The sequence below is a fragment of the Schistocerca piceifrons genome, chromosome 8 (genome assembly GCF_021461385.2).
Source record: "Schistocerca piceifrons isolate TAMUIC-IGC-003096 chromosome 8, iqSchPice1.1, whole genome shotgun sequence".
Taxonomy (NCBI): Eukaryota; Metazoa; Arthropoda; class Insecta; order Orthoptera; family Acrididae; genus Schistocerca; species Schistocerca piceifrons.
The window spans coordinates 273980243-274052331 of NC_060145.1; the positions used below are offsets into that span (position 1 = coordinate 273980243).

The window sequence follows — 72089 nt, forward strand, 5'->3', positions numbered from 1 at the left end:
ACGCTCTAAGGGAATACATCACATATCGAACGTTAAAATTTTTGTGGAATGACATACTTGTGAGAAACTAACAGCTACATGTAAACACGCAGAGAGTACAAGGATACCGCGCTGTGTTTTGGCGGCGGCATATACTCAAAGCAACAGTCAAGTCTGCGCGCCGCACAAGGCAGTCGTTGACCGCAAACAATTACTTCCTACGTCACGCGCCTACAGCTGATCGAGCGCTCAGTGCGAATGCACTGACAGCCGTAGACAAATACACAGTCTTAAGTTCTCCGACCAAATTCAGTATAAAGCTATAGTGACTTGATGAATTATGTTATTAACGTTCAGTATTTTTCAGGATACGGTTCTATAAAATATTTAAGAAATTCAGGTAAATTCTGTGTGTCTCCGGCGTTAGGACGACTTGCTATCGAGAAAATTTCAGAAAAAACGTAATTTCCAAGAAGAAACTAATAAACTAAAAAAGGTAATTATTAATTGAGTTCATTTTTCAGGTAACATATTTCCACTTAGGTACGTACTTTAGACGTAATTTGCTGCTCGCAATTACGTGATTCAGACTTTGTGCTAAATTTCATGTTCTATGAATTTACGTGTGAAGCGACGTGCTTGCGTACGTTAACTGATTTTGACAATGATTATTAATGAACAGGGTTGTAACTTGTGTATATTATGCATCGCTTGGCTGCTATGCTTTTTCACTGGTGTCATATTTTTTATTATGTGCCTGCTGTGCTTATTTATTTAAATTATAATTGTAACCTGATTAATTGTGTTGACTGTGATTATGTATGTAAGTTATACTTTGTGATTTATCTGCTTGCGCCTTCATTTTTACTTATTAAGATTACATATGAACATTTATTTGCTTATGCTGATATGATGCTAATGACCTGTTTATTATGTTAGATAACATATTTGCTGCTATGCGTATGGATTGCATATTGATACATTTCTGTTTGTTGTCGTAACTACTCTTTAATTTGGTATATAGAAATGCTGATATACTATGTACAAACATAGAGTTTAGGTCACATTATGGTATTAATTATAGATTGTTCGCTTGGCAGAGCCTCGTTGTAAGAATTGTGCTGCATCCACTTGTTGACATTCTGTTCTCTACTGCTATATTTACTCGCTATTGCTTGTTTTGCTTACGCTCAGTGCCTTATATTTTTAAGATAGGAAAATGAACTGCTATAATTCGACGAACGACATTAGTACAAGAAACTTCATAGAAGTCACATGAGCTGAGGTTTTGTGGAAGCTGTATAAATTTATGCTAATAGGAAGGAAGCTAACGACATGACATACCAAAACTAGGTTTAGACCATTGACAGTTATTACACTGCATTTTTCGTGAGCAATTGAAATAGGAAGTGACACTTGACACAAAAAATACTCCACATGTTTGCTTCTGCCATAATTCTTGAAGTGGTGTACACACTGTGAAATATTATGATCATTCACACTCCGTAATCGTACTTAATTACTGAGAGTTATTCGAACTAAGTCTGTTAGAGGTCATGTATGCATTTCTTTTGTTTATAATTCATAATGAGTAGAAGATTTGGCTCTGATGGATTACACGGAGGTTGTGTGTTGACTGTGTGTCTTCAGATTGTATAGGATGATGAGGTTTGCATTAGGATTTTATCTGTACTTGTTCGAGGAGACTGACTAGAGGAAAGAGTTGTTATGGAAGTGAAATGATATTGGTGCTAAGTTTTATATGTATCGACGTATTGAAGAGGTATTATTGAGATTATATGAGGTTGATGATTATTGGAGTTTTTGTGGACAAGAGGAAGGTAAATGATATTGATGATAAGATTTATATGTATCGACATAAGAGGTATTATTGAAGTATTGAGATTATGTGATGCTGATGATTATTGGAGTTTTGGTGTATAAGAGGTAAAGTAAGTAAGGTGCATATTTTTTTTTTTTTTTTGTTGGTCTATATGGAACAAGGAGGATGAAGATAGCAGACTAGAACACTCAAGTAGAAGGAAGATTGTCTACACACACTTTGTTAAGTCAATAAGCAGTACATTTCTTTTTTTTTTTTTTCGAGAGAGAGGAAGTAATTGGATATTTTGGCTCACTGACAGTTGTTCAGCAACCGTACATTTTGATCTGGCTTTTCAAACATTGGTCTTGACATGATGACTATGACGTTGACTAACTATTATTGACTGTTATACATTGCTGCCACTGCTACTTGATACACATGATGAACATCAAATTTTGACAGAATTGCATTTACACAGTTAACACTATTCAATTACACAGTAGTACTTAATGTGGATGAAAGATGAGTGAGTGTGTTTTTGTGTGTTTTCCTTTCCTAATCCTACCCACCTATCTCCTAAATATTATTTTATTTGTTTGTAGTGGCTTGCACTGACACCCATAAATATTATAGGTTTACTGGTATTTGTGTATTTGTAATAATTAATATGACAATTATCTGACATCATTTGTGTGTTTGTTATGATTTGTATGTTTAGTGTAAAAGCATTTGTATGTGTATTCAAACTATTGTTCATGCCTGAACTGTCTGATTAGTGATGGTGAATATTATGGACTGTTACCTGCACTTTTTCAACATAATGGGTGCCACTTAGAAATGATTAATTTCTGCTGATGAACTGTGTTATTAGGATAGTGGATATTATGGACTGTTACTTGTACTTTTTCTACATGATTGGTGCCACTAGGACATGTTTAATTTCTGCTTATAAACTCTGATGAACAGTGTGATCAGTGATAGTGAATATTATGGACTGCTCTCTGCACCTGCTCAACATTGCTGGGTGCCACTGATGGACTGCTTCTACTGAAATGATGTTACTTCTTGCTGTCTGCACCTGCTCAACATTGCTGGGTGCCACTGATGGACTGCTTCTACTGAAAAGTTGTCACTTGTTGCTGTCTGCCCCTGCTCAACATTACTGGGTGCCACTGATGGACTGTTTTTACTGAAATAATGTGACTTGTTGCTGTGTGAACCTGTTCAACATTGCTGGGTGCCACAGATGGAACTGTTTCTACTGAGATAATGTCACTTATTGGTGTCTGCACTTGTTCAACATTGCTGGGTGCCACTGATGGACTGCTTCTACTGACATAATGTCACTTGTTGGTGTCTGCAACTGTTCAACATTACTGGGTGCCACGGATGAACTGCTTCTACTGAAATAATGTCACTTGTTGGTGTCTGCACCTGTTCAACATTACTGGGTGCCACTGATGAACTGCTTCTACTGAAATAATGTCACTTGTTGGTGTCTGCACCTGTTCAACAATGCTGGATGTCACTAATGGAACCGCTTCTGCTGAGAAATGTGACTTGTTGCTGTGTGTACCTCTCCAACATTGCTGGGTGCCGCAGATGGAACTGCTTCTACTGAAATAATGTCACTTGTTGCTGTCTGCACCTGCTCAACATTGCTGGGTGCCACTAATGGACTGATTCTACTGGAATAACGTCACTTGTTGGTGTCTGCACTTGTTCAACACTACTAGGTGCCACTGTTAGAACTGTTTCTACTGAAATGATGTTACTTCTTGCTGTCTGCACCTGTTCAACATTACTGGGTGCCACAGATGGAACTGCTTTTACTAAAATGATGTCACTTGTTGCTGGTTGCACCTGTTGACCATTGCTGGGTGCTACTGCTGGAACTATCAATTACTTGTTTTTTTTTTTTTTTTCATGGAAAGCATTTTATGTGAACATTTGTATAAACTGATTTTTTGTGTATTGTGTAAACTATTATGTAAAGTCACATGTATGAAAAGAAGTTGTATTGCTTACTGTATTTTATATATTAGGTTATTGAAAGGTCAGTGCAAAGCAAAAATTTTAACTAATTATGTGATATTTAGGTATTAATATTATCTTTTATTTTTGTCTGTATTTTTGTGGACGAATTTGGTGGTATTTTCACCACCAATGCTGGCAAAAATACCATCAAATTCTGGCCCGTGGAGGAGTGGCATATGAAAGGTGGCTACACTGAGCCACAGCGCCAGAGATTGCGCCAAAGAGTATTATTCAGCCGCCTCCACTGGCAGTGCTGGGGGAGAACTCGTAGTAGTCAGTGCTTGTTGAGATGTGCTAGTGAAAAGTGCTTGCTGAGATGTGATACTGAAAAGTTCTTGTTGAGATGTGGTAGTAGCGAGTCGGTGTGGAGATATATTGTAATGATCAGAGTGATTTTCGTCAATATATGAAGGTAAAAAAAAAAAAAAAATTTCTTTTCTTTTTATTATCTCAATGTCTTAAATAATGCGTCACTACAGGTTCAGTCAACAAAGCATCTGGCGTGTGTTCTTGTATTAGAGTGTAATTCTGGTTTTCTTGCGCAATTGTAGGATTTCTATTTTTCTTAATTACTTCAGTATAAATGAGATTTAAAATTTCTTGTCTTATTGACGAAGAACCGTGCCAGATGTGTACGTTGAGTTATACTTCCACACACAGAACAGTTACTCTTGTGCTTTGTTGGCTTCGTAGGTTTTATAGTTGCTGGGGACTTAATTAATTAATTGTGTTAACGGAAGTTTTATTTCATTCTTTGTTGTTGTTCTATGCAGTCAGATTGCGTACTAAGACTAGTCAGGGCCAACCGTTTACGAGACACAGCGTAATCGGACATACAGCTAAACTAAAAACTTAAAAATTATTTTCATTATATTTTAATTAAGCCCCTATGCACAAGCTTTCTAGAAACATCAGTTAGGATGATTCAAATTATGAAATTGTATCTCTCAAATGAGTATTTTGTATGCAAATATTTAGGGCCACTTTCTTGAGGGAAAATTGAAATTTTTGTTCATCCGTAGTCACAAAGCAAATTCTGGTGAACACTTTGAGCTTCTCTTCTTCCTACTCACGGTTTCAGCCACAATTGTTTCCATTTCTCTTTGTTTTCAACCAATGATTTCGCTACGGACATATGCTGTTGTACAGAAGATTAACTATTTTGCATCCATTTCCGAACAACTACGACGAAATATTTTACGGTTGTGTGATAGCTCCAGTGAATTAGTCTGATCAAAGATATTTGATGGAAGCTTTGACAGAGATCATTTTCAAACATATTTTGCAGTTTCACATGGGCCTCAGGCGTCATGCCTTTAGTGTCTGCCGACAGTAATACTACACTACTGACGTCATACAGACGTGCGCTTAGGCACGAAAATACTAGCCTTTGTTTAATATGGAACGCTGATTACTCTAACTGTAGTCACAAAGTGCGATGATAATGAGAGCACTCAGCAACTTCCAACAAACTTTGAAGATAATATCAAACTTTTTATGAACTTTCACCAGTTCACATGCTAAAAGTCAAATATTTATTACATTGACTCATTTTGAAAGTAATCAGACGTCTGAAGCCGTTTTACATGTAGGAGTTAGATTCCTTAAAGCGTCAATGGTTTATTGGATATTTATATCCTGCAGAGTGGAGATGCTGATTGCTAAGTTTCACTCGCTATCCTAAGGATTTTCTATGGTTTTAATGTCGGATGATTTAGCGGGAAAGTGGAAGTGCGGTATGGTGTGTATATGCACCGGCTTGTCAACATCACTGTTATCCTCTTGGCAGATGGGAGTTCAAATGGTTCAAATGGGTCTGAGCACTATGAGACTTAACTTCTGAGATCATCAGTCCCCTACAACTTAGAACTACTTAAACCTAATTAAACTAAGGACATCACACACATCCATGCCCGAAGCAGGATTCGAACTTGCGACCGTAGCGCTCGCGCGGTTCCGGATTGAAGCGCCTAGAACCGCTCGGCCGCCCCGGCCGGCTGCAGATAGGAGTGTCCACAGCTCACTCGTCTTGAAGATGTAGACGAAAGAGCAACGCGACAATGTTGAAATAAACTCCCTCGTTCATCTTCACGGCAGTCTGAGTGTGTAGGCTCATACGGCTCCACGCGCGAAGCGTTGAACGTCTCATTGGACCGTCAGTGCATTCGACAACTTCATTTGAAAAGGGCTTTAAGGACCACGCTATACACCTCCAGTCAGCTACTGTCGAGTTTCAACGTTGTTTGGCCACTTTTCACACTGCCTATTCTGCATGGCTCCCTACCAAGAAAGTGGAGCAAAGCAGACCTTTGTTCATGTCCCCGATCATACTACTTTAAATGTTATATACAAAGAAGCTTCATACGTCGAAAATCAAATCCATACACACGAAGACGTCCAGATTCATGTGCCACTATGAGCCGTCGCCTTTAGTGATGTACCCGACCCCAAATTTCCACCGCGTGCAGCTTCTTCGTGTATCATTATTAGGAAATTGTTTGAGATGAAGTTCCATTCACTAAGAGCAGCGGTTCCTGTCGAGATTGAAATCGATTGACATTGACGAAGGTGGTTGTCTCTGATCCATGTCGGCTAGGATCTTTTCAGAGACAGTCCTTTATCCGTGTTATACGACTGCGACTGGTACACTATCCTTGTAAGACGTTGATACTCCCACTGGTCGGGCACTTTCATTCACAGTGTGGTCACCGACATATTCATACACTCTAGCTCTCTTCTAGGTCTATACGTCGACGCAGCTTACCATGATAATTCTACACAAGCGACAATCACATACAAATCACTTCACTGCCGTATCTATGGTGGGTCACATGACCGTCTGGTACCAGTTATATACCACATATACGCTACAAAGCGACTAGTGTTCTATTTTCAGGGGATGACTAACAATTTCACTGGCGAGTTTAGTACACAGCACTGGCTCAGAATCATTCACGGTCAGAGAGTACCGAAAGCTTGATACTGAACACAAGTCTGCAGTTCGGGCGATCATATGGGGCTTCGGATTGTCTTGCAAAACCACTGCAATGTTTCGACAGAGAAACTGATCATCAGCAAGTCGATGATACATACCGCTGATGGAAGACACAAGTAGGGTGTCAATTGTGGCGAAGCACGTCTGTGGGTTCCAAGTAAAGTTGTAAAACTAACGTAGGCTGCCGTGTATTATAGTAAGTAAGCAGAGACAACGGTATTTTTCCTAGCAGCATTACCTGTACGTTAGGTGTATCGCCTCATTTAGATCGCTTCGCTTACGTATGTGATCAGTGTCTCCCTAGAGTCCCCTAGAAACTGGAAGCAGTGAACCGTAAGAAACTGAGTGTATCTAAAGGGTTGAGTAAAATATGGACCACTTCGTTCTATGTAGTTATCATCCTGTCTGTTACTTAAAAATAAGCCGAATATAGCAAAACTCAAATTTTCAATACTTAATTCGAAATTTTATATTCCAAATTTGTTGATTTGCAACGTGAAACAGAGGGATGTTTTAGTAAGAATAAGAAAACAATACAGATATATTATATAGCGCTTGAAAACGCGATATCCTCAAAAAAGGCAAAATTTAAAAAACACGGCAAAACCAATACATATCGAGCGTCGCTTCAATACTTCAGCGGGCTTAAATCAAACATGTTTCTCTTATTCTTATATATAGCTTTCGCACTTACCAACAAAAACAGAAAATTCTTGCCTTTAATCAGTAGAGATTTCAAAAGCCCCACAAATAAGTGACTAGTAGGTTTAGGCCCAGAGCTCATGGAGGCCACGAAATAATCGTTTTCTTTCTGTCCATCTGTCATGAACTCTGTTGTCTAAAATCCAACAAGCACTATCACTGAAATGAGAGGAATTGCATTTTGCATGAATGGCGTACTTCATCGCACTGAAAACCATGCATTTTCTAGCAGATCATGTACTTTCCAATGGAGCATTGTAAGTCAGTACATTAAGCTTGAATGGGAGAATATGACACCATAATACTAATAATGTCAACCCAAACATTAAAGAAAAGCTTTGTTGATGACATGCTTCAACAATATCGGGGGTAGTCCGTATGTGCCCACTGTGAAAACTTACAATAACTGATCTACTATTACCGGGTATAGAAAATGAGTTCTGATATGCAAATAAAGCTTTTCGGCACCCATAACCATGTAACATTTTGTCTTCTTTCATGTGTAATGAGCGAATCCTGAACCTATGTTAGTACCTTCTTGTTACATCTTGTATATCAATGATTAGCAAATAAAGATGGCAGGATCAGTTAAAGTCTTTCCAAAATAACACTATGGGACTGAGGGTACGTCTTGATTTAAAGCACTTTTCTTAAATGTTTATTCCCAAAATAGTTTCAGCGACAAATGTCGCCATCATCAGCGTTTTCTTTGATTCTAAAACATGCAGAAATTGTAAAACTTTCTACATGTGCACTGTTTGGTTTTAAATATTGTTTTGTCTGAATAACTTGATACTACAGTATTAATTATACGTCACCGCACGGTTTTACGATTGTTGCCGCTGTTTCCGGCATATTTTCTGCGTTTATTTGTTGCCGGTTTTCTCGACATACATCATGTAATCTTTAACAGTATAAGTGGCTATTAGGAAATTACTACAAAAAGGTGAACTTGTGGATGCCAGCGTTATACGTACAATTGGAACTGGGGTAGTGTTCTGGACGCAGTTTCGATGTTTCCTAGGTTGTTACGTAGTTTACCATGTGGTCACGTTTATTGGACAGCTTCCTGCTATCTTTCACCACAGAAGAACATAGCTTTCGTACCTTATTTGTTAACAAAAACATTGCGCCATCTTACTATTCGCCGGTGTCGCGAGAAATGTATCCCATTATGCGTGAAGGTTATGAAAATTGTAGCGGGAGTTCTGACGACTTCTGTTCCTGATTTATGTATCTGTGTGTTACAGAGTAGTGATTCTCTGTGTGTGTGTGTGTGTGTGTGTGTGTGTGTGTGTGTGTGTGTGTGTTTTTCCCTGTTCTGTGACCTGTGTCAGTTCCCTTAGAGCGGCATAGAGTGTGTTGTTGCAAAGTGTTGTGTTTTCGTTTATTGCGTTTTCCCTTCCACTATATCATTTTGTATGTAGTAATTTTCTTCTATTGTTAGTTTTAATATTATTATTAATTAGTGTCCTTTACTTCCGCTGATTCCGGATATATAGTTGAACTGATGGTAAGTACGTGGATAAAGATTTATTCTAAGTAGCAGCTTCAAAGAACGTACAAGAAGGCTCAAGCAGAGGGGTACTCCATCAGAAGCTTCAAATGGGGATCTTTGTGTATTAAAACCGTTCTGCATGTCATTCATAACAAATATAAGCGAGACGAGTGTTTCAGACACAGCACAGCGTTCATAGTAACAGAATGGCTGCACTGTGTTAGTTCAAGCCTGTAATAATTTGAAGCATACACCAAAGTTATCTGCCTTTGAAACATACATTCACATTCAGTCAGGTTATTTTTACTTTCATGGCCTTCGTGTGCAGTTGGTAACAGATTCATTTGCTTATCTCTTGATAATGAATGTTAGACAGGTCGCGAAAACACTTGAGATCCCGGATATGGGAGTGTATCAGTGAGTGCGTGTGTGCACAGGATATATCCAGGTGTAGCAAACAACACAAATTAATGTCTGTGCTGTTCAACGCTTTCTTCATGTACCTTATTTTCCTAGGTTTCTGGGGCATTCTATCGAATGGTTTCACCAAAACCTTGCTGCGTTTCTGAAATCACCTGAGCTACAGAACCGTGTGCAATAATAGAAGTAAGAAATCCCCACTCTTACGCCTTGTGTTTCGACAGCCACATAACAAAACAGTTTTTACCACATTTCATCATACAGTGCTATTACCTGGTTTCCAGAGTTGAGAACCGTTACCTCGAACTAGAGTTCTGCTCTACCAAAACTACTGTTCGATAGCTTTGGTACAGATCATAGCAAATGATAGGATTACCGGTAGTACTGGTTGCATTTGTAGAGAGTAAAACATAAATGGATGTGTGAGAGACACTCGGAGGCGACGACTTCTCTTTGTATTTTGTTTGTTTTATTTCCACATAATTAGAACCAGGCATTGTACAGTGTTAGCCCAGTGTGTATTTTATATCCGTACAAAATACAAATTTCACTTTATAAGTAATAAAAATTAGTTGATTTCGCATCTTCCGCGCTTTAATGTAGCCAGAGCAATTATTTTTGATGCAGGTACAGCTTACAGGCAAAAACATAAAAAAATGTACATCATTTTGTTGATGTTTTGTAGTCAATAGAATGTTCTTCAGTACACTAGTCGTTTTTTTGTCATGATACTCGATAACTGACACAATATGTGAGCGTATCCGGAATTCAATATGATGGGAGATCGATGCACGTATTTGTAGTAACCGATAGCATTCTCAACATTCCACGCAAGGAAGAGTTTCATGTGCTACACTGGTATGCTCTGTTTCTGTGTGTTTCCCATGGTTAATTTATTACGGAAATATGTACAAATAAAGAAAGTGTATACGACCCCATATCCACGTGACATATTTTGCTCAATTGTGTCTTAGAAATTCTTCCAAGTCTAGCAGCAACTTTGTGTTAAACATGATATTCAGAAAAGCAGTGAATGAAGAACAAAACCCTTGAGAACCTGTACTTCACTACACCACGAGTCAGATTTTGATTCGCTCCCTGTTGCCACGTGTGTAGAAGCCGTAGACGAAATTTTTCCCCTAAGTCCGTTATATCACGAGTTATGTCCATACAGCTAAACGCCTTAAACAAATCAAAGAGAATACTATCTTCCACGAGTTCCCCCTGAAAGTAACTCGTACAGAAATGATTAAACACACGTGATGCTGATTCTTTTTAATAAGTAATATTTCAACAATGACATGTTGCTGTCCCAGAACACATAGTCCTGTCTCCGACAGCAGATACAGGATCATGGTGGTTCTAAATAGGAGCCAGATAGTTCAATGAGTTAACTCATGGTGTACAGTCATCGTCTATACAGTAATGTGCGAGCTAAATACACAGAACCAAAAAAATGCCAACATCAAGAAGGAGCTGTACGTCAAAAACGAAAGTTGGTAGCCATACTTCTACATGACGTCTATTCAAATCTCGCGCCAGTCGCATAAGAGTGGCGCTAGTATCGACACTATGAGCAGGCACGCAAGGCTTTAAATACAAGCTGTAACGATCGTGAGTGTCTTTCCTGATAACCTTAGTAAGGCCAACCATTTTGCTTCTTACCTCTCCGATGTCTTTACTCTGCCTTACAATCCCCAGTTCAATTATTCCCTCTTCCCTGATGTCCGCGACCGAACTGACACCTCTGCCCCTCCACTCGCTCCTGGCTTCCACCACTTGGACAACATTACACACACCAAACTCAATGCCCCGATTACTACTCAAGATATCATATCTACGCTCCACACGAAACGCAACACCGCTCCCGGTCACGACCGTGTTACCTATCGTCACCTCCGTGAAGTTCCGGCCTCCTTCCTCTCCACCCTGCCCATACTTTATAATGTGGTATTGTCCACCGGCTTCTACCCCGACCTGTGGAAAACCTTCTGGATCCTGTTGTTCCTCAAACCCGACAAACCGCCATACGCTGTCTCTTCCTACCGTCCGATCAGCCATACCTCAGTCTTCAGCAATGTCCTGGAATCCATCCTCTCCCGACGCATCCACCAGCATCTCCACCAGCACCGCCTCCTTCCGCTACCCAACGTGGCTTTCAGCCGTCTTTCTCTGCTGATGACCTTCTCCTTCACCTCACTCACCTCCTCTCTGAACAACTCAACTCCTATCGCTCCGCCATCTTCCTCTCCCTCAACCATGACATGCCTACAACTGTGTATGGCATTCCGGTCTCCTCTTCAAGCTCCAAACCTTCGCCCTTCCTATTAACTACGTCAATATGGTCGCCTCCTTTCTTTCCCACCGTCCTTCCTATGTCACCATCCATAACACGGATTCCTACACCTTCTACCCCTCCACCGGTGTGCCCCAAGGTTCCGTACTCTCCCCTATTCTCTACCTTCTTTACACAGCGGACATGCTGCCACCTTCACCCGCCTTGCACCTTCTCCAGTACACCGATGACACCGCCTTTCTTGCCCTCGCCCCCACCCTGCAACGCTCCCATCACCTTCTCCAATCCCATCTTGTTCGGTTCACCACTTGGTGTAACCAGTGGCTGCTTAAGGTCAATCCTTCCAAAACCCAGGCAATCATTGTAGGCAAAACCACCCCTTCCTTCCGCCTCCTTGATTTTCATGTCACCATCTGTGGCCATCCTATTTACCTCACCCCCACCCTCAAGTACCTTGGTGTCACTCCTGACCATCGCCTTTTCTGGACCCCCCATCTCTGGATGATCCAAGCCAAGGCACGTTCCTGACTCCACCTCCTCAAATTCCTCTCTGGCCGCACATGGGGTCTGGACCCCTCAAACATCCTCCACACCTCTAAATCCCTCATCCGCCCCATCCTCTGCTATACTCATCCTGCCTGGATCTCTGGCCTCTCACCAACTATGTCCCTCCAAATCCTCGAACGCCACGCACTCTGATTCACCTATTACATCCGCCTCCCATCCCCCACGCAGACCCTGTATGACTCTGTTCCCTTCCTGTACCTTCTCCTTTTCCTCGAACGGATATGGATCCTTTACACCTACTGGCAGCTCGATCCACTACACCTGCTTGTTTCTCCCATCCTCGCCCATCCCAATGTGCTGCTGCAGCTGTATTCTTGCATCCCACCTGCTCTCCACCCCCTCCATACCCATTCCCAAGGTGTCTTCCGCCAACTCCCCCTCTCTGATGATGTTCTTTGTCCTTGTCCCGTCCATCTACCCCTCCTACCAGCTCTGACTCTTCCCTCCCATTCCCCCATTCCCTCTTTTCCCCCAGGGCTCCCTCTCTCCCTTCTTACCTTCCTGTTCTCCCCCTCCTTTCTCCCACATCTCCCACTTCCACCCCACTCCCTGGGCTTCTGACCCCTCCCTTCTCTCCACCCCACACTCTCACTCCTTTCTCCCACTGGCTCCACCCCCCCTCCTTCCTGCCCTCCTACCTCTCCCTTTGTCCTGGAGGCAGACTCCCCCCCCCCCCCCTTCGTCAGTGTGAGTGCTTCGCCAATGATCGTCACCAGTGTTTCCATGCATCAGTGTCTCTCTGTCTGTGTACAGTGTTTTCATCGGTTTTCTACTACATTCGCATCTCGATCTGGATGTCTTCATCTAATCAACTAGTGCAACCCTTCATGTACAGTGCCTTCTGTCGAACGACTTCTGATTTATTTGTGCAGTGTCCATTATGTGTTTACCATACTTTTTATGTTTTGTCTGTATTCCGTGTCTATATGTTGTGTCTCTTGGCCGAAGAGTGGTGTACGTAGGCTACTGCCGGCCCGCCTCAGCTGAGGCATGAAATAACAATAAGAGAGAGAAAATCGTGAGTGTCAGTTGCTTTTGAGACTGAACGTGGTGAGCTGAAGTTAGTCAAGAATGCCTTTAAGGCGACAAAGACGTCATCATAAGATCCTCACTGTGTTTGAACGGGGTCGTGTAATAGGGCTACAAGAAGCTGGATGTTCGTTCTCCAATACCGCAAAAAGGCTTGGCATTAATGTAATCACTATAGATAGCAGGTGGATGCGGTAGTCACTATAGTCACTAGAACGTATGGTCCCAAAAGTCCCGGGTTCAGGACAGCCGCGCGGTACTACCGAGACAGAACATCATCATGTTCGGCATATGGCTCTGACGCATTTTAGCAGAAAGTGGCACCACAGTGACGCAACGAATTACAACAAATCGGTTACTTCAAGGACAGCCCCGTAGCCTGCATTCCACTGACCCCCACCCCCAATGAAAACGCCATTTACGACTTTAGTGGCGCCAAGCGAGAGCTCATTGGAGGGCAGGGTGGAGGTCTGTTGTGTTTCCTGATGACACCTATTTCTGTCTCGGTGCCAATGACGGCCGTGTGTTGTTTAGACGAAGGGCCTGCAACCAGCTTGTCTGGTGCTAGACACAATGGAACTACACCTGAAGTTGTGGGCTGGGGTGTGATTTCGTATGACACTAGGAGCGCTGTCGTGGTTATGCCATGTAACCCGGCTGCAAATTAGTACGTCAGTGTGGTGATTCAACCTGTTGTGCTGCCGGTCATGAACAGCTATCCACCAGGTTTTTCCAGCGTGTTAAGGCCACATACCGCTTTTGTAACCCAGTATGCTCTAAAGACTGTCGACAAGTTGCCTCGGTCTGCTAGATCGGCAGATCTGTCTCCAATTGAGCACATACGGGACTCCGTCGAAAGAAAACTCTGGCGCCATCCACAAGCAGCATTAACCGTCTGTGTATTGACTGACCAAGTGCCACAGTACTGGAACTCCACCGCACAAACTGACACCTGGCACCTATACAACAAAATTCATACACGTCTGCATGTTTGCAGTCGACATTCTAGTAGCTATACCAATTATTAATGTGACAGAATTTCACATTGGCAATAGCTTATTTCGCACTAACACTTAGGTGTGATCTTGCAATGTTAATCACTTACATTTCCAGACAAATGTATTGCGGAGATTTAATTTGTCTAAATTCATTAGTGTTCGTTGTTGCGAATTTTTTTTTCCTGTCAGGCTATTTTATTTTAGAAGAATGTCAAGGAGAAGTACATGAATCGCTGATTATCCTAAAATTGTTTCTGTTGACTACCTCGTTGTTACAGATGAGTTACCGGCAGATTTCGCCCGAACTACAGGCTATAGCGCAGAAGAATCTGAATGAGGACCCCAAGAGGAGGGACGAAGACATCAAGCACATCAAGGAGTGGCTGAAGAAGCAGCCCCACCTCAAGGCTCGCGATGGTGAGTGTTGGTGCGCCGTCGAAGAACTCTCGCTACTAGCAATTATGTTTTATTTTTCAGAGATACGTCGCTGATATACATAGCAAATTTCCCAATAGCAAAGCCAAGGGAATCGTATCACCCACAGATTCTTTTTATATTTACTGATCTTGATTTAAACATACCACGCAACGGAGATCTCCTTTACGTTATCATCGTTCGTCTTCCGAAGTTATACAATTACCTGAGTATGAAGGTGGTGGCTATTACACTAACACAGTGTAATTTCCAACCAAAGATATGATTCTTTTACATAACCTAAAGCAAACATACTCATGTGACAAAAGTCATGCAATACTTCCTAATATCGTGTCGGACCTCATATTGCCCAGCGTATTGGAGCATCTGGACTTGGAATGGACTCAACAAGCCGTCGGAAGTCGCCTGCAGAAATACTGAGCCATGTTGTCTCTATAGACGTTCATATTTGCGAAAGTGTTGTCGGCCAGTGCAGGATTTTGAGCACTAAAGGACCTGTCGATTATGTCCCATAAATGTTCGATGTAATTCATGTCGGGCGATCTGGGTGGCCAAATCACTCGCTCGGATTGTCGAGAATCTTCTTCGAACCACTTGCGAACAATTGTGGCCCGGTGACATGGCGCACTGTCATCGTTAAAATTTCCATCGTTCTTTGGGAATATTAAGTCCATAACTGCCTGAAAATGGTTTCCAAATAGACGAACATAGCAATTTACATTCAGTGATCGGTTCAGTTGGGCCAGAGAACCCAGTATATTCCATGTAAACACAGCTCACAACATTATGGATCTACCACCAGCTTGCAAAGTGCCTTGTTGACAACCTGGGTCCAAGGCTTCGTGGAGCCTGCGCCACACTCGAATCCTACCATCAGCTCTTACCAACTGAAACCCGGACTCATCTGAACAGTCGTCTAGGGTCCAACCAATACTGTCACGAGCCCAGGAGACGTGCCGCTGGCGATATCGTGCTATTAGCAAAGGCACTCGCGTCGGTCGTCTGCCAGATTTCGCGATCTGTACTAACAGATACGTTCGTTGTGCTTTCCACATTGATTTCTGTGGTTATTTCACTCAGTATTGCTTGTCTGTTTGCACTGACGACTCTACGCAAACGCCGCTGCTCTCGGTCCTTAAGTGAATGCCGTCGGCCACTGCATTATCCGTGGTGAGAAGTAATCCATTACATTTGGTATTCTTGGCACACTCTTGACACAGTGTTTATATCACAACATTGATTTCTCTAACAATTTTCGAAATGGAATGTCCTATACGTCTATTTCCAACTACCGTTTCGCTTTCGAAGTCTGTTACAATCATGTCGGATGCAGCGTGAATCACCTGAATAAAAATGACAGCTCCGCCGATGCATTGCCCTTTTACGCCTCGTGTACGCGTTGCTATTGCCATCAGTATATGTGCATATCGTTGTTCCATGACTTTTGTCACTATAATCACTGCGTGGAAAGCACTGTTAGGAATAATGCAAAAACTACAATACACTACAATACAATTTAATACAATAATACTAAAAATTTAAAGAACATGTAAATATGTCATTATGATCAGAGTTTCAATGCGTTTTTGTTGTGGTCTTCAGTCCGAAGATTGCTTTCGTACGGTTTTCCACTGTAGTCTCTCCAGAACAAGTTTTTTCCTCTGTCCATGACATTCATTTGAATCGGCTTACTGTATCCAGACCATAACCTCCGTTTGCAGTGTAGCCCCCTACACTTTCCTCCGTTACTAAACCGACGATTCCTTGTTTCATTTATGATTTCAGAAATAGTGCCGTACTGGTTATGCCCCTACAAAATGCACAGTGTTGAGTATACGTGATTTTTCTTTAGCTGCACAACCCAACTTTATGCTTTGGTTTTGCTACACCTTCCAAATTTTGCAGGCCTATACATACGCACGTTCGGTCTGGTAAATGAAACAGGGTGACCTTGTAGCAGTAGCTCCAGATTAACTAAGTTTTATTTATACGCTATAGAAATTGTACGCTATATATTGTTGTACTCTGGTCATACACCTATGATGAGTCTGTCTTGAACAACAATTTCGGTCTATCATACAGCCTCCTCCATTTATAAAGAATTGTGACAAAGTCAAACACCTACAGCCGTCCTTATAATTTCATTTTATTTTTTCGCAACCAGTTTCAACGCTTCAATGCCCAATCTTCAGGCAGTTGTTGATGCGGTATGGGTTGACATGATCCCTGTATATATCACATCAGTTGCCAGCATAATGTGTCAGGACTCCAACCATCAACTGCCGACTGACTAGAGAAACATTCACATACCAAGTATTGTTGGAACTGAGAAACATTCAAATACCAAATATTGTTGGCAGTTGATGGATAGAGTGCTGAAACATTATATACGTATCCAGTTATGCTGGCAACTGATGTGACATATATAGGCATCATATCAACCCATACCGCAACAACAACACCCTGAAAATGGCGCACTGAAGCGTTGAAACTGGTTGCAACAAAATAAAATAAAATCATAATGACTGCTGTAGGAGTTTTATTTTGTCACAGTAGAAAAAGGCCGTCTTCCCAAAGAACTCCTGCCAAAAAGATGGACATACAAAAACTTATAAAGTAGTCCTGTAAAAGCCATTTTGAGTGAGAGTTCACGTTAGTTTCAACTACTGTCGACTTCGGCAATTTATTTGAACAGGTATACTGATTCTGATACACCACATTTTTTTACTGTTATGTTGGGTCGTCGCCTGTGTAACGCGAGACGCGAGTGAACACATAGTTGCATGATGGACAAGCGCATGTCGGTATAGGGCAAGGTACAGAGTGGGCTGGGTGATGTTCTGGAGGCTGTCCACATTGTTCAGTATCACTACCCTCTGCAAAAGACTTGGAGGTGCTCGGTCGTTGGGAGCATGTGGGAGACTTTCATGTCTGCAGTGATCCACATGCGACCTCTGTCACATCCATAGAGTGGATTGCCTTCATCACGTTTCTTCCGAAATGGTCTCTTATATCACTGTCTGATGTACTTTCTCAGTAAGTGTGCTATTCTCGAGACTGCACTTTGAAGCGACTCATCTGTAGCGCCTGTAAATAATCTGCTTCCGTCACTGAACACAACTTTCCACCATCCATCCATGAAGTCGGGGTTGTCGCTACTATACACCAACAGAGGTGTGCTGCACCATGGAGAGTCGTGACCGAAGCTTTATAACGTAGCTGCCAGTAATTTATTTCTGAGGTCTCGACTTTCGGATTACAAAATTTGGCCTACTTTTATTACTTTCGTCATAGGATTAGCAGCAACTGTTCATCTGATGTGGAAGTCCTGGCGTGAACTTAGAAACCACTGGGGTTCGTAACCACAGCGATGAGCAAGTGCTCTTTCCTTGGGCCATCAGCTCGAACATCGATACACTGGCGACACCCAGGGCCCAATATCTTGGGCTGATGTTGGAAAGAATATCCAAGCTCTCAAACGTCACCAATAGGGTTTCGCTGAACATCAGATGCCTGCAACTGTGCTTGTCGAAGCTTTCCGGAAGCACCTGCAGTGCTTACTAACACCAGGTGTTAGAATAAAAGGGAAGATTGAAGTCCCGTCAAGGACGAGAACCTTATATACAGAGAAGAAACGCGGAACAGGGAAGAATGCGGATTTAAATATGGCATGTCCTCTCCAAAGAAAGCAGCCTGGCTTATCGAAAAGCGATTTAGTGCGATCACTGAATATAATTGGATGAGAGACCAGAAAAAAATTGTTCGGTCATAACAAATTTTCCTCTTCTTCTCAGACTGTAAAGGAGTCACACTGCTTCATTGACACGATAAGTGCCACACAATCCAAATCCTCAGCGAAGAGGAAGTGATAAGACTGCAGAAACAAAGTGCAGTTTAATACATCCAACTCCAACTAAGCCGAATTTGGCTCTACACTCGGTACGTAAATTCTCTTATGACTGCCACGAGGATGGCCATACCGTACCACATTCGATACCGACGTCACTAATTCATGGTAATCCGACCACATAAATAAGACGAATGGTAGAGAGGAGGGCCACACGCCACTCAAGAACAGTGTTCACCACTATTAGAGTTCCATCCGAATCACCCTGTACAAGAAATGATTCGCTTGCAAACATTAGATTGACAGTTCAATAAGCTGAAGCGAACGTCGCTAGCGAGAGAGGGCTGAACGGAAGATGATCTAAAACTGACTTGTGATTGGAGATTGTTCTCAGACTATGGACAAATGCCAAGCATAAAGTCTTCACGAAACAAACTCTAATGTAAGGAAACAGTAGCTAATATCCTGTAGCAGATAGAAGCTGAAGTCATTAACTTCCGATCAGTGAGAATTTTCGGTCTTTCTGTTCGGAACAAACTCGCAAACAGCCCTAGCTCCTGAGAGAGAGATAAGTCAGGCATAGTTTAACTTAAGACATATTTTAAGTAGTTCCGCCGTCTGTCTCTGTATAGCATCCATTAGTAACAGAGGTGAAAAGTAGCAGCGCTTGCTCTGAGAAGTCGACGAACACGCACTGATACGTGAAATCATTATGACCACTGTCCACCGCCAGACTGAATGCCTGTTTGAAGCATTGGGGGCACGAGATGGGTCAAGAAAATTATGTAAGCGAAACAGAGACGAATGGAGGATCATTCTAGCGACGACATGTCTGCAAATAGGGAAATCCACTAATATAACTGGCTTCACAAATGAAGGGGAGTTATGGCTGCACCTGGGAACAAGTATTTCAGAAACAGCGACGCCAGTCGGCTCTTGCACATTACTGTGAGTATATATGAAAAGTTGTTGAAGGACTGTGAATCCATGATAAGGTGTCAAGCTGCTGAACGTTCCAGTTTCATCACACAATGTGGAAGTTGGAGGCTTGCGCACTCTGTAAAGTTGAATAGACGGAAATCTATGGCTGCCGTGATGACAGAGTGTTTGTAAACTGCCTGGAGACAGTCCACTGGATAACTTACACTGAGAAGCCAAAGGAACTGGTACACCTGAATAATATCGTGTAGGGCCCACGCGAACACGCAGAACACGACGTGGCATGGACACGATTAATGTCTGAAGTAGTGCTGGACGACAATGACACAACGAATCCTGCTGGGCTGTCCATAAATCCGTAAGAGTGCGAAGGGGTGGAGATCTCTCCTGAACATCATGTTGCAAGGCACCCAGATATGATCAGTAATGTTTATGTCTGAGGAGTTTGGTGGCCAGCGGAAGTGTTTAAACTCAGAAGAGAGTTCTTGAAGCCACTCTGTAGAAATCTGGGACATGAATGGACGCAGATGATCAGATGACATGCTTACGTACGTGTCGCCTGTCAGAATCGTATCTATACGCACCGGGGTCCCATATCTCCAACTGCACACGCCCCGCACCATAACGGAGCCTCCAAAATCTCAAATAGTGGCCTGCTGACATGCAGGGTCCATGGATTCATGAGGTTATCTGCGTACCCGCACACATCCATCAGATCGATACAATCTGAAATGAGACTCGTCCGACCATGCAACATGTTCCCAGTCATCAACAGTCCATTGTCGGTGTTGACGGACCCAGGCGAGGCGTAAGGCTTTGAGTCGTAGTCATCAAAGGCACATGAGTGGGCCTTCAGCTCCGATAGCCCATATCAATGATGTTGCGTTGAATGGTTCGCACGGTGACACTCGTTGATAGCCCAACGTTGAGATCTGCTGCATTTCGCAGAAGGGTGGCACATCTGTCGCTTTGAACGATTCTCTTCAGTCGTCGTTGGACCCGTTCTTATAGGATCTTTTTTGCGGCCGCAGTGATACCGGAGATTTGATGTTTTACTAGATTCCTAATATTCACGGTACATTCGTGAATTGGTCGTATAGGAAAATACCCCCTTCATTTCTACCTCGGAGATGCTGTGTCCCATCATTCGTGCAGCGAATATAACATCACGATCAAACTCAGTTAAACCTAGAAACCCTGCCATTGTAGCAGCAGTAACCTATCTCAACTGCGTCAGACACTTGCAGTATAGGCGTTGCCGACCGCAGCGCCGTATTCTGCCTGTTTATATATCGCTGTATGAGAATACGCATCGCTACACCCGTTTCATTGGTGTCAAACGCTTGCTAGATGTCGCATTGGATCCCTGTCTGTAGGAAAAAAAATCTCATAAGCCAGTCTTTAGCGGAGTCTTCTGATTGGTGGAGTATTCTATTGTGGGGGTTTTTTAGGAGCTGAGAGGAAAGGAGTAGAAGTACACGCTCGTTTATGGACAGCGGTACGATCGGGCCAATTACTGCACGCAGACCAACTGCTACATATTTTTGAGAATGCTTTATTAAGATGATGGTCAGTCACGTACCATATGTCCTTGCGGACATTGCCAAACCAATGTACCTCTGATTTTATTATGTTCAGATGCTCATAATTGGTAGTTCCTGTCACTTTGCTACTTGATGCCCACAATAATGTGTACAGGGAATGGTACAAACATGGAATACCTCTCTGTTTTTCGTTCAAAAAATTTCTCAGTTTTTCACTCAATGCAAACAAAATGTCTATAGCGCATACTTTGGGATATATTTTAATTCTTCCTATATTTTCGAATACATACTACGTTGGGAACATTCCTAAATTATGATTAACACAAAGTTTGACATTCTTGGCTACTCAGATTATGGGGTACAAATATGGAATAGTCCATTTGTTTCAAGTTTGTTACGTTAAAACACTGAAGAAGAGAAATTTGTTAACATCGAGTATAGATTTAAGCGTCAGGAATTCGTTTCTGAAAGTATTTGTATGGAGTGTAGCCATGTATGGAAGTCAAACGTGGACGATAAATATTTTAGACAAGAAGAGAATAGAAGCTTTCGAAATGTGGTGCTACAGAAGAACGCTGAAGATTAGATGGGTAGATCATATAACTAATGAGGCGGTATTGGATAGAATTGGAGAGAAGAGAAATTTGTGGCACAGCTTGACTAGAAGAAGGGATCGGTTGGTTGGGCATATTCTGAGGCATTAAGAGATCACCAATTTAGTATTGGAGGGCAGTGTGGAGAGTAAAAATCGTAGGAGTAGACCAAGAGATGAATACACTAAACAGATTCAGAAGGATGTAGGTTGCAGTAGGTACTGGGAGATGAAGAAGCTTGCACAGGATAGAGTAGCATGGAGAGCTGCATCAAACCAATCTCTGGACTGAAGACCACTACAACAAGTTAAAACAAATAATGAGAAATCTTATAATTCACTATCAAAGAAAACACTGTAAAACATGATGAAAGAGTAGCAAAACACACGGAATATATCATTTTCAGTTATTAAATTCCTGACTAAGTAATTTCACTTGCAGACGTCCTCTGTCGTGGTATGCACATTCAGTGTGAGCCCACATTTCGCAGATTAGACACGTTACCCATTCTTCGCCTGCCTTGTCCTGCGAATATATACCTGAGCAAAAGAAATAATCGGCATCTTCATTAGTGGGTAAGCTGTTGCCTGGAACGCTGAGGGTGGACAAATCGGTCCTCACACTACATACATCAACCTCAGAATCAGATGATTCTTGGTTTTGGTGCCCTGTGCTTCTTTGTCTCCAGTTTATTTGTTGCTGTCGTTGATACTTCAAGACATCTCTGGCATGGACACGAGATCTGCTTTTCTTCCCCTGGTGCCTGGCCTCTTCTCTATTTGTGGAACGGGTGAGTTCTGCCAAGATGTAATTTCCAGTGTGGCAGACAACGTTCCTTCCTTGACTGCCACATTAGCCTTTTCACTTTTAGAAGCCACAGCTCCTGCAGATGGTTCATTGACTGGATCATTGGATGAATCACCAATCATTCCTTCATTGGAAACAATGAAATCTGCATCCGTGAAAATGTGATGATTTGACGGGCATATTCCTGTCACCCTAGCTAACTCCCTTGTCTGGTACTTGAGGTAGGCCTTCCCAAACAGTTTGGCGATGTTCATGTTTGTTACTGGACCTGCAGTTTCCCTCATCAGTACGCGTACCTGCTCAGAGTAATGGGCTTTCAGAGGACTCATGAAAACTCTATCCAGTGGGTCCATCTTGTGGGAGGCATGAGGAGGAAGACACAGGATGCTGACATGGTCTTCGTGTGCGAGGTTTATAACATCCATATTTCTGGAGTGGCTATAACGCACATCCAGAATCAGAAGTCATTTCTGAAGCAATACTTATAAATAGCACAGTTTGTGACAGTGCAGTAGAAATGTGGAATACTAGTGTACAAATGTGGAATACTATTGTTTCATATTAGTGACACAGCCATCTTGGAATTGAGAAATGCAAATATAACCGAGAATTAAATGTAAATAGGCAACAAACACGACATTTACAACTTAATCTATTACACATCTTTTAAAAAAATATGTTAATATTTCATATGTTACGATAAGAATTAAACTGAAAACCACCAACTTGCGACAATTATTCCTATTCATTAAACTGACATCACTCACTAACAATGGCTGCCAATTGCAATACGAATTCATCCCAAAGATGTCTACAGAGTCTGAACGTACTTTTCAAGCAGCTCACCAGAGTTCAGCACATACAAGGTGAGAAACCATAGGATTTCAAATTATACCCCTGTTCCACATTTGTACATCTTCCTCTAATTATTGCTTTCTTTATTAAATATTTGAAATGATTGTAAGAAAATGGGGTTAAGTTGAACCAAGGCTTTTAATTCAGTAAACAGATTAGATCCCCTTTTTAATTATTGAGCCTTTAATTCTTTTGTAAGAACGAACACCCAGAACCAATTTACGAGGGCTATTCTATTCATATCTTTCAATCCGTTGTGCGAGAGAATCATATACGTACCTGAGTTCGTGGGGAGCGATCTGTCTCTTGGTTGATCCAGCCAGCTCAGGTCATTATAACAGCTGAAAGGCTTACTAGCTCGGTTGTCATCTAATGAGCTGCTGACTATGTGAACACTACTGCGGGCCACATGCGATCCCTTCACGCTTGATGTCTTTCTCTATGGCGTTGGCCTCTCGTAGCACAGAAACTGTCTGCAGCACAGGGCCAGAATCGTGCAACAGTACTTTGAGAAGCTTAATACTGAACTCACTTTCATATCTTTGGCACTAAATTCGGCTGACCTGAACCATTTGGCTGGCCACTGTGGCCGAGCGGTTCTAGGCGCTTCGGTCCGGAACCGCGCTGCTGCTACGGTCGCAGGTTCGATTTCTGCCTCGGGTATTGATGTGTGTGGTGTCCTTAGGTTAGTTAGGATTAAGTAGTTGTAAGTCTAGGGGACTGGTGACCTCAGATGTTAAGTCCCATAATGCTTAGAGCGATTTGAACCATTTTTTGAACCATTTGGAACTCGCCTGGGACGTTATCAGCTACCAGTGCCAGACCCACCTACAACCAGTCCGTAATTACAGGAATTGCGTTATCTTTTCGTAGACATTTGGTGAGGTCTGGAAACCTACCAAGTACTTGAGTCCATGCCGCATCCAAGCAGGATCGCTACTGTAGTGCGTTGAACAGATGGATCAATACACTGTTAAGGGGATGGTCATAATATTTTGACTCATTAGTGCATACTGGAGTTAGTCTGTAGATATATTGCTATCTCTGTCAGTGTAACCACTTACTTCAATAAAAGTGTAATAACCAAGGCCTATAAAAGACATTTAATCCAGAATTTTCTCTAACTATTTAATCTAATAAAATGCTTGATTTCTCATCTCTCAAGACTTTCGTGGAAAACATCCCGATCGATCTTACTTGCCCAACCCGAATTTTTTGTTAAGGTGCAGCATAAGCATAGCGATCAGCAACAGTCAAACAAGCGGGTCTCTACACGGTATTCGAAAAGACGTCTACCTCTATGTGAGACCAGTGCGTCACGTCACTCGCTAGCAGACAGTGTTTTAAACAAGAGTGTGTTTTTATTGAATAGGATAAAATAGATATACCTCAGCAGTTTCATGCTGAGTACGTTCCTCATGCTGTATCCACAGAATGGCGCTTAGAATAATTATTGTTTATGCCCCTTGTCGGATGACGTAACAAGAAAACATCACATCTCTGAATGTGTTTTACTATTTTTTTATTTACTTTTACTTTCATACCATACCACGGATTGCGCGGCCCCTCCCGGAGGAGGTTCGAGTCCTCCCTCGGGCATGGGTGCGTGTGTTGTGTGTGTGTGTGTGTGTGTGTGTGTGTGTGTGTGTGTTTGTACTTAGCATAAGTTAGTTTAAGTAGTGAGTAAGTCTAGGGACCGATGACCTCAGCAGTTTGGTCCCTTAGGAATTAACACACATTTGAACATTTTTAATTTCATAGATTTTTAAATGTTCTTTGTTGATTCCATTGCATTAAAATTTTTATTTCAGTCCACTGCATAACTAGAAACTATGTTGTTTCGCACTATGATGGTGTTTCACAGACGACCAGTGGATCCTGACGTTCCTGCGCGGCTGCAAGTTCTCGCTGGAGAAGACTAAGCACAAGCTGGACATGTTCTACACGATGCGCTCCGCACTGCCGGAGATATTCACCAACAGGGACCCCTTCTCGCCGATAGCCCAGAAGTATCTCAACTCTGCGTAAGTTGAAACATGGCTGCGCCAGTTAAGCTACGATGGTGACATTGCATGATTGGTTTTTGATTCCTTACCATGGTTTTGCCTTCTTACCGAATATCTGTCCCAGGAGCGTAGGATGAACCTGTTCGTCAGACAGTGATCAACAAATCCTTACGTGAAAATGGCTATCATTGGCTTCTGACACAATAATCGCTGTGAGGCTGTTTTCACACCTAATTCGAATAGTGCCAGGCTGTTTTACCATTTCCGCTTTAGAAGTACAGCACATAAACAGTTACATCACGAAAAGCACACAACCAAAATTCACACAGATCGCAGATAGGGTTTCACATACGTGTTACGGTGGCAGATTGGTAACAGGAAAAATAAATGCTACGAGAAATGATCAAAGATGCCACTGAATGTATACTGTGTAGCCAGGCTAATGTGGCCACCTGTCAAAAGGCGGAATAACCACCGTTTGCAGCTCGAGAAGTGTCCGTCCCTGGTTCAAATGTTCAAATTTGTGTGAAATTAGCCGGCCGGTGTGGCCGAGCGGTTCTAGGCGCTTCAGTCTGGAATCGCGCGACCGCTACGGTCGCAGGTTCGAATCCTGCCTCGGGCATGGATGTGTGTGATGTCGTTGGGTTAGTTAGGTTTAAGTAGTTCTAAGTTCTAGGGGACTGATGACCTCAGATGTTAAGTCCCATAGTGCTCAGAGCCATTTGAACCATTTTTTTGTGTGAAATTTTAAGCTTACACACTACGTAACCCAAATTATCCTAAGGACACCCATGCCCGAGGGAGGACTCGAACCTCAGCCTGGATCAGCAGCACAGACTATGACTGCAGCCTCCCAGACCGCACGGCTAATCCCGCGCGGCCCGCCCCTGGTAGCTAAGTGGTCAGCGAGACGGAATGTCATGCCTAATGGCCCGGGTTCGATTCCCGGCTGGGTCGGAGATTTTCTCCGCTCAGGGGCTGGGTGTTATGTTGTCCTTATCATCATCATTTCATCCCCAGCGAGAATCAAGTCGCCGAAGTGGCGTCAACTCGAAAGACTTGCACCCGGTGAACGGTCTACCCGACGGGAAGTCCTGCCCACATGGCACTCCCATAGCGCTAGAAGTGGGGGAAGAGAGTAAATGAGGCTCTGGAACGCACCGACAGAGATGTGGAGGCATGCCGATTCTAGTGCTGCGGGCAGTTGCGATAGGTTTGTCGGTTAAGGATCCGTGGTGCGAGCAGCCCAATGGAGGTGGCCCCACAGATTCTCGATGTGGTTTAAATCCGGGGAGTTGGAGGGCCAGGGGAGTACGGTAAACTCATCGTGGTGCTCTTCGAACCACGCACATACCCTGCGAGCTGTGTGACACGTTGCGTTGTCTTGTTGGTAGATGCCATCGTGGCGAGGAAGAACAAACTGCATATAAGGGTATACATGGTCCCGAAGGATAGATCCATACTTGTGATGATCGATTGTGCCTTCCAGAATGATGAGATCACCCTGAAAATTCCACGAAAACATTCCCCAGACCATAAGGCTCCCTCCTTCCGGCCTCGACCCTTCCCACGATTGTTGCAGTGAGACCGCCATCTGTCCGATGGAGCATAAAACTTGATTAATCCGAAAGGCCACCTGTCACCAGACAATGGACGTCCAGTTGCGGTATTCACGTGCAAATTCTAGCCTTCGTCGCTGGTGAACAGCAGTCAGCATGGTTCCAAGAACCAGGTGCATGCTGCAGAGAGGCTCACACGCACCAACTTTCGGTCACTTAGGAGATACTATTGGTTGTCGCTTGGTCCATTTGGGTAATCGATTCCTCAACAGATGCACGTCTGCTAGCCCTTACACATCTCCACAGCCGTCATTCACTCCAGTCACCCACGACTTGTTAACCGATTTTTTCATGTTACAGAGGTGCTATTTATTACTTTAATTACTTTTATCATACGTCTTTCACAAACGGAACCATCATCTCCAGCATATAAGTGCTAAATCTATACTTTACTTAAAGACATTAAGATTCAGTCATTCAATCACCTTAGTGATGAATGAGACACTTTTTCTTCAGTCATCAGTCTGATTTGATGCAGCCCGCCACGAATTCCTCTCTAGTGTCAGCCTTTTCACTTCAGTGTACCAATTGCAACCTACATCCTCAGTTATTTGCTGGATGTATTCGTATTCCAATCTCAGCCTGCTTCTGCAGTTTTATGATCTACAGCGGCCTCTAGTACCATCAAGCTATTACCTGATGTCTTAACAGGTATCCTATCATCCTGTCCCTTAGGTTACGTAAAGTATCCGAAAAGTGGACAATAGTCTTAGAGGCAGGCATTGCATTAGACAGACAGAATTTTGTGTAGCCATTGCGAAAGTAATAATCCGACGCGTCACGTAACAAGACTGTTGTCGTGCTTAGTACTGGCTGTCGGCTTCGCATTCGACGGCTAAATGGGCAAGCAAACGCATCGCGTCCAGTGTGCACACATTCGCTCTTGGAGATCATATATGTCATCTTACGTTGACTAACACTAAACTGAGTATTTGATGTTCTAAGCTATAGCACACGCTCCAGACAGACACGGTAGACTGTTGCTATTGGCTGGTGTGCCGTGTGGTACCCTGTCTCTTAATTCCGGCCACTCCGCTGCCTTCATCTTTGCTCTCCTCTCTATTAAACATCAGTTGCAACCCACTCACCACATCTTAGCCCGTGGATTCTGTTGAATCTTTTGCAATTTGTTCCTTCATTCTGCCCTAGTCTCCTCTCTTTTCAGCTGGTGCTGCTCGAGTTTGGAATTCATTGGACGATTTGTTTTTTATTATTGTATTTTTGTCCATTATATGTTTTAACTCCAACTTTTTATTTACCTAGATTGTCAAGGTCTACATGTAAGTTTATTCTTGCGTCCGCAGCATTTAGTTGTTGTGGTTCGATACTTAAATACACAAGCGTGTAACAGCAGCAAGATGAGAAGTGGCCTGTGGTCAATCATAAGAATGTGAATGACACAAGGCGATAGGGTTCCCGACACAGAAATTATTACGAAAAATGGCGGCATAATTATATGATGTTATCCTCATACTGAAGAAGGGATCAAAAAAAAAACAAAATACATGCTAGTAGTCATTATCATCACTATCCAACAAACAAAGGCACTGAAAACCATACGTTACTTCTTAAAATCACTAAAATTCTCTAAGGACTCATTCTTTCAGTGCCTCAGACCAAACTACTTTGATAACTTGTTTTTATAAATAATCTCTCATTTTACCAAGACTCTTGCCTTTTTCGATTTTATCACGACCACAAGTCGGGCCATCGTTATTTCACACATTATGGTATACAGAAATCTTGCGCAACACGGCCCTCTCTATCTGCTCACAAATATCAGGAGGTTTTCAGACAGCAGCGCTCACGTCGGTGTCGTCTCCAATAACTTCCTGTAGGTCTTCGATACACTTCCGCACTGGCATTTTGTGAACAAAATACCAGCCTACCAAGTATCAGCTTCATGGCTGGTTTCAGGACTTTCTTGAAGACTGAACTTAACAGGATTTCCTTAACGAGACGAACTTGACAAAGGTAAAGGTAATTTCAGCAGCACCCCAATGGAATGCCACAGGGCTGTTAATATTTACAGATACGTCGTGTTAAGGGTACAGGTGTAGATGTTTATATTGGTGACTGCGGGCAGTCTACTGAGCAACATTACATTAGTATTTATTTCATTTGCATACTGATTACTATAGCTATTAAGAGTAGCATGCTTTTATGTTGGTTAGTGTCTCCAAGTGCATATGGCAAGAGCGAGTTATTAATGCTTATTTCCTCCTTGGCGGCAGGTCAGGTGTTGAAGTGTGGACGCAGAATGGTAGCCGTAGTCTATACTGACAGGCGTAGTCCACCTAGTGGTGCAATTACGGCCGTGCAGAAAACATCAGGCAGTAAAATATATGACACGTTTGCGAGAAGACTGTTAGACTCAGAAAAAAATAACCAATGCACTGAAGTAGGTATATGTTAAGGTACCAATAACCACAATATCTACCCTTACACCACTAACACCCTGCATGTAAATCATGTTACAGATAAACTCAGAACCTCTATGAGCCTGTTAGCAAGTGATGGCATTTCAACAACAGACACATGTCTCGCAAAACAACCAGGACGAGAAATTCTGTCAAATTGCAGCTTGTACAGACCTTTATCGATAGTGGTTCTTCACATGCACCATTTGTGAGCAACAGTGATAGCCGAAGTCCCGTCCGCAATCTCCGTAAAGTTACTTGGGGGTAGTAGCCCACTGCATCCATTTGTTTCTCACAATACCTGAATATGGCGGTTTTTGCATCCCACTGACCACAAATACAAATTGTTCTTTATACATATGATGGGCAAGTCTCGCTATGTAGTGCACAGAGTAATGTTGAGACTGGCGCGGAACACCTTAATAGACGGTACAAGCAAGGACACAGCGATACGAGAGTTCACCGTAAATGTTGCAAGCCGACAAATTTCTGAACTAATCCCAAGTCTGTATGTAAACGATGTAATGGATAATTTCAAAACTTCTATGAAGCTGTTCGCAAGCGATGGCATTTCGACAACAAACACATGTCTAGCACATATAGTCACAGTTGTATCCAGATCGAAATCCAAATCCACAGCAGGCTGATCAGCACTATGCTACACTCAAGCGCCAAAGAAACAGGTGTATCCACGCGTATATAAAAATAAAAGCAGAGTGCGGCGCTTTGATCGACAAAGCCTATATCAGACAGCAAGTGTCTGGCACAGTTGTTAGATAGGTTACTGCTGCTACAATGGCACGTCATCAACATTTAAGTGAATTTGAACGTGGTGCTATAGTCGGCGCACGAGCGATGAGACACAGCATCTCCGAGGTAGCGAAGAAGTGGAGATTTTCCCACACGACCATTTCACCACGAATGTACCGTGAATATCAGGAATCCGGTAAAACATCCAATCTCCAACATTGCTGTGGACGGGAAATGATCCTACAAGAACTGGACCAACGACGACTGAAGAGAATCGCTCAGCGTGACAGAAGCGCAACCCTTCCGCAAATTGCTGCACATTTCAGTGCTGGCCATCAACGGTTCAACGAACCATCATCGATATGGACTTCCGGAGCCTAAGGCCCACTCGTGTACCCTCGATTTCTGCACAACACAAGGCTTTACGCCTCACCTGGACCCGTCAACACCGACATTGGACTGTTGGTGACTGGAAACATCTTGCATAGTCGGACGAGTCTCGTTACAAAATGTATGGTGTGGATAGACGTGTGCGGATATGGAGACAACTTCATGAAACCGGGCACCATGCATGTAGGCAAGCGACTGTTCAAGCTAGCGGTGCTCTGTAATAGCGGGTGTGCGGAGTTGCATTGATATGGGACCCCTGATACGTCTAGATACGATTTTGAAAGGTGACACGTACATAAGCATCCTGTCTGATCACCTGCATCCATTCATGTCCTTTGTGCATTCCGACGGACTTGGATAATTCCAGCAGGGCAGCGCGACAACCCACATGTTTAGAATTTCTACGGAGTGGCTCCAGGAACACTCTTCTCAGTTTAAACATTTCCACTGGCCACCAAACTCCTCAGGCATGAACATTATTGAGCATATCTGGGATGCCTTGCAACTTGTTGTCCAGAAGAGAACTCCACGCCCTCGTACTCTTACGGATTTATGGACAGCCCTGCAGGAATCAGGGTGTCAGTTCTCTCTAGCACTACATTAATCGTGTCCATGCCACGTCGTGTTCCGGCACTTCTGCGTGCTCACGGGGGGCCCAACACGATATTAGGCAGGCGTACCTGTTCGTTTGGCTCTTCAGTGTATGGTGATGTGCAATGTAGTGCTTGCGCTACAGTATGCGAAACAGTGATAAACAAGTGAGAAACCAAAGGGTTTGCCCACCCACGTTGCGCCCCCTGGCGGCCTCTGCAGCCACATCGCTCAGTGACTGCGTTCTCTCCACCACGGAGGCGACTGTAGAGTCCATCATGAAAATAGGTACCTCAAGGTCATCTCACCATCATCAGCATTACCAGTTAGTGATAATTTTAAGTGGTACTAAAAATTCCGAAAAGATATTAGACATCGCAAATAATTAATGTCGATTAATAAAATTTCTGGAATAAATTTGTCTAGGCAACACATATAAGTCATTATCATTGCAAGATCATAGCTTAAAGTAAGCACAAGACACGTCATTGCAAATGCGAAATGGTTCAAATGGCTCTGAGAACTATGGGACTCAACATCTTAGGTCATAAGTCCCCTAGAACTTAGAACTACGTAAACCTAACTAACCTAAGGACATCACACACACCCATGCCCGAGGCAGGATTCGAACCTGCGACCGTAGTAGCCCCGCGGTTCCTGACTGCAGCGCCAGAATCGCACGGCCACCGCGGCTGGCGCAAATGCGAAATGCTGGCACATTAATAACTGGTGTAACCGCCAGAATATTGAATGCAAACGTGCATGTACAGTGTTGTACAAGCGCCGGATGCCAGTACGGGGTGAATCTCCATGCGTGTTACACTTGGCCGGTCAATACAAGGGCGGTTCATGCTGTTTATGGATGATGTTGGAGTTGTCGTCCGATCATGTCTCGTATGTGCTCAATTGGAGACAGATCTGACGATCGAGCAGGCTAAAGCAACATATCGACACATTGTAGCGCACAATGGGTTACAAGAGCGGTATGTGGACGAGCGTTGTCCTGTTGAAAAACACCCTCTGGAATACTGTTCATCCTTGGCAGCACAATAGGTCCAATCACCAGTTTGATGCGTAATTTGAGTCCAGGTGCTTGGGGGGTTGGGAGAGGGGGGGGGGGGGGAACACGAGAACGCTCCAGCTGCCATACGAAATCACGCCCCTAACCATAGCTCGATGTGATGATCCAGTATGCCTAGCACACAGACAGAATGGTTGCACGCTCTCGACTGTCGTCCTCCTAACCAACGTACGGCCATCGCTGGCAGCGAGGCAGATCCAGCTGCCAAGTGAAAACACATCAGACTTCCACCCTGCCCTCCAATGCGCTCTCGCTTGAAGCCACTGAAATTGGAAATTGTGATGTTTTGGGGTCAGGGGAATTCGCGTTACAGGGCGTCTGGCTCGGAGTGGTCTTTGAAGTATAACCAGTTTGTGACAGTTCGTTGTGTCACTGTGGTGACAACTATTGCTCAGAATGCTGCTGCAGATGCAGTACAATGCGCCAGGTCTATATGCCGAACACAATGGCACACCACTCGGTATTGTCACGTGGCCGACCGGAGCCCGGACTCACTACGTCCAATCTCAAACGTAAGTAACGCACACGATCGTTACAGACTCTATTTAAGGCAAACTTAATTAGCATCCTCATAGTGGCACTATTAGGGTCACCGTTATGCCACTGGCGCGATACCTGAATAGATATCATCTTTCAGATTGTAACGGGAGATCCTCCTCTAGTATTACTTTTCCTCAACAGTAGTTATCGATACCAGCATTATTTTTCGAATTTTAGCAGGTCAGTATTATCTCAGTTGCTCTACTGAAAACTTTCACATCATTTCATACACAGTATGTTATATTTCAAGCTAAAGTTTACGAAAAGGATTTACTTTATACAATATTTTAGATTCGATGTTATAATCGATAAGTACCAGTTCTCAATGATAGTTAAAATTCTTTTTATTAGAAACCTTTGCACACTTAAAGTTTATGTTATTAATTACGCAATCCTCTACTGCTTACTATGTTTATTTCCGAATTCATTTATGAAATCATAATCGAAGTTAATAATGTAACGAAAGCCAGCGGGAATTCATTTGCAATATAATTTTCTCCGCAAAGATAGAGTCTTAAGCTTGCCTCTGATGGGATAGTACGTAGTTTTGTATTTTTGTGCGAACAACGTAATTTCGGCTTTGTTAATATGAAAAATCAAAATACTGTATGGTATATTAATAGTTGAGAAAATGTGTTAACTTAAAAAAACGCTGCATCGACAATCTTCAGACTTATTTAGTTCAAACCAACCGTGAAAACCTGATGTGACATTTTCAGCTTCAGGAAACAAATCACTAGACAAGAAGAACTTACTAATTACATGGACTGCACATTGTTTAATGTGAATAATAGATGGAAGTAGGAAGGAGAGGGGTGAATACAACATGAAGAAACACGCCTTACAACTTTAATTTATGTCGCACAACTCTTTCTGGCTGGTGTGAGATTTTTCCCTCGTAAGAAAATTCTTGCCAGTTGCTGTGAATAATATAAAAACTGTTACAAGAAATATAGAAGAAAAATTGCTTTTGCTTCAACCTGTTCAAAAAACAGAGCCACTGGCATATTTGGACCGAAGAAAATGTATGGATATTATGAAAGTTTATAGAAGCATGCGATACATACACTGAAGGGCCAAAGAAACTGGTACAGCTGCCTAATATCGTCTAGGGTCAATGTGAGCACGCAGAAGTGCTGCAACACGACGTGGCATGGACTCGACTAATGTCAGAAGTAGTGCTGGAGGAAATTGACACCACGAATCCTGTTAATCTGTAAGAGGACGAAGGGGTGGAGATCTCTTCTGAACAGCACATTGCAAGGTATCATAGATATGCTCAATAAAGTTGATGTCTGGGAAATTTAGTGGCCAGCGGAAGTTTTTAACCTCAGAGGAGTGTTCCTGCAACCACTCTGTAGCAATTCTGAACGTGTGGTGTGTCGCAATGTCCTGCTGGAATTGCCCAAGTCCATCGGAATGCACAATGGACATGAATGGATGCAGGTGAAGAGACATTGTGCTTATGTACGTGCCATAAGTCAGAATCGTATCTAGACGTATCGTGGATCCCATATCACTCCAACTGTACACGCCTGACACTATTACAGTGCATCTAAAAGCTTGAATAGTCACCTGCTGACATGCTGGGTCTATGGATTCATGAGGTTGCCTCCTTACCCGTACACGTCCATCCGCTCGATACAGTTTGAAATGAGACTCGTCCGATCAGGCAACATATTTCCAGTGATCTACAGTTCAGCGTCGGTGTTCACGGGCCCAGGCGTGGAGAAAAGCTTTGTGTTGTGCAGCCATCAAGGGTACACGACTGGGCCTTCGAAAGACTATATCGATGATATTTCGTTGAATGGTTCTCACACTGACACTTATTGATGGCCCAGCATTGAAATCTTCAGCAACTTGCGGATGGGTTGCATTTTTGTCACGTTGAACGATTCTCTTCAGTCGTCATTGGTCCTGATCTTACAGGATCTTTTAGCGGACGCAGCGATGTCGGCGATTTGTTGATTTACTAGATTCCTGATATTCACGATACACTCTGAAATGGTCGTACGGGAAAATCCCCACTTCATCGCTACCTCGGAGATGCTGTGTCCCATCGCTCGTGAACCAACTATAACATCACGTTCAAACTAACTTAAATCTCGATAACCTACCACTGTAGCAGCAGTAACCGATCTAACAACTGCGTCAGACACTTGTTGTTTTTATATAACTGTTGCCGACGGCAGCACCATATTCTGCCTACTTACATATATCTGTATTTGAATACGCATGCCTACACCAGTTTCTTTGGCGCTTTAGTGTGTTTTATCATGAAAACATAGGAGTATTCTGAGGCAAAAAGTAAAATATCGTAAGAAATGGAAACTGTCTCCCCTGTGTAACGAAAAGAGTCGTCGCTGGTGAGCGCCTTCTAGAATCTTCCAGCGAGAAAACTATCAAGAATTCTATTTTGCTAAGATCTGAGATATCATTATTGTATCGTGTAACCTACGAACGCAATAACATTTACGAGAGACTTCGTACACGGCAGCGTTCGGGTGCTTCTATGGCAGAGCCAGAAGTTTAGTTCCGACAGCTCGGCCTAATGCGACTGAGAATACTATCTACTTCTCGATTTTTTTTATTTGTCGCTCTTACTGACTCTTCATCACTGCACCGTCAACCAAATCTCCTATATACTTTCAGGACAACATCTTCCTTGAAGTAGAGCATAATATATTTGTGGGGATGCTATTAGGGAACCCAAGTTTTATCGAAGTATACTACAAAACTGTTGTCCTCAGCATGCAATAAGTGCATTGTAGACTAAACTTCGTTCATGTAGTCACAATGTCTCCGCGTTCTATTATACGTTTTCGTCCCTGGTTACACTTTCTCAGTCGAAAACCAACCGAGGAGAGAAGAGAAAGAAGTCGCTGAGGCAGAACAGTTTATGTTTTCGCCTACATCACTCTGTATTTTTCTTGCCATCAGATGCTCTCCCTGTCATAGTATTAAAGTAAAGTTCTAAATAACAACTTTTTGTCAAAATCGTCAAACTCTGTATAGTCTTGTATTCATTTATATCCATTTCTTGGAGATCATGCTCAAATCTAGGAATCCTGTTAATGTCACTGCACTGTTAACATAGAATACAGTCGATTCGGAAATACCACAAGGTTTTGTTGTTATTTTATGAACTTGTGCTAAATTCACGTTACTCGTGGTTTCTACACTGTTGGTCAGATCAGTAAAAACTAATCAATACACTTGGAACGTTTTTACTGAACACCTGCTTTCTTTAACCTTTAAATCTAAAGGGAGTGGAAAGGCTGACTCAATAAAGTGAACATTTCAATTCCAATGTTTTTATTAGCTACCAAAAACAATCTCACATAAAAATTGACAGACGCCACTCAAGCAAGATTATTAATGAAACACTCATTACATAAAATCATAAGCAAGTTAATAGATCATTAGCCAACGATCTCCCATAAACATTGATAAACGCCAGTAAGGCTGAATTTGACCATAAGCTTAACAAACAACTCTAGTTAAAACACATTATTTAAGACCCTTTCAATTTCAATATTTTAACATTATATGTAAAATAACAGTGGACACACAGCCTTAATTTTAACACGAATACTTAGAACATATTTAATAAAACGTGACTTGGGCAATCTTGCAAATTACTAGGGAACCTTGCAGAGCGTACCACGAAATTATTCAAATGTCCATTGGCTTGTAAGATGGGCTTTAAGGGCGTATAAAGTTACAACTTTGTACAATCATAAATGTGTAACAACAGAAGTAAGGGCCAAGCTTGTAAGGCCTAAGTTTAACCACGAACGATGGAGCCGACTGAGGGAAGTAATACTTAACTACGAACCAATACATGGTACCGTTTGCAACCCCACATCAAGTAGGCCACCGAAATGTGAACTCAGCAAACGCTACCGAAGAGGTACACACGAGCTCAGGCGAAGTCCACCGCCCGTAAGCCAAACCTGTAATCTAATGGGAAGCTCTGCGCTTCGGTTGCCCGCTGCCTCAGCTTACTGAAACACAGACAACACCCGACAACAAGAGGGCAAAAAATTTTTCTTAACTTGAACTTTCATGATTGACAAGTAAATTAACACTACAAAATCAAGGCTAAACAACAACTAATTTCAATTGGAAGTCCTTTCTTTAGTCCTAAGTGAAACAAATGGCTCTGAGCACTATGGAACTTAACTTCTGAGGTCATCAGTCCCCTAGACTTGGAACTACTTAAACCTAACTAGCCTAAGGACATCACACACATCCATGCCCGAGGCAGAATTCTAACCTGCAACCGTAGCGGTCGCGCGGTTCCAGACTGTAGCGCCTAGAACGGCTTGGCCACTCCGCCCGGCCTAAGTGAAACAGTATCTGATAAACAAACGCTAAGAGTGGGAAATGAACTGGCTCACGAGAACCGACACGCATTAGAACTTAATGACACACATATTGGCCACCTTAAGTGGGCCTGGAAAGCTCAACACGGTAACCTTTAGAAATAAAAATTCAGATTGCCCGCAGAGGACATACAGACATGGATTAACCAATATCGTAAACAAATTAAACATTTGCTAATAATAGCTAATGAACTAACATTCTGCAAATACATCAATATTATGCGGAAGCAGAGCACACGCTTAGCAAGAGGCATCAAATGAAATCGAACACACATACCATCACGCGTCCGGCAACGACTTACTATACCAAGAGCGATCACAATCACAGTTAAATAAGCGGTCTTAGTAATTAGAGAGCTTAACTGGGCGTCTTGATGCTGGGGCGATTTTGCGAAGACGTCAGACCATCACTTCGCAAGACCTTACCAGCGTGTCCCTCCTAGCAAGCGCGTATATCCACAGCTCACGAGGTTGCCGGAGAATGCACAGCGCTGGCCAACTCCCACCGCCTCCAGTATAACCACGTGATAACCACCGCCCGGCTTCAGACACTCCGTTTTCGCTTCTGCCCGACAGCCAATCGCCGACTCGCGCACCCGCGACTTCCGTTCTCAAAGCATTGTTCCCCCTTACTCGCGGTCAGCACTCGCTTGTAACCCGAGCCGGACCAAGCCCCAAGACAAACCTCTGTACATCGTACTCATGTCAGAGATACCATTGGCGCAGGTCCCGCCACGGCTCATACTCGATACGACAATTTTATATTGTTTACAAATGTCTTTTCGTCCTTTACGCACACCTACCAGAGTGGTATGAGACGTATGCCCTTGCGCCTGCGTCTTGCCAACCACCAAACACACGTCACGACCAAACACATGTCGCCACCAAACACACGTGAAGAGACGATATACACTACTGGCCATTAAAATTGCTACACCAAGAAGAAATGCAGATGATAAACGGGTATTCATTCGACAAATATATTATACTAGAACTGACATGTGATTACATTTTCACGCAATTTGGATGCATAGATCCTGAGTAATCAGTACCCAGAAAAACCATCTCTGGCCGTAATAACGGCCTTGATACGCCTGGGCATTGAGTCAAACAGAGCTTGGATCGCGTGTACAGGTACAGCTGCCCATGCAGCTTCAACACGATACCACAGTTCATCAAGAGTAGTGACTGGCGTATTGTGACGCGCCAGTTGCGCGGCCGCCATTGACCAGACGTTTTCAATTGGTGAGACATCTGGAGAATGTGCTGGCCAGAGCAGCAGTCAAACATTTTCTGTACCCAGAAAGGCCCGTACAGGACCTGCAACATGCGGTCGTGCATTATCCTGCTGAAATGTAGGATTTCGCAGGGATCGAATCAAGGGTAGAGCCACGGGTCGTAACACATCTCAAATGTAACGTCCACTGTTCAAAGAGGTGGCCGAGACGTGTAACCAATGGCACCCCATACCATCACGCCGGGTGATACGTCAGTATGGCGATGACGAATGTGCGTTCACCGCGATGTCGCCAAACACGGATGCGACCATCGTGATGCTGTATTCATCCGAAAAAATGATGTTTTGCCATTCGTGCACCCAGGTTCGTCGTTGAGTACACCATCGCTGGCGCTCCTGTCTGTGATGCAGCGTCAAGGGAAACCGCACCCATGGTCTCCGAGCTGATAGTCCATGCTGCTGCAATCGTATTCGAACTGTTCGTGCAGATGGTTGTTGTTTTGCAAACGTCCCCATCTGTTGACTCAGGGATCGAGACGTGGCTGCACGATCCGTTACAGCCATGCGGATAAGTTGCCTGTCATCTCGACTGCTAGTGATACGAGGTCGTTGGGATCCAGCACGGCGTTCCGTATTACCCTCCTGAACCCACCGATTCCATATTCTGGTAACAGTCGTTGGATCTCGACCAATGCGATCAGCCATGTCGCGATACGATAAACCGCAATCGCGATAGGCTACAATCCGGCCTTTGTCAAAGTCGGAAACGTGATGGTACGCATTTCTCCTCCTTACACGAGGCATCACAACAACGTTTCACCAGGCAACGCCGGTCAACTGCTCTTTGTGTATGAGAAATCGGTTGGAGACTTTCCTCATGTCAGCACGTTGTAGGTGTCGTCACCGGCGCCAACCTTGTGTGAATGTTCTGAAAAGCTTATCATTTGCATATCACGGTATCTTCTTCCTGTCGGTTAAATTTCGCGTCTGTAGCACGTCATCGTCGTGGTGTAGCAATTTTAATGGCCAGTAGTGTAGTACAGACATACTAATCACTCAGCGAGCGGTGACCAACTGCACGTGTCAGTCTGTATGTGGCAATATAGCTCTAAGGCGGCCAAAACACAGTGCTTACAGCTTCTGGACTGCAGGCAGCGGGTGTGACCTTTAGGCGTCTAATTTCCTGAGGGCTTCTTTCTACTGCCCGGTTGTGAAATATCCGCTATTTGGCAAAGATACCGTAATTTTCACCCACTGTATCAAATAACAATAAGCCTTTTTCAGGGCCGTAGTGCAGCTGCCGGAACGAGACCCGGAGGGCAGACGTGTGACCCTGCTGCGCGCAGGCAAGCTGGCACCGGGCACCTTTCCACCGGAGGAGCAGGCCAAAGTCGACTTCATGAGTGGCGACGCCACCTTGTGGGAGGACGACGCCACCGTCATCTGCGGCGAGGTGCTCATCCAGGATATGCAGGGCGCCACCATGGCGCACTTCACCGCCATGTCGCCCTGGCTGATGCGGCGCATCATGACCTGCTACCAGGTAAACAAAGAAAAACCAACAGCAGCCGCTACTACGTACACCTACGGTCGAAGCTTATTTTGTGGAGAAACCACGAGGTTCGAAACAAAGCGAACTTATTGCATCAGAATAAAGGGATATCTATATACTATCTAGAGGCAACGGCCTTGACGCAGTGGATACACCGGTTCCCGTGAGATCACCGAACTTAAGCGCTGTCGGGCGTGGCCGGCACTTGGATGGGTGACCATCCAGGCCGCCATGTGATGCCAATTGAGGAGCTACTCGACCGAATAGTAGCGGCTCCGGTCAAATAAAACCATCATAACGACCGGGAGAGCGGTGCGCTGACCACACGCCCCTCCTATCCGCATCCTCAACTGAGGATGACACGGCGGTCAGATGGTCCCGAAGGGCCACTTGTGGCCTGAAGACGGAGTGCTTTATACACTATCTAGGGATATCTATACACTAGGTCATGGGATACCTCCTAAATTCGAGTCGGACCTCCTTTTTCCCGGCACAGTACAGCAGCTTGATGTGGCATGGACTCAAGAAGTCGTTGGAAGTCCCGTATAGAATTATTGAGCGATACTGTCTCTATAGACGTCCACAATTGTGGTAGTGTTGCCGGTGCAGGATTTTTTGCACGAAAAGACCGCCCGATTATATCCTATAAAAAATGTTCGATGGGATTCATGCCACGCGATTTGGGTTGCCAAATCGTTCGCTCAAGTTGTTCACAGTGATCTTCAAACCAATGATGAAAAACTGTCGGCCAGAAACTTGGCGCACTGACATCCATAAGAATTCCATTGCTGTTAGGGAACATCAGGCCCATGAATGCCTCCAAATGATCTCCACCTAGTCGAACGTAATCATTTTCCGTCAATGGTCCCTTCAGTTGGGCGTGAGGATCCAGTCCATTCCACAGAAAAACAGCGTACACCAATACCGAGCCACTACCAGCTTGCAGTGCCTTGTTGACAACTTGGGTCCATGGCTTCGTGCGGTCTGTGCCACTCTCGAACGCAGCCACCAGCTCCCAACAACTGGAATTCAGACCCATCTGACCAGGCCACGGTTTTCCTATCGTCTACGGTTCAGCTGGTATTATCACGAGCACGGGACACGCGCTGCAGGCGATGCCGTGGTGTTCCCAAAGGCACTCGCGTCACTCCTCTGCTGCTGTCGCCCATTAACGCCAGGTTTCGCAGTACTGTCCTAACGGATACGTTCGTCGTACGTTCAACATGGATTTATGCTGCCACGCAATCTTGCCTCTCTGTTAACATTAACAACTCTACGCACACGCTGCTGGTCGCAGTGGTTAAGTGAAGGTCGTCGGCGACTGCGTTGAGGGCATCTTCAAGCTAGCTCTTGGCATTCGTTTTAGCACTTCTTGTTTCTTTGGTAACTTGAAGAGCGAGTCTTTCAGCTTCATGCACCCTTTGTCTGTAACGCGCAAGCAATTGATCTTCCACATTAGAGCCATATTTTATGCCTAAATATCTCTGGAATTCCTACCTTCCCATCACTGCAACATTGAAACATATCACTGCATCTAGTACACTAACTTTTAATGTATTTAGTCCTACAAAAACATTCAAGGGTAATCTTTCCCATACGCAATGGTTGAAACTTTCATTTGTATTCTGAGTGCCCCAATGAAGACATTTACTAAGCAAAACAGGGCACTCAGGTCTCTAAAATTTTTTGTTTCATTCATAACAGTCTTAGGAAGAGAATGCTTAGGATGGTATATTTGACCACTTTAGTTTGCTCTTTGGTAACCACACCAATAATCTGCTCCTTTAGGACGAAGTCCGTGAACAAGGTGGTCATCTGTGAACAATTTATGAAAGTAGGTGGCCCATACAGCTTTTCTCATTGCTGTAACATCATTCAGAGATGCAGTTCGTCTAGTGGCCAGTCCATAATAACTCTGAAGAAGATCTGTTTCAGTCTCTACCAAACTGCCTCGGCCAGACAGAGATTTTCTGTACGATAGCAACTTTCCTTTCATTTCTCTTCGTAGCTTCCTCAATCTAGCACCCATCCTCTTTTGCACATATTCACAACACTTCGGTTTTGTTACCAAGGTATCACCATAAACATTGAAATCATATTTATTGAAAGCTTTAGAGTCCCCATCGCCTAGGTACTTCGTGTATCTAACGTCATAAACGGGCACCGATCTCTGAAATATTTTCGAGCTCCATCACACTCCATACCTCCACTGTAACGATCATAATTCTTAGAACACTGATGTTCAATATGTCCTTCAGTGTTACCATGGCAGGTATGGCAGTACTTAGATAAGCACTCAACATCAACAACTTTTCCATTCTCAAGAGAAGTAGCACTTACAACACAATTCAAGCAACGATGTCCTCGACGTTGCCATGTCCCATCAAATGTAACAGCGATGTCCCTGGTTCCACCAATATTTACAGTTTCTTCTACTACACGTTTTATAGATATTTTAGACACAACCGTCAAGGCACATAAGAGTGTTTTTATGTACTTGCTGGACCTGCTGGGGGGAGGAGGAAGGTCCATCAAACCACAAAAGTTTGAGCAGCCTTTTTTCCTTTTCCTATTGCAAGCATTGCATAGACTAACTTCAAATTCACATCATATGAATTATGCACAATGTTCGAAGTCATTTTCGAGGTAAATTTATTGCAGGATCTACACAGAACAACTAATTTTGACACTAAACCCTTCCTGCTCGCTACGGTCGCAGGTTCGAATCTTGCCTCGGGCATGGATGTGTGTGACGTCCGTAGGTTAGTTAGGTTTAAGTAGTTCTACGTTCTAGGAGACTGATGACCTCAGAATTTAAGTCCCATAGTGCTCAGAGCCATTTGAACCATTCCTGCAACTTTATTGTTCAGTTATTTCCAGACAGCCTACACCATCACATTGTGTACATTTCGCCACTTCCATAATCATAGAAGATAAGATGCCCACATCAACAATAACAAATCCACTACAAACAGCGTCATTGTTACCACAAAAATTGGAATCACCAGGAGGCGTGCCATGTGGGAGTTTCTTCCCTGAAGAACTGATACATAGGTTACTTTCAACAGTGTGGCTTGCTTTGTTTGTGAACTGGTTATCACGGAATTTCCTTTTACTGAAGTTATTGACGCATGGCATATTTATTGCATACTAAAGGATATGTACTTCCGCAAATATATGTAACACTTTGGCAACAAATATTTATTAATACGTGAACAAACTGTTTCGGTGAAACAAAAGTAAAAAGTAGCAAAGATAATAATTTGCAGACACTGGAAACCTGCACTGTTAGGAAGATACACAATATATCATACGCATAATCGCTGAAAACAGAAAATTCACAGTTCTTTTCGAAATAATACTGGTTTCTGTAACAGAAATAAAGGCAGCGTGGTGGCATACATGACCGTAACTTTATAATTTGGTATATATCAATCATTTTCCATTTGAAACCCTATAATGTATATATCAAAGTAATTAGGAAAGACTATAGAAGTTAATAAAGCTATAAAAAATTTCGATTTTTCCATCATTTATAAGTACCCTGTATCCTTAACAGAAGTTCCATGCTGCCAAGGAAAAGTCACTAGTTTTTAAACAAGAGAAGTCCGATCACCATCTCCAGGTTAGACAATGCCCCCGTCTCCTGGACACTGGAAACGGACCCCAGAAGACCAGCCCAGGAGCTGCCAGTAATGACATGTTAGAAGATTCACAATACAGCTGTACTAAAGGACAACAGACATACAGACAGACATAGCATGAGAGGGAGAGAGTGCTCTGTCACCAAAAGAATAGTTTGACGTGTCACGTAACAAGGCTGTTGTATTTTGTACTGGCTGCTGGCTTGTCAAAAAATGGTTCAAATGGCTCTGAGCACTATGCGACTCAACTTCTGAGGTCATCAGTCGCCTAGAACTTAGAACTAATTAAACCTAAGTAACCTAAGGACGTCACACACATCCATGCCCGAGGCAGGATTCGAGCCTGCGACCGTAGCGGTCGCTTGGCTCCAGACTGTAGCGCCTAGAACCGCACTGCCACTCCGGCCGGCTTGCGGGCTTGACAGTCGAGGGCCAAGTAGGCAAGCAAATGCATGGCGTCTAGCGTGCACAACACGCACTCTTGGGGATTATGCATATCACCATACGAACACCAATACGAAAGTGAGTGTTTAATGTTCTATTTACAACCTGCGGCATACGCTCCGTACAGACACAGTGGAATGATGCTATTGGCTGCTGTGTCATGTGTTACACTGCCTTTTGGTACCTCCCACGCCCCCACCTTCATCTGTGTTCGCCACTGCTGTAAACGTGAGCTACAACCTGCCGTGGTTTTTGTCTTGTAACTCATTCCTTCATTCCACCCTGTTCACGTGTCTTTCTAATTGGCTCTGCTCGAGTTGTGGAATTTATTGGTCGATGTGGTTTCTTTTCTATTTTACTTTCATCCATTATATTTTTTTAGTTCCCAATTATAATTTACCACTCTTTTCAGGATTTACATGTAATTTTATTCGTGAGTCAGCAGTATTTCGTTGCTGTTGCGACGAATTGTTTGCCCACTCCCAAGGACCCCAGCTTACCAGCTGTGTTGTTGGTTATTTAAACCCATAAATCTGTAATAGCACCAAGGTGAGAAGTGACCTGTCGACTATCATTGGAATATGACTGACACATGGTTTTATAGTTTTAGAAATGTAAATAGCAACGAAAAATGATGGCATAATTCTGTATGTTGTCCATCAATACAATTGTCGTACCTATCGCGCATGAGTCTGGAAGATGTCTTCGCATCAAAACTAACTTCGCGATCTGAGCAACGGGGATTGCTTCATACTAATTGATAGTTGCTCCAGTCTCTGGATACGGCGTTATTGGACGGTGGTAATGGAGTATAATGTTCTGCACACTGCTTTCCCAGCCACTAATTTTCTATTTCAAACGATACCTTACTTCTGATCACCAGTTCCCATCAACACCTTTCCTGTGCATCTCAGTACTCTTACATGTTGCAAGTTTCTGTCATCTAACAAGGTTGTTCCAAAATATTATTTCGCTTAGTCTAAAAAAATTAAAATACTCAACAAGAAAGATCAGCGCCTACCCAGGGTTAGCATTCCACCTCTCAAGGATCGCCGCTCATGTCGACTAATACTATACTCCATACCTATTTCCGTTTGTAGCATGATACAGGTCTGTACTTCAGTAACTTCTTGCCATCCGCGCTGCAAACACAGCCACACCAAGATGGCTCAGCATTCCATGAGAACCACTACACGACGTCCCAACGATTACTTCTCTCAATACTACCACATCCGTCTGTGTCTCTCTGTTGGTAATTCGTTCCAGTTCGATGCAATACGAAATCAAAGGACAGTGACAGTTCATGAGACTCAAAACCACACAAAGTTTAAATATTGTTTCCCACCGAAATTGTCGCTCTTGCTTTATGAAGTGTTGGAAAACAGTAAATAACAAGTCGAATGGAACGGGTTGATGAGTTTTCAAAGTTTAACTCTTGGTTAGCTCGTCAAGAGGTGAGTTTCGCTTCGTCTCCAAGTGGTAAAATTTCTTTCTTTTCTCTTCTTACAGGAAGCATATCCGCTTCGGCCTCAAGGCTTCCACATTATCAACAGCAATCCTGGCCTCGAGAAAATATTCTCGTTTTTCGAGGGTTTCCTTAAAGAGAAGTTCAAGAAAAGGGTATGTACTCAAATATATGTAAGTGTCGGTTGTAATTTAAAATATGAATCCTCAGTACCATTAACATGCACTCTAGAAACATTTCTGGCGCAGAATCAGGTCAAATACTTCTTTACATAACATGTTTCAATCTGGATTTAATGGATACCCTAGAAAAAGTGCACATAAAGCAAAGAGTGTCTTCAATATTACTTATTATTCTAAACATGTCTCGTTATCTGAATTCATAAGCTTTAAATACGTACAATTAATAATTAAACTTACTTTCGTTTCTAACATTTATTGGTTAGATGGAAATTCTGGCTGTAGCACATTCTTTGAAATTATAAGTGCAAGAGGGGTAAAATACAGGGAGTGAATGGTTATCAGAATAGAAAACTAGAGAGTAGCTACAAGAGTCGTAGGACTTGAAAGGGAGGCAAAAGATGAGGAAAGAGTGACACAGACATGCAGCCTATTCCGACATTATTCGACACTGAAAAAGCACTAAAGGAAAGCAAACAGAAATTTAGAATTGTAATTAAAATTCAAGGAGAAGAAATGAAAAAGGTATTGTTTGCTGATGGCATTGTAATTCTGTCACAGACGGCAGAGGACTTGGAAGTGCAGTTGAACGGAATTGATGATGCCTTGAAATTACAATGATTTCTTGACAGTATGAGAAAGTTTCAAGGGTTATGGAGAAGGATAAATGTATCACTTTGAGGTGAGAGACCATGATTCGGAGACGAACGAGTCGATTGTTGTAAACGAAAATAGTTCTGATATCTCTGACAGTGCAATACGTCATCAGTATTGCTTTGCAAAGATTATAGGGTAGGTAACTTACAGACGTGCTAGTATGGACCATAATAAGGAAAAATGTCCAGTAAACGTGATCTCTGAAATGCATACTTTAAGAACTACAGGGACTTGTTCAGTAGAAGAGATGTGTTTCACAGTATCGTAGATGAAAAAGTGCCCGTAGCTCTTAAGGTATTCATGCTATAGCTCATTTTTACCAGACATTTTTTCTTCTTTTGTTCCGTATTACCACCTCTGTAAGCTACCCTACAACAGTTCCGGTACATACACTGAGATAAAGGAAGTCATGGGATAGCGATATGCACATACACTGATGGCGGTAGTACAGCGTACACAAGCTATAAAAGAGCAGTGTATTGGCGGAACTGTCATTTGTACTCACGTGATTCATGTCAAAATATGCCAACGTGATTACAGCAGCACGAAGGGAACTAACAGACTTTGAACGCGGCATGGTAGATGGAGCTAGACACGTGGGCCATTCCATTTCGGAATTCGTTAGGGAATTCAGTATTCCGAGATCACAGTGTCAAGATTGTGCCGAAAATACCAAATTTCAGACGTTACATCTCACAACACATAATGCAGTGACCGGCGGGATTTGAGGCGTCAGAAAGGGCACTCGGTCAGCAATTGCCAGAGACACAACCAAAACCGATACATAACAACGCCGACCCCGTTAGTAACGGGAAAAGGTAGTAGTAACAGAAGAAGGAGAACCTTCTCATTTTTCTTGGAAAATGAGACACTTAAAGTAGTAGATGAGAATAAATGAGAACGTTCGAAGTACTACGGAAGATATTAAACGTTGAGTGGGAACAATACGAAAACTTTTTCTTGATAGAAATTTTTTAGCATCTAACACAAATTTTAGTTACTAACTTCCGGCACACTTGACTAATTGCAGGTCAGCAACTTCTGTTAATCAGTACAACGAAAAACATGCCAAAACTAAAAAATTTCATGTTTTTGTAACTTGATGACTAGCTTCGGGCCTAGCCTATTTTCGAATCAATCAGAAAGTCAAAATGGCATTTCCAAAAGTACAAGAAACATATCAAAATTATACGTGTATTGAAGTGAATATGGACAGTTATAGCGCTTGTAGAGTTATCTGGAGGCCAAAATTGGGCGAGCAACAGCATAGACAAGAAGAGAATAGTAGCTTTTGAAATGTGATATTACAATAAATGTTGAAGATTGAATAGGTTGTTCGAATAACTAATAAGATGCCCAGAATCTAATTAGGGAGAAAAGAGGATTATGGTAAAATCTGACTGAAAGAAATAATCGTTTGATAGGAAACACTCTGAGGCGTCAGTAAACAATAAGTTTGCTAATGGAAGGAAATGGAGGCAGTTGCAGGAGGTTGGGGAACTGCTATAGAGGGTAATTAAAGTTTGGATACAGTAAGTGAGGGTGTAGCTTGCCGTAATTATGGAGAAATGAAGAGGCTTACGCAGGATAGACTAGCGTGGAGAGCTGCTTCATATCAGTCTTGGGACTAAAAAACGCAACGGAAAGTTATGCAACAAGAAGGAAGTGTGTATAGCGACCGGTATTGTTATTAGAACACGTCTCAATAGTATGTTATGCGTTAGAGCACCTCTTAATGCTTAGAAAATAATACGTTGTTATGTTTACGTTTTATGTATTTCAGATGTTCATCCATCCCAATCTGGAGTCTCTTTATAAGCACGTCCCCAAGAAGATTTTGCCAGAGGAGTACGGAGGAGAAGCAGGACCTATTGAAAAATTGCAAAGTAAGTGCAAATCATTGTCAGCGATTTTTACGTCATCCAAAGTGTGCAACGTTATGTACTCTCATAAGCCCTGAAACAGGCTTTTAGGAGTTATAGAGGGGACTTGGTAGATAAATTCTCCTAAGGAACCCATGACCGGAAATGTGCTGATCGGACTAAAGTTTGAAAATCAGCTCACTTTCAAATCCCACGCTTCGTGGTACAACACAGCGGAAGCAAAGAGCTCTGACCTGTGTGCTTTACTGGAGCCCATGGCATGGGCAATGTTTCAGGTACTCGCCTTTAAGTACTCTCCTACGTGACGAAGCACGCTCTCTTAAAGACGAGAGAGAGGCTCGTCAGAGCAACAGCACAATCAGCCATTCTCGTTGCAAAACGTGCCATTTTCCCGTTTCTGTAAGAGGATGAAAATGGTATGTGACGTCATAATAGAACTGACGACAGCTGCCTCTTCTCAGTTTATGTGTGTACCGTGCAGCAGGAAATTTGAAAATGAACTGATCTTCTAACTTATATTACATCCGAACTGTACGTTTCTGGACTTGGGTTCCTTATCAAAGCTACTAACTCCCCTTTACAACCCCTATGAGTCCGGTAACAGGAATTGTGAAATACCCTGTAAAATATATTAGGGCAGCAGTATGTAAGATCAGGTAATAAATAACTGACTATTCGTTTACTTTAACAGCATCACTACATTGGCTACTGATCTTGACATACATGGAGATTAACCTGCCATGAGTTTTATGCAACCCGCAATGCCTTCAAAAACCACAAGTGAGTTTTTCATATTTTCTCGCTCGCTATGTGCAGACTATCAGTCCTACACAAAAAATGAATAAGACCATTTTGCAGTTAATGTAGTTAAATTTTGTACTCGGATTCGTTTTCGCTGGAGGTTTTTGAGTTTGAACGTCACTTTTTCCTGTTTCTCTTGACTAATTCGAAAACTAGAGCCTCCGGCGAAAACGTATCCCAGTACAAACTTTAACCACATTTAAAATCCTGCAGAAAGATCCCCCACATTTTTTCTCTAGGACAATAGTTTGTGTGTAGACACTGAGAGAATATGATAATTTCGTGTGTGGGTTTTGAAGGCATTACGGCTTGCATAAAACCCATAGGGAGGGGAAGCTGAATCACTCTGTATTAATATAGAGAAAAAACGGCTTCAAGACCATCATCTCAACATTCTTCAAATCGTTTTAAATTGAACTAGAACAAATCGGAAGCAGCTATTATGTGACGATTTATTAAGGACCAGATCCGCTGCGTTAAAGCAACAACTTGAGGTTGTTAGTAGTGTCACATAGATAAGAACACAGGGACACTCTCAACGTCGTTGTCACGTAATCCAACCGCATGAAGAGAGGAAGTCGTCAACAAACAATCAGCGGCAGAGCATTGAGACGAACAGCGCGGGGAATGAGGAACCTGTTGTTGGTTATCACAAGAATAAAGTACTGACACTATTAACAAGCTGAAGGTACTGCCTTATCGTAGCGAAACCGATCGTTAATAAATCATGCAATAATAGCTCTCTGCGGTCTATTCAAGTTCAGTTTTCCATGAATTTCAACAGCTATGGTTGCCCATACTATAAAGTTCCATATTTCTCAAATGTAGTGAACTTGAAATTTTAAACATGTATATGAGCCTCTGTCAAATACAAGCAATCATACGCTTGGTTTCATCATTCCTAAACAATGTAGAAGTAACACTTGCAGAAAGACGAATTCCGCTTGTAATTTGACTGCCGTTCAGAGTGTCTTTAAATGACATCTTCTTTCGTTATGGCAGTACAGTGTGGCTCAGTTTGGCCTCGATAGTCTGGCCGTCAGCAGATATTCAAGAGCGTATAATTTTTGTATGATGTGTAACAGACAACAGCCTGGAGGGTGGTGTGCTCACCCCACGCTCCTCCATATCGCGTCCAAAAGAAGCCATTGGCAGAGGACGACATGACGGTAGGTCGGTCTCGAGTGGCCCGTTTGAGGCCAGAATAGTGGAAGTAGGAAAAAAGAAAAAAAATATGAATATCTTAGTATCCGTGTCTCAATCTCGTATGGGTAATGCGACTTACGCATTTCAAAAACATATGACGTTGCGTGACATTTCGACTCGTCTTATGTTACTAAGGGGGAGAAATAGCACAAATACAGAAGCATAATAAAGTATCCAGAATGACATTTTCATTCTGCAGTGGTGTGTGTGATGATATGAAACTTCTTGGCAGATTAGAACTGTGTGCCGGACCGAGACTGGAACTCGGGGACCTTAGTTCGAGTCTCGGTCCGGCACACAGTTTTAATCTGCAATGAAATTTCATAATAAAGTAATATTAGACTATGTGTAGACGTACCCCTATCCCTGTCTGTTAAGAAAAGGGAACAACCAAGAACAAAGGAAGAGAATTTAGCTGTGCCGACGTGTACTTTATAACATTAGTGTAGGAATCACTGTAGAATGAGTTACCAAATGACTGGAAATTCGTAACATCAGACATTCCTAATTCCCTTAAACTTAGTTGTCCACATGGGATGTGTTTTACGATGTCACTCTGTTTGCAGATACGTGGAAAGAGCGCGTTGAGAGGAATGCGGCGTTCTTCAAGGAGGACGAGAAGTACGGGGTGGACGAGTCGAAGCGGCCCGGCAAACCCAAGACGCACACCGACCTGTTCGGCGTGGAGGGCTCCTTCCGACAGCTCTCCGTGGACTGAGCACGATTCTCTGCCGACCTATTGTCTTTACTCTTGTCAAAGGCCATTCATAGTGGTACTACTGTTATATGCTCCTACTGTAAAATACTACCGATGAATTTGAGAATAAAATTACTTTGCTTTCAAATTCTGGCACTACATCTCTCATCTAATCGCCTTAACATGTGTCATTTAGGGCACAAAAAAACACAACACGTAATACATGATGTGTAACCATCAATTTAACACACAAAGGAATTAAAAACATTAGCTGGCAGTCAGCACTGATTTACGCTGATGAGCCATAATATTATGACCACCTGGTTAATAGTTTGTTTGTCCGCCTTTTGCGTATTGGGGATCCGACAGTTTGTTGGTAAGTTTGTGGAGGTATGTGGCATTAGATATCTGCGTACAGGTCAAGTAATCCGCGTAAATAATGGGCCGCTGATGGTGCACGATAGTGACCCAGATGGCTCCCAAAGGACTTACATCAGGCGAATTTGGTCGCCGAGACATCGAGTGAGTTCACTATAACGCTCCTCAAACCAGTGTGGTACGGTTCTGGCTCCGAGACACGGACAACTGTACTGCTGGACTATCACATCACCGTCGTGGTATATATGAAGGAATGCAGGTGGTTCGCAGCTGTCAGCGTATCTTCCATTACTTTCACAGGTCTCATGCAAACACAGGAGAATTTTTCCGTGGCCTGGTACTGTTCCCACAGGCCTGCGTCTGTGGCGCGCACCCCGTTTCGGACCACCGTTCACCTCGATGACGTAGTTCGTGGAGACGACCATCGACCTACTACAGCAAAAATATGATTCGCCCGAAGAGTCGTCGTCTTTACATTGATCCAAGGTCGAGTACCGTTGGTCCCGTGCACACTACAAGCCTGATTAACCATGGGTCACCATGTGAACACGAAGGAGTAGCCTGCTACGGAGCATCATATTCAACAATGTATCATGAATAGACACACTTGTCCGTGCACCAGCATTGTGCTCTTTCGGCAGAGATGCGACAAATTCCCATTTATCCTTCTTTACAGAGCAGACCAGCCTCTGAAATCTGCGTTCTGTAAAGAGTAGTGGACGTCCAACCATTTAGCGCCTGTTGGTAGTTTCACTGTCCTTCTACCTCTTTCCGTAGATACTCACGAGAGTAGCACGTGGACATACGATCAGCTTCGTGGTTTTCGAAATACTCGTTCAGAGGCTCTGCATAATGATAATCTGCACTTTTTCGTAGTCGATTTTCCCATTGGCATCCCATGTCTTCGCTAAGGTGATCCCTCACCCGTGTCTGCCTCGCTTACATACTTATGTTACCGCGTCACGTCCCACAACGCCACCATGCGTCATCTATCGTCGCGGTGAGCAGTGGTCATAAAGTTTTGGCTGATCGTTGTATATCAATGGGTCAAGTTGAAAATTTGTGCTGGATCGGGATTCTAACCCAGGTCTCCCGCTTACTAAGAAAGATGCGCTGATCGCTATGCCATCTGGACACAGTGGCCACCATAACCGCACCGACTTCTAATCAAGCTGCAGGCCTATGGGGTATCGTCTCAGTTGTGCGACTGGATTCGTGATTTCCTGTCAGAAAGGTCGCAGTTCATAGTAATAGACTGCAAATCATCGAGTAAACCTGAAGTGATATCAGGTGTTCCCCAGGGAAGCGTCCTGGGACCTCTGCTGTTCCTGATCTATGTAAATGACCTGGGTGACAATCTGAGCAGTTCTCTTAGGTTGTTCGTAGATGATGCTGTAATTTAGCGTCTAGTAAGGTCATCCGAAGACCAGTATCAGTTGCAAAGCGATTTAGAAAAGATTGCTGTATGGTGTGGCAGGTGGCAGTTGACGCTAAATAACGAAAAGTGTCAGGTGATCCACATGAGTGCCAAAAGAAACACGTTGGAATTCGATTACTCGATAAATAGTACAATTCTCAAGACTGTTAATTCAACTAAGTACCTGGGTGTTAAAATTGCGAACAACTTCAGTTGGAAAGACCACACAGATAATACTGTGGGGAAGGCGAGCCAAAGGCTGCGTTTCATTGGCAGTACACTTAGAAGATGCAACAAGTCCACTAAAGAGACAGCTTACACTACACTCGTTCGTCCTCTGTTACAATATTGCTGCGCGGGATTGACGGAAGACATCGAAAGGGTGCAAAAAAGGGCAACTCGTTTTGTATTATCACGTAATAGGGGAGAGAATGTGGCAGATATGATACGCGAGTTGGGATGGAAGACATTAAAGCAAAGACGTTTTTCGTCGCGGCGAGATCTATTTACGAAATTTCAGTCACCAACTTTCTCTTACGAATGCGAAAATATTTGTTGAGCCCAACCTACATAGATAGGTAGGAATGATCATCAAAATAAAATAAGAGAAATCAGAGCTCGAACAGAAAGGTTTAGGTGTTCGTTTTTTCCCGCTCGCTGTTCGGGAGTGGAATGGTTCAAATGGCTCTGAGCACTATGGGACTCAACTGCTGTGGTCATCAGTCCCCTAGAACTTAGAACTACTTAAACCTAACTAACCTAAGGACATCACACACATCCAAGCCCGAGGCAGGATTCGAACCTGCGACCGTAGCAGTCGCACGATTCCGGACTGCGCGCCTAGAACCGCGAGACCACCGCGGCCGGCCGGGAGTGGAATGGTAGAGAAATAGTATGATTGTGGTTCGATGAACTCTCTGCCAAGCACTTAAATGTGAATCGCAGAGTAGTCATGTAGATGTAGATGTAGACTACCATACCACGCCTCTCGTCAGACCCAAATTCTCTGCTTGTACCAAAAACTACTGGTGCGGTGTCCCTGCTCATTAGCCTCATTACTCGCGGCATCTCGCCAACTCCCTTAAGAATTCGAGCATTTTGTGCATCTACACTGAAGGGATCATTGGCTGTCAAGGCCTTAGTTAAATATATGTGTCCGAAACAACAAGCACCAATTATATGCTATCAATTTAATCAGTGTATAGTATTTTTTCTTAGGGACGTTAATGGTAAGTTACTTTGCAAACGAACAGTGAAATGTCGATCCCTTGTTGCTTAAGCCTTGATCCTTTATCTCTGATCAATTTGGGGAAAAAAAGAAAAACAGTGCACATGAAGTAATAATGAGCCGGCCGGTGTGGCCGTGCGGTTCTAGGCGCTTCAGTCTGGAACCGCGTGACCGCTACGGTCGCAGGTTCGAATCCTGCCTTGGGCATGGATGTGAGTGATGTCCTTAGGTTAGTTAGGATTAAGTAGTTCTAAGTTCTAGGGAACTGATGACCACAGATATTAAGTCTCATAGTGCTCAGACCCATTTGACCCATTTTTCGAAGTAATAACGTTTTCCCGCTCTCGTAGTACTTAACTGTTCAAATGTGTTAAATCTTATGGAACTTCACTGCTAAGTTCATCAGTCCCTAAGCTTGCACACTACTTAACCTAAATTATCTTAAGGACAAACACACACAACCATGCCCGAGGGAGGACTCGAACCTCCGCCGGGACCAGCCGCACAGTCCATGACTGCAGCGCCCTAGACCGCTCGGCTAGTCCCGCGCGGCAGTACTGTTGTACCTTGTACTGTTACCATCTCAATCGCAGGTGTTTGTAGGATCTTTCTGTGATTAATGTTATCAGTATTTTGCGGAGTAAACATGTCCGTAAACTCTGAAGATGCTGCAAAAGCTGTTGCTTCATTAGAAAATGGTGGCAGCGTGTAATACACTACTGGCCATTAAAATTGCTACACCAAGAAGAAATGCAGATGATAAACGGGTATTCATTCGACAAATATATTATACTAGAACTGACACGTGATTACATTTTCATGCAATTGGGGTGCATAGATCCTGAGAAATCAGTACCCAGAACAAAAACCTCTGGCCGTAATAACGGCCTTGATACGCCTGGGCATTGAGTCAAACAGAGCTTGGATGGCGTGTACAGGTATAGCTGCCCATGCAGCTTCAACACGATACCACAATTCATCAAGAGTAGTGACTGGCGCATTGTGAGGAGCCAGTTGCTCGGCCACCATTGACCAGACGTTTTCAGTTGGTGAGAGATCTGGAGAATGTTCTGGCCAGGGCAGCAGTCGAACATTTTCTGTATCCAGAAAGGCCCGTACAGGACCTGGACATGCGGTCGCGCATAATCCTGCTGAAATGTAGGGTTTCGCAGGGATCGAATCAAGGGTAGAGCCATGGGTCGTAACACATCTGAAATGTAACGCCCACTGTTCAAAGTGTTGTCAGTGCGAACAAGAGGTGACCGAGACGAGTAACCAATGGCACCCCATACCATCACACCGGATGATACGCCAGTATGGCGATGACGGATACACGCTTCCAATGTGCGTTCACCGCGATGTCGCCAAACACGGATGCAACCATCACGATGCTGTAAATACAACCTGGATTCATCCGAAAAAATGACGTTATGCCATTCGTGCACCCAGGTTCGTCCTTGAGTACACCATGGCAGGCGCTCCTGTCTGTGATGCAGCGTCAAGGGTAACTGCAGCCATGGTCTCCGAACTGATAGTCCATGCAGCTGCAAACGTCGCCAAACTGTTCGTGCAGATGCTTGTTGTCTTGAAAACGTCCCCATCTGTTGACTCAGGGATCGAGACGTGGCTGCACGATCCGTTACAGCCATGCGGATAAGATACCTGTCATCTCGACTGTTAGTGATACGAAGCCGTTGGGATCCAGCACGGCGTTCCGTACTAACATCCTGAACACAACGATTCCATGTTCTGCTAACAGTCATTGTATCTCGACCAACGCGAGCAGCAATGTCGCAATCGCGATAGGCTACAATCCGACCGTTATCAAAGTCGGAAACGTGATGGTACGCATTTCTTCTCCTTACACGAGGCATCACAGCAACGTTTCACCAGGAAACGCCGGTCAACTGCTGTTTGTGTATGAGAAATCGGTTGGAAACTTTCTTCATTTCAGCGCATTGTAGGTGTCGGCACAGGCGACAACCTTGCGTGAATGCTCTGAAAAGCTAATCATTTGCAGATCACAACATCTTCTTCCTGTCGGTTAAATATCGTGTCTGCAGTACGTCATCTTCGTGGTGTAGCAACTTTAATGGCCAGTAGTGTATATAGCAGAGACTTTGAGAACTACAACTTCCACATTTCCAGAAACGTAGGAAGGTACCAGGAAACTGGAGGTTATGCAAGGAAAGAAGAGTTAGACCCGAAAAGAGAAACATCGACAAGAGATGATGGTCACTTTTTCCAGCTAAAAGTTCTCGTCAACCGTCACATTAGCACCATGGAAACATTAAATCGAATCTATCAAGTCCGAGGTGGTCAGTTTTAGTGAAGGAACCGTCCGAAGGAGAGTGGAAAAAGCCAGTCTGCAATCCAAAAGACCTCCTGCAGCCCAAGAAATCACCAGGGATCGTCGCATCGCTCGACTAAGTTTCGCAACGATGAGCCGCGATTTGACCTGCTAACACCTGACGATACAGAAGTGATCAGGAGAGATCTTCAGGAAACGTATTCCCCTTACCTATGCTCATCCAGGAAGCCTTTTCGTGACGGTTCTCTGCTGGTGTGGACAGCAATCAGTGTGACTCTAAGAACAGATTTAGTCTTCGTGGAGCATGGGAGCCTTACATCACTTCGCTATGTGGAAGTATGCCTCCTATTGTCACGTCGGACCTACTTTTTACCGGCGTAGTGCAGCAATTCGACTTGCCATGGACCGAAGATGTCGTTGGAAGTTCCTTGCAGATACACTGAGCTGCCTCCGTAGCCATCCATAGTTCCGAGAGCCTTGCCGGTATCGGAGTTTGCGCATGAACTGACCTTACGATTATGTCCCATTAATGTTCGATGAGGTTCATGTCGGGCGATCTGGATGGCCCAATCATTAGTACGAATTGTCCAGAATGTTCTCCAAACCAGTCGCTAACAACTGTGGCCCTGTAACATGCCGTACTGTCATCCACAAAAATTCCATCGTTTTTCGGGAACGTAAAGTCCATAAATGGCTGAAAATGTTCTCCAAGTAGTAGGACATAAACATTTCCAGTCAATGATAGGTTCACTTGGGATAGAGGAGACACTCAATTCCATGTAAACACAGCCCATATGATTATTGATCCATCACCAGCCTGCACAGTCCTTGTTGACAACATGTGTCCGTGGCTTCGTGAGTCTGCGCCACACTCGAACCCTACCATCAGCTCTTACCAACTAAAACCGTCACTCATCTAACCAGGCCACAATTTTCCAGTGGTCTAGGTTTCTTCGAGGTGTGGACTGTCAAATGTCTTAACATGATAGGAAAGTTAGAAAATGCGGAGGATCAATCTAAATACAGTGGGGGTTAATGAAGTGAAATGGAAAGAAGACAAGGATTGCAGGTCAGATGGGTATAGGGTAATACCAACAGCAGCAGAAAACTGTATAACGGGACTTGGATTCGTTACGAATGAGAAGGTAGGACAAAAAGTGAGCTACTGTGAACAGTTTGGTGGTAGGGTAATTTTCATCAGAATGAACAGTGGCCCAGCACCGACAACGATAGTTCAGATATACACGTCGACGTCGCATGCCGAAGATGAAGAGGTAGGGAAAGTATATCAGGATATTAAACGGCTAATTCAGTGATTTCATGGGGGGTTAGAGTGGGGTTGTAGCTGTAAGAATACAAGAAAGGATTAAGAAAGAATATTGACTTGTTACTAGAAATGAGAGAGTTTAATACAATGAATGGAATGAAATAAACAGGAACTGCAGGGAAGCAAAGGAGAAATGGCTGCATGGGAAATCTGAATAAATTGAAAAAGAAATGATTGACAAAAGAACTGACTCAGAGAATAGAAAAATCAAAACAACCTTCGGTGAAATTAAACGCAAGAATGATAACATTAAGAGTGCAGCGGGAATTCCACTGTTCAATGCAGAGGAGAGTGCGGATAGGTGGAAGAAGTACATTGAAGGCCTCTACGCATGGCAAAACTTGTCTGATGACGTGATAGGAGGAGAAACAGGAGTAGACATAGAAGAGATAGGGAGTCCACAATTAGAATTACAATTAAAAAAAACTTTGTTAGACTTAAGAATGAGGCGGAAGGGATGGATAGGATTATTCTGTCAGAATTTCTAAAATCATTAGGGGTAGTGGCAACAAAGTGGCTACTAGCTTTGGTGTGTAGCGTGACTCAGTCTGGCGATATACCATCTGAATTTCGGAAAAAGTATCATACAATTCCGAAGGTTGCAAGAGCCAACAAGTGAAAGAATTATCGCAAAATCAAGATTAACAGCCACACAGAAGAATGGAAAAGAAAACTGACGAAGCTTTAGATGAGGATCAGTTCAGCTGTAGGAAAGATAAAGGCATTAGAGAGGCAATTCTGACGTTGTGGTTGATCATGGAAGCAAGAGTGAAGAAAACTCAAGATACGTTTCTAGGATTTGTCGACACGCAAAAAGCATTAGACATTGTCAAATGAAGCAAGATGTTCGAAGTTCTGAGGTAAACAGCGGTAAGCCATTGGGAAAGGAGAGTGATACACAATATGTACAAGAACGAAGAAGGAACAGGAAGAGTGGAAGATAAGGAACGAAGTGCTCGGATTAAAAATGGTGCAAAACAGGGATATAGTCTTCCGCCACTGCTGTTCAATCTATATTTCGAAGAGCAACAACGGGAATAAAAGAAATGTTCAAGAGTGGAATTAAAATTTAGGATGAAAGGTAATCAATGACAAAATTCGCTGATGACATTGCTATTCTCAGTGAAAGTGAAGACGACTTAAAAGATCGACTGAATGGAACGAACAGTCTAATGAGTACAGAATACGGAGTGAGTGTAAAGTAAAGAAATACGACACTAACGAGGCGTATCAGAAATGAGAATAGTGAGAAAGCTAACTTCGGAATTCGTGATAACGAAGTTGGCAAATTTAAGTAATTCTGTTACCTAGGCAGCAAAATAACCCATGACGGTTGGAGCACGGAGGACATAAAAAGCAGACAAGCACTGGCAAAAAGGGCATTCCTGGCCAAGAGAAGTCTACTAGAACCAAACATAGACCTTGATTTGAGGAAGAAATTTCTGAGAATGTACGTTTGAAACACAATATTGTATGGTAGTGGAACGTGGACTGTGGGAAAATCAGAAAAAAAAGAGAAACCAACCATTTGAGATGTGGTATTCCGGAAAATTAAGTGCTTATGAGATAAGCAATGAGGAGGTTCTCAGGAGATTCGACGAGAAGAGGAATCTATGGAAAACACCGGCAAGAACAAGGGACAGGATGGTAGGACATCTGTTAAGACAACACGGAATAGCTTACATGGTCCTACAGGGAGCTATGGAAATGAAGTCCCGTGCTTCTTGAGAGAGCGTAAGGGAACGATGCGGGAGACCCGCACCGCCGTACTAGGCAATGTCCTAAATGGAGGTGGTTTGCCGTTGCTTTCCTCCGACCGTAATGGGGATGGAGATTTGGAAATTTGTTCAAATGGTTCAAATGGCTCTGAACACTATGGGACTTAACATCTTAGGTCATCTGTCCCCTAGAACTTAGAACTACTTAAACTTAACTAACCCAAGCACATCACACACATCCATGCCCGAGGCAGGATTCGAACCTGCGACCGTAGCAGTCACGCGGTTCCGGACTGAAGCGCCTAGAACCGCACGGCCACCGCGGTCGGCTGAAAATTTGTGGTAATTTCCTATGGGACCAAACTGCTGAGGTCATCGGTTCCTAAGCTTACGCACTACTTAAACTATCTTAGGCTAAGGACAACACACACGCCCATGCCCGAAGGAGGATTCGAACCTCCGACGGGGTGGAGCCGCACGGACCGTGACAAGACGCCCTAGATGGTGTGGTTACCCCGCGCGGTTTAATGGCGATGGATGATGATGAAGACATCACAACAACACCTAGTCATCTCGGGTCAGGTGAAAATCCCTCGCCCCGCCAGGAATCGAACCCGGAACCCCGTGCTGGAGAAGAGAGAACGCTACCGCGAGGCCACGAGCGCCTGACAGAGGGAGCTATAGAGGGTCGAAACTATGGAGGAATACAGAGACTGGAATACATACAGTGTACAGTTGAGGACAAATTTTGCTAGTGCCACTCTGACATGAAGAGATTAGCACAGGAGAGAAATTCACGGTGGGCCACTTAAAACCAGTCATAAGCCTCGCGTGAAATTTCCACTCTGCAGCAAAGTGTGTGCTGATATGAAACTTCCTGCCACACTAAAACTGTGTGCCGGACCGAGACTCGAACTCGGGACCTTTGCCTTACGCGGGAAGTGCTCTACCATCTGAGCTACCCAAGCACGACTCACGACCCGTCCTCACAGTTCCAACTCCACCAGGGCCTCGTCTCCTGCCTTCAAAACTTCACAGAACCCCTTCTGCAGATCTAGCAGAAGTACTGGAAGAAAGGATATTGCGGAGACTTGGCTTAGCCACAGCCTGGGGGATGTCCCCAGAATGAAATTTTCATTCTGCAGCGAACTGTGAGCTGATATGAAACTTCCCGACAGATTAAAATTGTGTGCCAAACCGACTCGAACTCGGAACCTTTGTCTTTGCGGGCAATCGCTCTATCAATTAGAAAACTGGTGGGAAAAAAATGAAATGTTCACGAGCCCAGGAATGGCGCTGCAGGCGATGTCGTGCTGCTAGCAAAGGCTACCATAGCCACATTTCATCGCACTGTGTTAACGAATTCATTCGTCTTACGTCCCACACTGATTTCTGTGCTTATTTCACGCAGTGTTGTTCGTCAGCGAGCACTGACAATTCTACGCAAACGCCGCTGCTGTGACTCGTTAAGTTGAGGCCGTCGGCCACAGCGTTGCCTATGGTGAGAGGTAATGACTGAAATATGGTATTCTCGCCACACTCTTGACTCCATGGATCTCGGAATACTGAATTCCCTAACGATTTCCGAAATGCAATGTCTCATACGTCAAGTTCCGACTACCATTCTGCGTTCTAAATTTGGTAATCCCCATCGTGCGACCATAATCGCGTGGAAACCTATTTACGTGAATCACCTGAGTACAGGTGACAGCTCTGCCAATGCACTGCCCTATAATACCCTGTCAATGCAATACTGCCGCCATCAGTATATGTCCATATCGCTATCGCATGATTTTTGTCACCTCAGTGTACATTAATGGCTGACAGTGCATGTCCACACGTTGCGAGGATTGTGCAAGTGTTGTTGAACGAAGCCCAGATTCGTGCTATGGCTTGGCCTTCTCGAAGCCCTGATTTGAATGTTGTTGAACATCTATGGGATCAGCCGAGAAGAAGGAGCCATCTCCACTACTGAGAGCTTACAGGGCTTGCGAGAGGGCCTCCTGAAGCAATGGGAGATAATTTCTCAAGAGGACATTGCAGCATTAAACAGGAACATCAATGATAGTTTGCTGCATGAGATTGATGCCATAGGAGGCAAAGTACGCGTTTGAAGAAACGAAGAGATGCCTGTGAAATGTAGGAAACCAGGGTATAAATGCGTTACCTTCTTAACCTTCCTCCAAATTTATTTGTGTTTCCATTCGCGTTACTTCCGCATCCCTTGAGTCTTTTGTTTATTATCGTCTTTTTTGTTGGGCAACTAGGTGGGGTCACATATTTTAGCACAAAATAGTAGATTAGTGCTATAAAAGGAACGGGAATTTGAAATAGAAAGTTTAAAATTAAGCTTTTTCTAAGAAATTGAAGTGTTTCCTTTTCGTGCTGATCAGTGTAGTAGCCGATGCACGTCGTGTTCACTCATCTACATTTTTCGGGAGAGAGGACGAATCAACTTCGCTGAGTCTGGCGGTAGTTGCCGGAGACCAACAGTGATTGGCCTACTGTCACAGTCGGTCTCCAGGGATGTATGGCCGTGCGGCTTCACAGATTGGCACTTAGCGAGGCTGCTGTGTGCGGCGGGCCTGACGTACTGCCTTTACTATTAAATACGGCCCCTGCTGCATTGTGACGCAGCAAATTGCCACGCTTCTATAAGCACACCACACATGTGCAACGGACCTCTGGCACACGCTTTGACAGCGCCACATACGAGTGAGCTATCACGCAACCACAGGCAGTTTTAAGGACGAATTTTCTCTCGAGAACTGTTATGTTTAGTAGCAGTGGCTGTTTTTCTCCGTACATCCACAAATATTAGCAAGTAAGCGAATAACGGCAACTGAAATTTGTTAAACTTCTTTTGAAACGCTTTTCTTGGAAACTGTGGGTCACTTTACAGTCCGCATTATACATTTCATTGACACCAAGTATTTTGTGTACTACTCTGTAATACAATTCTTTTTCACTTATTAGTTCTCATTTCCTTTTCAATACATTTATGTTAGGTCGCTTTCTTGTTTGTATGTGTGTTACATACAAATTTTCCAGTTGATTTTAAATTAACTTGCCGATGAGCATTCATCAGCGCCCAGAACTGGATGGCAGTGCAATATTAAGTGACTTTCGTGTCCAGTGTGTAGCGGAGGGTGCTTGTGTTTTTCTGTCTATCTGTTCGGTGCAAATTTTATGTTCGATTTCAAAATATTTTCTCGATGATCTAGAAACTTGAACTTTCACAAAACTCATGACTGGATGCAATATTAGTCGCTTTCGTGTCTGATATTTGGCGTACTTTGTTTACCACTGCTATTTCCCATTCTCACTGTTCAAATCACAAATATTTCACGACATTAACAATGCCGGTAAGCCACCGTTTGAGCCGTATTCTGTCTAATTTTTACCTTCACTGGAGAGATAAATGTGGAAGGGAGCAATATAATAGTCGTCTGTGGTGAAGAGGAGCTGAAATTTACCAAACTTTTCTGCTGTAACCTCAGAAAATTTTTTGAAATCTTTTGATAAAATGTCATACATACAAGACAAAAAACAGAAAATAATTATTCATAAAAAAAACTTTTCATTGCAGTACGTTTTTAAGGTGGAAAACTGAAGGAAAATTAATTTCTGTTAGCCACTTGCAGATATTCCTGAAAATTTATGCTTGCGAAATTTTAATAGCTATGATAATACTTGTAGAACTGAAAACCGAATAGTGGGACGCATGCAGCTGACATTGGTAGGGAGTGTAGAGAGTAGTTGTCGTTGAGCAAAATCAAGCAACATTTTATGTAATCTGCAGTGCCATAAAACTGTTGGTGACTTAGTGAGCTATTCATGCTCTATTTTCTATTGCATACGCCCCACGTTTTTCGTTTTAAGTTTTACAAGTACTGTCACAGCTTATAAAAATTCACAAACACAATTTTAGGGCTATCGGTATGGGGTTAGGAACCCGTACTATTTTATATTTTTGCCCAACTTAAAAATGTGTTATATTAATCAGCTTTTTATTTAAATAATTATTCACTCATTAGTACCGTAGTTTAACTGAAAGTATGTGTACAATGTCTGAGCATTCTCGATGTGTCTATAGAAATGTTATCATTAGTAAATGCTGCTGATTTTCATAGCACTTGTTATAAATTGTGTGAGGGAAAATTAGGTTATATGAAATGAGAACTCACTTTAGAATGCAGCTATAGCATTCGTTTTCCTTAAACATTTAACTTAAAATATCCATCTAATATTACGGTATGTCATCCCCTTTAAAAATTAAATACATTGATAATGCCTGTAAATGTATCATAAATAACTCAAATCCCCTGAACTCTACCTGTACAGAACAAGCTTCAAAATGCAAATTACTGCAAACTCTGAGGACCTCAATGTTTCTATATTTGTATTATTTCTTGCTATAAACTGTAAATCCGGCCTTCTCTTCACTTTTCAGGGTGGTTCTTGCTTCCTGAATATCTATTAACTCTATTGGGAAGTTGTTACCCAACATGTGCAAAGCGAAGAGAAACTAAACAAAAGTATACAGCCACACTGCATAATTTCACTGACCCCTTACTCACCTTGCATTTAGCGTGTGTCTCTCATCCAACGCAGAGTCTCAGACTACCAGTAAAAAGCGAGGTGACACCTGTATATAACAAAGCTAAAAGAAGAGAATCGCAAAATTACAGAACAGTAACATACGAGGGTTGACTAAAAGTACTACCACCACCTTCGTAACTGTTAAACAGTTGGCAGCATCGGTATGTGGCAAGTACTGGCTTTTTCCGTATCCTCTCTTCTACAGATCCAGTTGGCGGGAAACCTTAGCAGTGAACGTTTGTGTTATTACAGTGTAAAATATGGAACCCTGTGCAGACGGTCGGCCAAAGCGATTTAAGCAACATGTACTCATTGAATTCTTGACAGAAGAAGGTGTCACCCCAAAGGAGATTCATCAGAGAATGAAAGCAGTTTATGGTGATTGTGTTGATGTGAGTACTGTGCGTCGTTGGACGAGTAAGTTTAAAGATGCTGAGGCGGGAACAACGGATCTGCTGGACAAACAAAGAGTTGGACGTTCTGTGACAGCAACGACCGAGTTTCACAAGCAAAATGTTGACAGATTGATTCAGGAAGATCGTCGTATCACTCAGAGAGAAATTGCAAGCACAATCGGCATTTCACAGAACGTGTGGGTCACATTATTGTTTTGCTTGGCTATCGGAAGATCTGTGCACAATGGGTACCCCAGAAGCTGACTCCTGAAATGAAACCGCACAGACTTGAAATTTGCCAGCAACTCCTCTCGCGTTACGAAAATGAAGCTCACGCCTTTCTCCACTCAATTGTGACGGGAGGCGTAACGTGGGTGCATCATTACGACCGGAGACGAGACATCAGTCGGTTGCGGAAACAGAGTGTCGACTTCTTCCTTGACGGCTTCAGAAAACTTGTTAATAGCTGGCAGAAATTATGTAACTGGCTGGTGGTTATGTGGAACAGTGAATATTGGTAATTAAACATCACATTCTAAGGATTATTTCTGCGTTTGATTTATTGAAATATTCCCATTCAAACCCCATTAACGAAGGTGGAGGTATTACTTTTCATTCAACCCTCGTAGATTTGCTGCAGCACGCTAGAACACATTCTCGGTTAGAATACAATCAACTTCTGTTCAAAAATCAGTACAGATTTAGAAAGCATCTCTCTTGCGCAATTCCGCTTCCCTTTTGTCATATGACATCCTGCGCACCATAGATGAAGGGCAACAGGAAGATTCCATGATTTCCGGAAATCGTTTCACCTGTTGGCTAACTGCTGACTGTTAACGAAGGCACAAGTCTATGGAATAGGCTCCCAGGTATACGAGTGGATCTAAGGTTTCTTGAGTAATACACTCCTGGAAATTGAAATAAGAACACCGTGAATTCATTGTCCCAGGAAGGGGAAACTTTATTGGCACATTCCTGGGGTCATATACATCACATGATCACACTGACAGAACCACAGGCACATAGACACAGGCAACAGAGCATGCACAATGTCGGCACTAGTACAGTGTATATCCACCTTTCGCAGCAATGCAGGCTGCTATTCTCCCATGGAGACGATCGTAGAGATGCTGGATGTAGTCCTGTGGAACGGCTTGCCATGCCATTTCCACCTGGCGCCTCAGTTGGACCAGCGTTCGTGCTGGACGTGCAGACCGCGTGAGACGACGCTTCATCCAGTCCCAAACATGCTCAATGGGGGACAGATCCGGAGATCTTGCTGGCCAGGGTAGTTGACTTACACCTTCTAGAGCACGTTGGGTGGCACGGGATACATGCGAACGTGCATTGTCCTGTTGGAACAGCAAGTTCCCTTGCCGGTCTAGGAATGGTAGAACGATGGGTTCGATGACGGTTTGGATGTACCGTGCACTATTCAGTGTCCCCTCGACGATCACCAGTGGTGTACGGCCAGTGTAGGAGATCGCTCCCCACACCATGATGCCGGGTGTTGGCCCTGTGTGCCTCGGTCGTATGCAGTCCTGATTGTGGCGCTCACCTGCACGGCGCCAAACACGCATACGACCATCATTGGCACCAAGGCAGAAGCGACTCTCATCGCTGAAGACGACACGTCTCCATTCGTCCCTCCATTCACGCCTGTCGCGACACCACTGGAGGCGGGCTGCACGATGTTGGGGCGTGAGCGGAAGACGGCCTAACGGTGTGCGGGACCGTAGCCCAGCTTCATGAAGACGGTTGCGAATGGTCCTCGCCGATACCCCAGGAGCAAGTGTCCCTAATTTGCTGGGAAGTGGCGGTGCGGTCCCCTACGGCACTGCGTAGGATCCTACGGTCTTGGCGTGCATCCGTGCGTCGCTGCGGTCCGGTCCCAGGTCGACGGGCACGTGCACCTTCCGCCGACCACTGGCGACAACATCGATGTACTGTGGAGACCTCACGCCCCACGTGTTGAGCAATTCGGCGGTACGTCCACCCGGCCTCCCGCATGCCCACTATACGCCCTCGCTCAAAGTCCGTCTACTGCACATACGGTTCACGTCCACGCTGTCGCGGCATGCTACCAGTGTTAAAGACTGCGATGGAGCTCCGTATGCCACGGCAAACTGGCTGACACTGACGGCGGCGGTGCACAAATGCTGCGCAGCTAGCGCCATTCGACGGCCAACACCGCGGTTCCTGGTGTGTCCGCTGTGCCGTGCGTGTGATCATTGCTTGTACAGCCCTCTCGCAGTGTCCGGAGCAAGTATGGTGGGTCTGACACACCGGTGTCAATGTGTTCTTTTTTCCATTTCCAGGAGTGTACAACGCAGTACGTTGCCCTCAACGGCAAATGTTCATCAGAGATAAGGGTATCGTCAGAAGTTTTGTAAATAATTTCCTTTTTTCAAATTTGTTGAAACATAAAGATGATTTTTATTGAAATTTTAGGAAAAGAAAACGAAAAACGCATGATACATAAAAACAATATACACTTTTTGCCTGCAGTTAACAGAAAAATCGTAATGTCGTTGATATATAATCACCATCTCTGACTCCCTGATTTTCCCTGTAAAAAGCAAAGCGTCATAGGAGCGAGAACTATACATTTATCTGTCAAAAATAGAATGCTGTACAGACAAAATTAGTGGAGTTTTACAATTTGTCACCAAACAAGATTTGTCATCATTTGTCACTCCTCCAGAGTAAGTAAGTAAAATAACTTTATGAAACAAACGTAGACGTAAGTAAGCTATATTAATTGTAACATCAGCAGGTAAACTTGACAACTGCATACTAGTCAACTAAAGCTCACAGTGAATAAATACGACTAACACAAGCTAAATAAAATATTTTGCAGCTAAGTGGGAATCAGTTTATGTAAAAATGACATATTTTGATATCATATATGCAGCAGGCCCAGCAGAAAAGGAATTAGTTTCATAGGAGCAGCAGCAGCAGCATCAGACAACATTATTTCTCTTATTCTCGTTGTATAGTGTAAAATCAAACAAAAAACATATGCACCTTCCATTCAAGTTGTAAAAGTCAATTTGAAACTCTAGATAGGGACTGGTTCGCACTAATCGTCTTACTAGCAATAAAAAGGTTTCAATGTTCTATCAGGTCGTAGAACAGAAGAGAGTTCCGTGCACAAGGTAGCCAACAAATTTAATTATCCTCAAAATTCATGACCACTGTAAGGTACAGTGACTGTCAGAATGTATATGTAGAAATATCATATCATTTCAAAGATTTCAAATCAATTTAAGATTTCAGTAAAGTGTTATCTTGTGAATTTTCAAGCAGTTTTGTCACACAGCTGTGTTCGGAAAGAATCAGAGCTCCAAGCCCTAATGGAAAGTACTGAAGCTCAAATAGTTGTAGGTACAGAGAGCTGGCTAAAACCGGAAATAAGTTCAGCCGAAATTTTTTCAAACGATCTAACAGTGTTCAGAAAGGATAGATTAAATACAGTTCGTGGTGGAGTATTTACTGCTGTCAGAGGTAGTTTGCCTTGTAGCGAAATTGAAATAGATAGTTCACGTGAAATAGTATGGGTAGAGGTTATACCTGCCAATCGGACCAAACTATTAATTGGATCGTTTTACCGACCCCCGACTCAGAAGACATAGTTGCTGAACAGTTCAAAGAAAACTTGAGTGTCATTTCAAATAAGTACCCCGCTCATACAATTATAGTTGGTGGTGAGTTCAATCTACCCTCGATATGCTGAAAAAATTATATGTTTAAACCCGGCGGCAGGCATAAAACATCATCCGAAATTGTACTGAATGCTTTCTCAGAAAATTATTTTGAACAATTAGTTCATGAGCCCACTCGAGGCGTAAATGGTTGCGAAAGCATACTTGACCTTTTAGCAACAGATAATCCTGGACAAATAGTGAGTGTTGTGACGAATACAGGGATTAGCGACCACAAGGCAGTTGCTGCTAGGCTGAATACCGTAACACCTATAACCATCAAAAAGAAACGCAAAGTATATCTATTTAAAAAAGCTGACAAAATGCACTTAACGCCTTTTTAAGAGACAGTCTTCACTCCTTCCGATCTGATCATGTAAGTGTAGAAAAGTTGTGGAATGCTTTCAAAGAGATAGTATCAGCAGCAATTGAGAGATATATACCAAATAAATTAATAAGTGATGGTACTGATCCTCCCATGGTATACAAAATGGGTCAGATCGTTGTTGCAGAAGGAACGAAAAAAAGCATGCCAAATTTGAAAGAACGCAAAATCCCCAAGATTGGCAAAGTTTTACAGAAGTTCGAAATATGGCGCGTACTTCAATGCGAGATGCTTTTAATAATTTCCACAACGAAATTCTGTCTCGAAATCTGGCAGAAAACCCAAAGAGATTCTGGTCATACATAAAGCACACCAGTGGCAAGACACAATCAATACCTTCACTGAGCGATAACAACGGTGAAGTCGCTGATGACAGTGCCAGTAAAGCAGAGTTATTAAACACGGGTTTCCGATACTCCTTCACCAAAGAAGACGAAGTAAATATTCCTGAATTCCAATCAAGAACAAGTGTCAAGATGAGAAACATAGAAGTATATATCCTCGGTGTAACAAAGCAGCTTAAATCACTTAATAAAGGCAAGGCCTCCGGTCCAGATTGTATACCAGTCAGGTTCCTCTCAGAGTATGCTGATAAAATAGCTCCATATTTAGCGATTATATACAATCACTCACTCACAGAAGGATACGTACCTAAAGACTGGAAGATTGCTCAAGTCACACCAATACCCAAGTAGTAGGAGTAATCCGCTGAATTACAGGTCTATATCACTAACGTCGATTTGCAGCAGGGTTTTAGAACATGTACTGTATTCGAATATTAAGAAGTACCTCGAAGAAAACGATTTATTGACATATAGTCAGCACGGATTCAGAAAATATCGCTCTTGTGAGACACAACTAGCTCTTTATACTCATGAAGTAATAAGTGCTATCGACAGGGGATGTCAAATAAATTCCATATTTTTAGATTTCCAGAAGGCTTTCGACACCGTTCCTCACATGCGTCTTCTAACCAAACTGCGTGCCTATGGAATATCGCCTCAGTTGTGCGACTGGATTCGTGATTTCCTGTCAGAAAGGCCACAGTTTGTATAATAGATGGAAAGTCATCGATTGAAACAGAAGTTGGCCCTCTGTTGTTTTTGATCTATATAAACGAAATAGGAGACAATCGAAGTAGCCATCTTAGATTGTTTGCAGATGATGCTGTCATTTACCGTCTTGTAAAGTCATCAGATGATCAAAACGACTTGCAAAATGATTTAGATAAGATATTTGTATGGTGCGAAAAGTGGCAATTGACACTGAATAAAGAAACGTGCGAAGTTATTCACATGAGTACTAAAAGAAATCAGCTAAATTTCGATTACGCGATAAGTCACACAAATCTGAGGGCTGTAAATTCAACTAAATACTTAGGGATTACAATTACAAAAAACCTAAATTGGAACGATCACACAGATAATATTGTGGGTAGAGCAAACCAAAGACTGTGATTAATTGGCAGAACACTTTGAAGGTGCAACAGTCTACCAAAGAGATTGCTTACACCACGATTGTGAGCCCTATTTTGGGCGGTGTGGGATCCGCATCAGGTGGGACTGACGGATGACATCGAAAAAGCACAAAGAAGGGCAGCTCGTTTTATATTATCGCGAAATAGGGGAGATAGTGTCACAGACATGGTACGTGAACTGGAGTGGCAATCATTAAAACAAAGACGTTTTTCGTTGCGACGGGATCTTCTCATGAAATTTCAATCACCAGTCTTCTCCTCCGATTGCGAAAGTATTCTGTTGGCACCCACCTACATAGGCAGAGACGATCATCACGTTAAAATAAGAGAAATCAGAGCTCGCACGGAAAAATTTAAGTGCTCCTTTTTCCCGCGTGCCATTCGAGAGTGGAACGGTAGAGAGACAGCTTGAAGGTGGTTCATTGGACCCTCTGCCAGGAACTTTATTGTGAATAGCAGAGTAATCACGTAAATGTAGATGTAGATGGGTTAATTTTATCTTCTTTTGCTCTTTAATTACAATAACAATTCTGATATAGTGATCGTTTACAAGATTAAGTTAAAGATTAGTTACATTTTGGGCCAATATTTTAATTTGAATCACTTTGTTTTGTAGTCAGGAAGCATAAGTAAATTCTATTGACAACGGATTGCTCTCTCCCACGCGAATTGTTTGATGTACTAGGTAGCCTAGATTTCGCTTCGCGTAACGTGTGCTTCACTTACTTTCGTTCAGAATTTAACTTTAAACCTAGCTCTGTTGCCCTGCGCCGAGATTTACGCATTTCAGTATATAGATAAGTTTTACTAATTTCTCAGACACCATCCACACACCTATAAACACGAGTTTAGAAGCTTTTACAATATCGTTTCAGTTGTTAGAGAGAACGGAGCTAATGTTGAAGGAGCTCGGATATGCGGCGAACGTCAGTTCCATCTCTCTGGCTTCATATTCTTTGTTTTTGATCATGCTGCGTAAACAACTTCGAATCAAGCACAGTCGGGTAGGAAGTGAATTTGATTAGTGTTGGTAAAGTGTATTTTGATTCGTGACAATCCACACAGACAAGCATACATGTGTTATATCAGACGACATGCCATCACTCCATCTATACCAATGCTCAATGTCTCAGACCTGTGATTTTATCATCACTGATGACCATTTGGTCGCGATGGCGGCGTTAGGTTTTTTGTGGTTTGGGCATTGTGGAATATTAATGGTCAACAGATTCTAAATTATCCCGGCATCGTGACTTGAAGTCTAGCGTGGTAGATGACATCAATCATATGCCGCAAATAATAGCAAAGCTGCTGCAACTTAGAACAGTAACTTACTTTATCTTTGGTGTGATTAGTATAGTGTCCAGAGGAGGGAGATATGGTCAAGTGAGGTCCGTAAATTCCGATAAAAGCACTTGCAACTTCGTTAGCTGATGTAATCACTGTACACTTACAAAAAGCGGAGGCCTCTTGGCATCAACAATATATTAAGATATCAACAAATTTGTCTGTTGCTCAGTTACAAGTGTTAAGAGAAGGTGAGGTAAGTGTAACAGGTCTGAGTTAGGCGGATGGACACCGAAGACGCAGGACCAACAGGCTGGTCTGTATTTCAATTCAGAGACGCATCAACGTTAGGTTTCCGCTTCTTTATACAGGTAGTCGTTCAATGGTATCTTGGGGCTGAGACTTGGATATCAGCTGTTTTCGTTTAAACTGATGTGTTTTATTTAGATTATCATAAAAACGCAAAACACAAGCCGAAGTGATGGAGCATGTTTCAGTACTATACTATGTGATCACAAGTATCCGGACACCTGGCTGAAAATTACTTACAAGTTCGTGGCGTCCTCCGTCAGTAATGCTGGAATTCAATATGGTTTTTGCCCACTCTTAGTCTTGATGACAGCTTCCACTCTCGCTGCCATACCTTCAACCACATGCCTGGAGGTTTCTTGGGGAATGGCAACCCATTCTTAACGGAGTGCTGCACAGAGGAGCGGTATCGATGTCGGTCGGTGAGGTCTAGTGCGAAGTCGGTGTTCCAAAACATCCCAAAGGTGTTGTGTAGGATTCAGGTCAGGATTCTTGGCACGCCAGTCCCTTACAGGGATGTTGTTGTGAACAGGTGCTTGATCGTGTTGACAGATGCAATCGCCATCCCCAAATTGCTCTTCAACAGTGGGAAGCAAGAAGATGCTTAAAACATCAATGTAGGCCCGTGCTGTGAT

At 43.2% G+C, this 72089-nt stretch overlaps 1 protein-coding gene across 1 annotated transcript; it reads left to right on the plus strand.

Annotated features, from left to right (window-relative positions):
* Window positions 1–14624: 14624 nt before the first annotated feature.
* Window positions 14625–50937, plus strand: LOC124712268 (alpha-tocopherol transfer protein-like). Its single transcript, XM_047242562.1, has 6 exons — window positions 14625–14763; window positions 25231–25390; window positions 39673–39931; window positions 45538–45648; window positions 48113–48215; window positions 50786–50937. The coding sequence occupies exons 1-6, from the start codon at window positions 14625–14627 to the stop codon at window positions 50935–50937; spliced, it is 924 nt and encodes a 307-aa protein (XP_047098518.1).
* Window positions 50938–72089: the final 21152 nt, after the last annotated feature.

Bases quoted from the DNA above. Each gene is read 5' to 3' on its own strand.
- LOC124712268 (XM_047242562.1), top strand. From the start codon at position 14,625: ATGAGTTACCGGCAGATTTCGCCCGAACTACAGGCTATAGCGCAGAAG. The intron at 39,932-45,537 runs GTAAACAAAGAA...CTCTTCTTACAG, and splicing joins GCATCATGACCTGCTACCAG to GAAGCATATCCGCTTCGGCC. The intron at 48,216-50,785 runs GTAAGTGCAAAT...CTCTGTTTGCAG, and splicing joins ACCTATTGAAAAATTGCAAA to ATACGTGGAAAGAGCGCGTT.